Source organism: Apium graveolens, chromosome 7, assembly GCF_009905375.1.
Source record: "Apium graveolens cultivar Ventura chromosome 7, ASM990537v1, whole genome shotgun sequence".
Taxonomy (NCBI): domain Eukaryota; kingdom Viridiplantae; phylum Streptophyta; class Magnoliopsida; order Apiales; family Apiaceae; genus Apium; species Apium graveolens.
Genome location: NC_133653.1, coordinates 12,304,586 through 12,376,674, shown reverse-complemented (window position 1 = coordinate 12,376,674; position 72,089 = coordinate 12,304,586). Strand labels below are relative to the sequence as shown.

The window sequence follows — 72,089 nt, the reverse complement described above, 5'->3', positions numbered from 1 at the left end:
AAGGATTAGGTGCAAATGGAATATTAGCAAATTGTGCATTCATATTCTGAGTAGACATAGCATTCAATGACATGGTAGGCATGGCAGTCATGTTGGGAAAAGAGGGAGGTGCAGATATGGGAGTAAACATAGCATTCTTGCAATTAACAGACAAATGATTAACACTACCACACTTGACACAGATAATTCTAGGTGTATATTTATCAGGTGTGTAGTTGTTATGTTTGTTAATTCCTACTTTCCCATTTCTATTGTTTTTCTTTTTAGCTTCTATTTTAACCTCAATCTTTTCCAATTTGTCATTTAATTCCTTGATAGAAAAATGCCCGACGTTAACTTTCTTCTCCTTCTTCACTTGACTTAATTCTCCTGGAACAAAGTTTTTAGAAACTGATCCATATTTCTCATTCATCTTGGCTAGCTTAGCTTTGTTCACTGGCTTACTCACAGTCGACGGATGTCGCTCCTTGTCACTCGACGAATAATCCTTTTGATTATCTGATGGATGATTTTCATCATCCGTCGAGTCCACATCTGTCAACAATCCTTCAACCAAATTAGACTTCAGCTTCTCCTTACTCTTCTTCCAGGCTGCATCACAAAAGGACTCAATACCTTGAACTTTAGTGATTTGAGCATGAACATCTCTTGATGATTTCCATGCATTAATCACCTCCTGTTCTTGTTCAAGCTGCTTCTCCAAAATCTCTTCTTTCTTCAAGGACTCAGTTAATTCATCCTTAGAAATCTTACACTCAATTCTCAATTTTTCAAATTCAATAAACTGAGACTCTAGCACATTGTTCCTCTCACTTAAAAACAAATTGTTTTCTTTAATTTTAGCATTTTCCTTAGTGAGGGACTTAAGTGTAACACGCAGATGATATAATTCAGTTGACATGTCATTGATTGCATAATTACACTCAGCTTTAGATAAATGTGCTAGGTTAGTGGTGATTACCTGATTACTTGAAGAACTTGTTTCTGTTTCATCAGACTTGGCCATCAGGGGTAGATTGACATAACTTATTTCTTCATCTTCATCCAATCCATCAACTGCCCAGTCATTTTCCTGTGTAATGAAAGCCCTTTCCTTTTGCTTGAGCAAATCAAAATATTTCTGTTTATAATCAGCAAGCTCAAACTTCTTTTTGCTGGAGTCAGACTTTCTACATTCACTGGCAAAATGTCCTGCTAAGCCACATTTAAAACACTTGAATTTTGACTTATCAGCCATGTTTCTATTTGGCTTAGCTGCTCCAAAGTTCTTCTTGAATTTAAGCTTGGAAAATCTCCTAGATAGGAATACTAGATGCTCATCAATATCATCCATGTCATCTTGGCTCAAATGATCTTCATTTTCAGCTACCAGCCCTTTATCCTTGCTCTCACAGACCTTTGAAGTAGACTCAACAGCTTCTACCTTCATCTCCTTTTCCTTCTCTAACTCAGCAACCAATGGTATGGACCCTCCTTTCTTCCTTCCTTTCTCCATCCTTTCATCTTGCTCTATTTCAAGCTCATATGTTTTCAGGATGCCATACAGTCTCTTTAAGGTAAACTCCTTGTAATCCTGTGGGTTTCTCAATGAGACTGTCATTGGCTTCCACTCATTTGGAAGAGATCTAAGGAGCTTGCGGTTAGAGTATTTTGTTTGATAGACTCTTCCATGCAACTTCAGAGCATTTAGTAGCTTTTGAAATCTACTAAATATATTAGTGAGAGACTCACTATCTTCACAGTGGAAATGCTCATATTGCTGAATTAGCAGCTGCATCTTGTTCTCCCTTACTTGCTCAGTGCCATCACAAATAATCTAGATTGTGTCCCAAACCTCTTTGGATGTTTTGCAGTTAATGATGTTTTCAAACATATCACCATCAACTCCATTGAACAATATATTCATGGCCTTCTTATCTTTCCTGACTTGCTCAATATCAGGGTCTGACCATTCATGCCTTGGTCTTGGAACAGATGGTTCATCGCCAGTTGCAGCTCTCATTGGTACATGAGGACCTATCTCTATACAATCCACATAGGCCTCATCTTGGGAAAGAATATATAGGTGCATCTTCACCTTCCATTGGTGATAATTATCTTTGTCCAAAAATGGAATTTTAACTGTAACATCCTTCTTGTTCATCTTGCTGTTTGTTGTGATCTTTACAATCTTTGTACTTCAAGAGCTTGCTCTGATAGTAATTGTTATTCCCTAACAATACAACAAAAATTACAGAAGGGGGGTTGAATGTAATTCTGGCTAATTTTTCAGATTTTAAAACAGTTGTCACTTAATACATATAGTAGTGTTTGATTTGCTAAGGTGCGGAATTGAAAGATAATTGAAATCAAAACACTAAGTAATAAAATATAAGCTTTAAAACTTTCTGGTGGATAATTTGAATGTATCCACCAGATATATATATATATATATATATATATCAGTTTGAGAACTCTGTGTAGCTTAAAATGGATCACAGCTGCTTTACAAGTAGAACAAACAAACTACAGAGAAATTCTTGACAAGTACAACTTTTTCTATCTCTCTTTAAAATGTGTTTGCTTAGTTGAATGTTCTACTAGCTACACTTGGTTTATATATCACCAAGTTTACATGACAATAAGATAGAATAATAAATCAAAATATAACTAGTCTAACTCCATGCTACTTCGCTACTCTATTCCAGCATCTTTGAATATCTTCACAATTGCATGAAAATGATAATGCTTCTTTGTTCTCAAATTCCTGCTTAATAGGCTGCCACATTCCTTTTGCAAACACCCAACGCATATGACTGTGTTGTCACTGTCAACAACTATTTGAATTTGATCATCCGTCGGGACTATGCTTGTCATCCATCGGGAAGCTTTGTTGATCATCCGTCGGGAGTCTTGTAGATCATCCGCCGGGTGTCTATTTGTCACTTTACTCCATTTCACATATACGGAATTATAAAACATCTCATATTTACAATTAATCAACCTATTCTGCATATCAATCTAGTAGTCAACATGACCTATATACTCCTACAGAATCTACACAAAGTTGTTTACAGAAATGTGCTACAATTCTTATTATTACATAAGCTACTCACTCGATGGATGTTAATCTGTCATCCATCGGGACTGTAAAGTTTATCCGTCGGTACTGTATTAGATCATCCGTCGAGTGCTACAAAATTCACTAAGTTAAATCTACTAAGGTGTTTTGTTTAACTTATCATCAAGTTCACAACATATTCCTAACATTTGTCGTATAAGTTTTTAAAAATGTGAACGCCTAATTGAAATGTTTTTTTAGAATGGGATACAGCTGATAGTAGTTCCACATTTGTAAGCTCGAATGTACAACACAATAAACCAACTTTTGCATGTAATGTACGAAAGAGCATGATAGAATACTTAGATTATACAAATGACAATTGTACTACAACATGTAAAGTGAAAGATAATTGGTGGAAAGTAAGACAGGAAAATGCAATAATGCTAAGAAACGAGCAAGTAGAAGTTCACGTTGTTAAGTGTGGGCGCCCTGGGCATTTCTTGCTATGCTTGGTGTGACCTTCTTGGTTGAATACACTACATTTATTTCCTAACCGCGGACCATCAATCTCCGTTCGGATCTGCACCGATTGGCCCATATCTCCACGTTTTTTCTTAAGTTTTTTCAATGACTCAAGCTTGTTTGTGGTTGTTTGACTATAACGAACACCATTGTCGTGGGAACGTGTCCACCTCTCTACGGGTATTCTGGAAAGATAGTCAAGGACGGGGGGGGGGGGAATTTCACCAATCCTTGCCATGTATGCTTCATGTTACAAAAAAAATGCAACTACTTTTGAAAAACCAGTGAAATTGCGTCTTCATAAAAAAAAATCACTATCGACTTGCAGGTACCCTTTTTGAAGCCATGAAAGTCATATACATATTGTTTTTCATTAAAACGAAAAATACGTACTAAAAATAGGTTTGCATGACTCCCCAATAAAAAAAATTACACCAAAATAAATTTTTTACAGTTTAATATTAGAGCTAAAAAATAGGCCTCCATAGAATTTTTCACACTTGAAAATTATTGCACACGCTTGCAAATCCGGGAGGAAAAGGAAAAATATAAAATAATAAAATAATATACCCCAAAATGCCACTTCTTCTGGGACTCTGGGGATGAACCCCGAAAGAAGTGGCGTTCTGTGCCAATTCTGGAATATTTTGAATGGTTGTGCCAAAAAACTGAACTTTCTGTTGAGCTATGCCAAAAAAGTCCGGGAGCCGGTCTATCAGTCTATGCATTTTAGTTAGTTTCTTACAATTGATTGAGTATATTTTTTTGATTATTCTGTACATTTACACATGCATTCAAATTTTAAATGAAAGCACTTTTCATACAGTGAATCCAGTTACGATTTTCTTGTGAGAACTTCTTTTTTATTGAAAATCTCTCTTCCCGACGGAAATTCATAAAGTCTGAATTTCTTTTATTGTACATAATATTTAATTATTAATTAGAACAAAATATAATTATTCATTTTTGGATTCTAATCCCTACGAAACTATTATTATAATTTGCAACCAATTCTATTGATTTTTTGCGAGTAAATATAATAATGATTTTTTTTGTGTGTATATGGAATCTAAGGGCACGTTTGAGATTTCACAAAAAATGTAACTTATGACTTAAAGTTGAAAAGTGTCGTATAAGTGATATGAACATCGTAATTTACAAGTTATTTAGTCGTTTGGATAATTTTACGCATAAATTACTTATAAGTTGTTGAAATGTTTGGTAAATCATAACTTATTTTGAAAAAATTTAAAATTTTAATATAATAATTCATTATTATACATAATATAATTATAATAATAAATGTCTTTATTATCTAATTAAATTATGATACTCATATAATTATTATTCAATTCAATAATGTCTTATATCACCGAGCTCGTACAATTATATTGGGTTATATTGGATTTAAACCTAACATATACACGGGTACAAGATTAAAATTATTAAATTAATATTTGCAGAAATTGAACCTTTTTTTGAACAATCTGAAATTGAACTTATAATTGGTGCAAAATACATATCAAAATTCCTGATTAATTCTATACAGACTATGTGATCGATTAAATTTTCCAAATTCTATTATTACTTTGCAAGATGAGCATACGAATCTGTTAATAGAAGAACAAGTAACAAGTTTAACTTGAGGAACAAATAAAATATGAATCAGAAAGTTTAAAGTTTAAAGTTTAAATAAAATTGAAAATCTTTTGAGATTTTGGAAAAGATTCGATGCTGTCAAGAGCAAGTGATGAATCGTGAAAAGGATAAGTTGACGGGAGAAGAAATTAAAGCTCAAAAGGATGGAAAAGGGATATACCATGTTAACTCACGTATTTGGATACCTAATGTCGTGGAACTAAAGCACGAGATTTTGCAAGAAGCGCATAACTCGAGATTTTCAATTCACCCTGGAAGTACGAAGATGTACCAGGATTTAAAAGAAAGTTATTGGTGGCCAAACATGAAAAAGGAAATTGCGGAATGGATAAGTAAATGTTACACGTGCCAAAGAGTCAAAACGGAACATCAAAGGCCAAGCGGATTGCTTCAGCCACTGGACATACCCGAATGGAAATAGGAGCATATAGCGATGGATTTCGTGGTAGGACTACCTAAAACCAAGTCAAATCATGATGCGATTTGGGTGGTAATCGATCGGTTGACGAAGTCAGCACATTTTTTGCCGATAAATGAAAGGTTTTCGTTGGAAAAGTTAGTCAAATTGTATTTGGATGAGATTGTGATACGCCATGGAGTTCCTGTATCTATCGTATCTGATAGAGAGCCAAGGTTTAATTCGAGATTTTGGCGACAATTCCATGATCATTTGGGAACTAAGTTGAAAATGAGTACGGCATATCATTCGCAGACAGACGGACAAAGTGAAAGGACAATTCAGACGATTGAAGATATGTTGCGAACCTGTGTAATAGATTTCAAAGGAAATTGGGACGATCATTTGCCCTTAATTGAGTTTTCCTACAACAACAGTTATCACGCGAGTATTGGCATGCCGCCTTATGAAGTGTTGTATGGAAGAAAGTGTAGGTCCCTTACTTATTGGGACGAAGTTGGTGAGCGCAAATTAATTGGCCCAGAGCTAGTTCAACAAACAAAGGAAAAGGTCGAAATGATTCAAAAGAGATTAATTACAGCTTAAGATCAACAGGCAAAGTACGCAAATCAAGAACGTAAAGATGTGCAATTTGAATCTGGAGACAAAGTCTTGTTAAAGATATCACCTTGGAAAGGTTTAACCCGATTCAAATTGTTAAGGAAATTTGAGACTCTAGCACATTGTTCCTCTCACTTAAAAACAAATTGTTTTCTTTAATTTTAGCATTTTCCTTAGTGAGGGACTTAAGTGTAACACGCAGATGATATAATTCAGTTGACATGTCATTGATTGCATAATTACACTCAGCTTTAGATAAATGTGCTAGGTTAGTGGTGATTACCTGATTACTTGAAGAACTTGTTTCTGTTTCATCAGACTTGGCCATCAGGGGTAGATTGACATAACTTATTTCTTCATCTTCATCCAATCCATCAACTGCCCAGTCATTTTCCTGTGTAATGAAAGCCCTTTCCTTTTGCTTGAGCAAATCAAAATATTTCTGTTTATAATCAGCAAGCTCAAACTTCTTTTTGCTGGAGTCAGACTTTCTACATTCACTGGCAAAATGTCCTGCTAAGCCACATTTAAAACACTTGAATTTTGACTTATCAGCCATGTTTCTATTTGGCTTAGCTGCTCCAAAGTTCTTCTTGAATTTAAGCTTGGAAAATCTCCTAGATAGGAATACTAGATGCTCATCAATATCATCCATGTCATCTTGGCTCAAATGATCTTCATTTTCAGCTACCAGCCCTTTATCCTTGCTCTCACAGACCTTTGAAGTAGACTCAACAGCTTCTACCTTCATCTCCTTTTCCTTCTCTAACTCAACAACCAATGGTATGGACCCTCCTTTCTTCCTTCCTTTCTCCATCCTTTCATCTTGCTCTATTTCAAGCTCATATGTTTTCAGGATGCCATACAGTCTCTTTAAGGTAAACTCCTTGTAATCCTGTGGGTTTCTCAATGAGACTGTCATTGGCTTCCACTCATTTGGAAGAGATCTAAGGAGCTTGCGGTTAGAGTATTTTGTTTGATAGACTCTTCCATGCAACTTCAGAGCATTTAGTAGCTTTTGAAATCTACTAAATATATTAGTGAGAGACTCACTATCTTCACAGTGGAAATGCTCATATTGCTGAATTAGCAGCTGCATCTTGTTCTCCCTTACTTGCTCAGTGCCATCACAAATAATCTAGATTGTGTCCCAAACCTCTTTGGATGTTTTGCAGTTAATGATGTTTTCAAACATATCACCATCAACTCCATTGAACAATATATTCATGGCCTTCTTATCTTTCCTGACTTGCTCAATATCAGGGTCTGACCATTCATGCCTTGGTCTTGGAACAGATGGTTCATCGCCAGTTGCAGCTCTCATTGGTACATGAGGACCTATCTCTATACAATCCACATAGGCCTCATCTTGGGAAAGAATATATAGGTGCATCTTCACCTTCCATTGGTGATAATTATCTTTGTCCAAAAATGGAATTTTAACTGTAACATCCTTCTTGTTCATCTTGCTGTTTGTTGTGATCTTTACAATCTTTGTACTTCAAGAGCTTGCTCTGATAGTAATTGTTATTCCCTAACAATACAACAAAAATTACAGAAGGGGGGTTGAATGTAATTCTGGCTAATTTTTCAGATTTTAAAACAGTTGTCACTTAATACATATAGTAGTGTTTGATTTGCTAAGGTGCGGAATTGAAAGATAATTGAAATCAAAACACTAAGTAATAAAATATAAGCTTTAAAACTTTCTGGTGGATAATTTGAATGTATCCACCAGATATATATATATATATATATCAGTTTGAGAACTCTGTGTAGCTTAAAATGGATCACAGCTGCTTTACAAGTAGAACAAACAAACTACAGAGAAATTCTTGACAAGTACAACTTTTTCTATCTCTCTTTAAAATGTGTTTGCTTAGTTGAATGTTCTACTAGCTACACTTGGTTTATATATCACCAAGTTTACATGACAATAAGATAGAATAATAAATCAAAATATAACTAGTCTAACTCCATGCTACTTCGCTACTCTATTCCAGCATCTTTGAATATCTTCACAATTGCATGAAAATGATAATGCTTCTTTGTTCTCAAATTCCTGCTTAATAGGCTGCCACATTCCTTTTGCAAACACCCAACGCATATGACTGTGTTGTCACTGTCAACAACTATTTGAATTTGATCATCCGTCGGGACTATGCTTGTCATCCATCGGGAAGCTTTGTTGATCATCCGTCGGGAGTCTTGTAGATCATCCGCCGGGTGTCTATTTGTCACTTTACTCCATTTCACATATACGGAATTATAAAACATCTCATATTTAAAATTAATCAACCTATTCTGCATATCAATCTAGTAGTCAACATGACCTATATACTCCTACAGAATCTACACAAAGTTGTTTACAGAAATGTGCTACAATTCTTATTATTACATAAGCTACTCACTCGATGGATGTTAATCTGTCATCCATCGGGACTGTAAAGTTTATCCGTCGGTACTGTATTAGATCATCCGTCGAGTGCTACAAAATTCACTAAGTTAAATCTACTAAGGTGTTTTGTTTAACTTATCATCAAGTTCACAACATATTCCTAACATTTGTCGTATAAGTTTTTAAAAATGTGAACGCCTAATTGAAATGTTTTTTTAGAATGGGATACAGCTGATAGTAGTTCCACATTTGTAAGCTCGAATGTACAACACAATAAACCAACTTTTGCATGTAATGTACGAAAGAGCATGATAGAATACTTAGATTATACAAATGACAATTGTACTACAACATGTAAAGTGAAAGATAATTGGTGGAAAGTAAGACAGGAAAATGCAATAATGCTAAGAAACGAGCAAGTAGAAGTTCACGTTGTTAAGTGTGGGCGCCCTGGGCATTTCTTGCTATGCTTGGTGTGACCTTCTTGGTTGAATACACTACATTTATTTCCTAACCGCGGACCATCAATCTCCGTTCGGATCTGCACTGATTGGCCCATATCTCCACGTTTTTTCTTAAGTTTTTTCAATGACTCAAGCTTGTTTGTGGTTGTTTGACTATAACGAACACCATTGTCGTGGGAACGTGTCCACCTCTCTACGGGTATTCTGGAAAGATAGTCAAGGACGGGGGGGGGGGGGGGGCGCAATTTCACCAATCCTTGCCATGTATGCTTCATGTTACAAAAAAAATGCAACTACTTTTGAAAAACCAGTGAAATTGCGTCTTCATAAAAAAAAATCACTATCGACTTGCAGGTACCCTTTTTGAAGCCATGAAAGTCATATACATATTGTTTTTCATTAAAACGAAAAATACGTACTAAAAATAGGTTTGCATGACTCCCCAATAAAAAAAATTACACCAAAATAAATTTTTTACAGTTTAATATTAGAGCTAAAAAATAGGCCTCCATAGAATTTTTCACACTTGAAAATTATTGCACACGCTTGCAAATCCGGGAGGAAAAGGAAAAATATAAAATAATAAAATAATATACCCCAAAATGCCACTTCTTCTGGGACTCTGGGGATGAACCCCGAAAGAAGTGGCGTTCTGTGCCAATTCTGGAATATTTTGAATGGTTGTGCCAAAAAACTGAACTTTCTGTTGAGCTATGCCAAAAAAGTCCGGGAGCCGGTCTATCAGTCTATGCATTTTAGTTAGTTTCTTACAATTGATTGAGTATATTTTTTTGATTATTCTGTACATTTACACATGCATTCAAATTTTAAATGAAAGCACTTTTCATACAGTGAATCCAGTTACGATTTTCTTGTGAGAACTTCTTTTTTATTGAAAATCTCTCTTCCCGACGGAAATTCATAAAGTCTGAATTTCTTTTATTGTACATAATATTTAATTATTAATTAGAACAAAATATAATTATTCATTTTTGGATTCTAATCCCTACGAAACTATTATTATAATTTGCAACCAATTCTATTGATTTTTTGCGAGTAAATATAATAATGATTTTTTTTGTGTGTATATGGAATCTAAGGGCACGTTTGAGATTTCACAAAAAATGTAACTTATGACTTAAAGTTGAAAAGTGTCGTATAAGTGATATGAACATCGTAATTTACAAGTTATTTAGTCGTTTGGATAATTTTACGCATAAATTACTTATAAGTTGTTGAAATGTTTGGTAAATCATAACTTATTTTGAAAAAATTTAAAATTTTAATATAATAATTCATTATTATACATAATATAATTATAATAATAAATGTCTTTATTATCTAATTAAATTATGATACTCATATAATTATTATTCAATTCAATAATGTCTTATATCACCGAGCTCGTACAATTATATTGGGTTATATTGGATTTAAACCTAACATATACACGGGTACAAGATTAAAATTATTAAATTAATATTTGCAGAAATTGAACCTTTTTTTGAACAATCTGAAATTGAACTTATAATTGGTGCAAAATACATATCAAAATTCCTGATTAATTCTATACAGACTATGTGATCGATTAAATTTTCCAAATTCTATTATTACTTTGCAAGATGAGCATACGAATCTGTTAATAGAAGAACAAGTAACAAGTTTAACTTGAGGAACAAATAAAATATGAATCAGAAAGTTTTGAAGAAAAAAAATACGATCATTGAAAATTTAGTTGAAAATGGGAATGAGAAAATAAGGGAGAACCAACTTCCACATTATTACCATTTAAGACGGAAAGAAGCTCGACATAATGAGTTGCCAAACAGGATAAATTCCGGAGTCCATTTTTCTCATTGTAGTTATATATATGAAGCCCCAAACAGACACTAAGTTAAGTTATTTATTCCACCTTAATTTGATCATTCTCCATATTTTATCTATCAGCAAAAAGTTACGCGTGACATTAAAAATTATACTATGCAGGAACCGATTTCCACCACTTAAATGGTTACGTTGTGTTTGGTTGAGGATTTTTAGGAATATGTATATATATTTTTCATTTCAAATTTGTAAAATGTATTTCTCCAAACTCATACCTTAAATCCTCAAAGTATAAGTTTTTTGTGATATCCTATATGAATGATGAGTATCAGGTGAAATGGACGGATTTAGAGATCATAATTATTCAAATCAAATTAAGAGATTTTATAATTTACTTAATCCTTACGGTGAGCATAATCGTTAATGATACAACTAAATTACCCAAATTGTAACGATTTGGTTTGAACGGTTTCAGTTTAAACCACTAAAAACAAAAAACATACCTATATTTTTCGAGTAATTAACAAAAAAGTTATTTAAAAAACAAGTGATAACATTACATAATGTTTGTTCATGAAATACTTAATCAGGAAAGGAGTATAAAAGATCAACATAAATAAAGTTTTTAATCACTCGTAGAAGATTAAATTTGGACTGCTAAACTTAAAATGATCCGTTTTTGATGTCCATGTCCTCTCTTGTCCTCTACTCATCTCATTGTACTACCTGAAATTATTTTAATGTATATATCATTTCTTCACAATATTTTATTTATATTGTTATATAATATCTTATATATATTAATATTTTAGAGCAGTTTGTTTATATTGGGTGGTTTGATTATCGGTTTAACGGTATGATTATATCAGTCAGTGTTATGCCCAAAATTTGGTATAAACCTTGTTCGGGTCAAAACCGGGTCAATTGGTTAGAATTGAGATATTGATGCCTAAAATTAAGAAAAAGATAAGGCATCTATTTTTATTATGAAGGAAGAAGGCGCGCCCTACAGATATGGGAAGGCGCACCTTTATGCTTACAGGAAGATTAATGCTAAAACATTTTAAATAATCAAGGTGTCCCCTCATTAGTGAAGGAGGCGCACCCTATTGTTACGTGAAGAAGGGAATTTGAGTAATTCTCTAAGTTAGCTTCTCACCTGTGGAAGGTCTTAGGGCGCGCCCTAAGTAGAAGAGATGGTTTAGATGGGATTTCAGCATGGTTACTTGGACGGATTCTTTGGATGATTCAAGGAAGAAGAAGATTATTTTTACTAATCTATTTATTGCAGGTACTCTATTGAAGAACTCCTTCATGTAATGCAACCACAAAAAGGCAGTGTCTGTGGTCAGAGACCTTCATGGGTATGCCTGGACGGAAGGCCTCCTCCTGTAGTCAACGAGTGTCCTCATTGGGGATGTGGGGTAAACTTTGGTGTGTATTTTGGGAGCTCTATCTCTGTAGTCAACGGGTGTCCTCGTTGGAAGACTTTGGAGTATCCTGCATTTTGCACCCAAAAGCTTGGGATCACTTGTCCTGCAATCTGGTAGGGGCTCCTTATCCGGGGGACAAGGATGCGTCCAACATTTGGGGTGAACCACAACTATACATGCGTCCACGAATTAGAGAAATAGCATGTAGCGGAGGGTTATCCTTGGCCAGGGAAATGCCTTATCCGTGAAGTCTCGAAGTCGCGGCAAGCCTTGGGCCTTTGTGGTTGGGCCTCATCGGCGGACATTCCTAAAGCTAGTAGAAGACGGTTTCCAATAAGTTTCCTACTGGGCCTCGGGACAAGAGATCTATGCCCGTTAGGTTTCTTGTTCCCCAAGAACTACGCTGGCTTGATTCCCTATAATAGGGATACGTAGGCAAATTGTAAGGGGTCAGAAGCGAGAGCCATAAGGAGCCACCTCCAAACCTAAGCAATCTCAGCCCCCAATTCATCACAACCACCACACTCCGCTCACTTTTCAGGCATAGAACCACCTCTATAGATCTTGATTCCAGCGACGAACCTCAAACTTTGTTGATACCAAATTCCTCCGTCAAAAAATTGGCACTAGAAAGAGGGGCTGATCAAGATCATAATCTCAGGAGGAAGAGATGTCTCATTATTGTGCAAGAAATGCTTGTACTTTAACAAGACTAAGTTAAATTGACAACCCTAAGTAAGTTATATTGTAATCTTAGTTTGTGTTTGCATTGTATTTGTAATATTTAAAGTCTGTAAAAATGTAAAAGAGCAGACTGGAGTCTTTTTATTTAAACAGTATCAAGCCTAAGGATTCTATCTAGAAGAAGATCAAGAAGATCATGCCTCAGAAGAATTATGAAGAAGCTTGGAGTTGAATAAATATGTTTGGATAAAAATATTCTAAGTCAAGATCTCTACAAGTCACATATTTAGTGTTATAGAGAAGTCATTCGAGAACTCCAGAATGACTTATAGAGAAATCAGGAAAGCTACTAGAGAACTCAAAGATATCGACAAGCCAAATTGAAGACATGAAGATTGGAGATATCGACAAGTCATTTCTTCACTAGAGAACTCAGAGTTATCGACAAGTCAACATTCATTAGAGAACTCTGAGTTATCGATAAGTTAAATTCTACTAGAGAACTCAGAGATATCAATAAGTCATAATTTACTAGAGAACTCTGAGACATCGACAAGTCAAATCTGACTAGAGAACTCTGAGTTATCGACAAGTCAACAAGTCACTAGAGAACTCAGAGATATCGATAAGTCAAAGTGAAGATATGAAGACTAGATATCTTGACAAGCCAAATTCTCCTTAGAGAACTGAGAGACCTCTACAAGTCAAATTAACTATAGAGCACTAGAGATCTCGATAAGCCATTATACTTATCAAGATGTCAAGTTCTCTATAGACCAAACTGGAGATATCGAGGTAAAATCTCAAAGTATAAAATTGCAGACCAGTTCAATATCCAAGATTTACAATCAACAAACAATCCAAACAGCTGGATTGACAAATCTACAAAAAGCAGCTTGAAGGATGTGCAAGATCAATGGTGAAGATTAACTGACAAAGGAAGATCAAAGTAAACACAGGATGCTAAGTTATGCTAAGCCAGAAATAGAAGATACACTTTTCCTAAAATGGAAATGACAAGTGACAGTTTACAAAAGCTAATAGCATGTCTTATTGTACACTGTGTAAACCAACAGTTAACTAAATTATAAAGTTAACACTGGTCCTTAAGTCAGAAGTAACAATTTAGAAAAAGAATCTTGTAACACTCTCAAGAAGAAGCTAATCTCTTTATTAACAAAGAGCCTAGATTTTTTTTAGCAAAACTTTCTAAATTTTAATATAAAATTAAGTAAGTTTTGAAAGATCCGTGTTCTTCATTATTGCATGTTTAATTTATGTTGTAACACATTTTCACTACAAGATTTAATTTACTTTGTTCAGCCATAAAAAGTTCAAGAAAAGCATAAAACAGGAAAACACATTCACCCCCCTTCTGTGTGTTATTCATTTCCTAACAAGTGGTATCAGAGCAAAATCTGAAAGCAAACTGATTCAAGATCTTGGAAGAATGAATACACAGAAAATCAGTAGCATCAAAATTCCTACATTTGACAAAGTTAACTACACTCTTTGGAAAAAGAAAATGTTGCTGTTTATCAGGATGGCCAATCCACTCTATATTCAGATTCTCAAAGTGGGCCCTTCACTCCTATGGTTAGAGTTGAAGAATCAACTGATGGTGATATGATCATTCCCGCTCATTATGCTCCAAAAGACCCTTATGAGTACACTGGACCTGAAAAAGAAAAATTTCCCTGGATAGTGGCTTGCAGCTGATATTGATAGAGTCACTTGACAATGTAATGTACAACAACATTGTCAACTGTGACACTGCCAAACAGATCTGGAAAAAGATTGAGATACTCTGTGAGGGAACTGAGGAAGTTAGATCTAATCAAAGAAGGATATTGATTTCACAGTATGAGGGTTTCATGGCCAAGCCAAAAGAAAGTATAACTGATGCGTTTGAAATGTTTAACAAGCTGATAAATGACTTGCAGCTCGATGGCAAATACTATGAAGCTGAAGAAGTGAAATTGAAGTTCTTGCTTACTCTACCTGATCATTTGGAACAGAAAATATTAGCAATCAGGGAAGGGAGAGATTTGAGCAGAATAACACTGGAAGTTCTATATGGAATTCTCAAACATATGAACTGGAAATGATTCAAAGGAAATCAGTGAGATCTGGTCAAGGACATGTAGTAGATGGCTCAAGTGCTTTAATTGTCAATGAAAGCCAAACATCTAATGATGAGCCAAAATCTCAAACTCCAGTTGCCTCACCAAGTGAGCAAAAAACAAATGATTCACCGGAACAAGTCATTCTGGAATCGGAAGAAGATGAGTTCTACACTCTTGATGAACTAGATGAGCTAGATCAGTCAATGGCCTATCTGGCAAGAAAGTTCTCTAATGTTAGAGTAAAGAAGCCAAGATTCTTTAAGGGTAAAGGACAGTCTTTCAACAAAGACATCAACTGGAAAGGAAAAGGGAAGTACACTTCTGATAGCAAGAATGGTTACAAAACTGGATCTGTTAACATATCTAAGATAAGGTGCTACAACTGTGATGAACTAGGCCATTTTGCCACAGAATGCAGGAAACCCAAGAAAGCAAAGAAAGACAAAGCTTATCTTGAACTGGAAGCAAAGTATGAAACTCTTCTGAAGAAATAACAAAGTAAAGCTTATATTGTAGAAGGAAAAAGTTGGGATGATTCTGATAATGAAACTATACTTTAATGGCCTTGTAGCAAGGAGAATCATCCTCATCAAAATCACAGGTACCAACTCTCACTACCATTGAATTAAATGTGAGTCAATATAAGGAAACTGTAGAAAAGATGAGCACAAATATGTTTCACACACATACAAGTATGGTTGCTGCTAATGAAGAAGTTAGCAGATTGATAAAGATAAATGAGAAGCTTGAAAGTGAGAAACAAGAAGCTGAATTGTTGCTGGTAGAGCTTGAAACTGTAAGATAAGAAAATGCATATCTGAAGAACAAGCTCAAGTGTGCAAGTGAAATTGAAGTAGTGCTAAGGGAGAAGCTGGAAAAGAATGAAGTTAAATTGAAATCCTTCAAGAATGCATCTGAGTTAATTGGACAGTATCTTGAGAAAAACAAGCCATGTGCAAACATTGCTATTGGCCTTGACTATGATGCCTTGAACAGTAAAAATAAAGACATATGTGACAAAGGAAAAGCAACAGAAAATGAAAATGTTTCATCAATGCTGAAAAAGGATGTCTCACCTATGTTCAAGGCATGTGAAGTAAACTTCAGTGAGGAAGAGTTGATTATCAAGCAACAAATTGCTGATGAAGATAAAGAGAAGAAAAATGCAGAAGCAACTCCATTTTCCAAAGATGAAGAGAAGCTCAGGGATAATCAAAGCTCCAAGACACCTGTCAAAGAAATCAAGACTGAAGATACAAGAAAGAAGAAGAAAAATAGAAATGGGAAAATTGGGATAAACAAAAGCAATATTTTTTCTTATGTTGCAGACGCTCCAAGAAAGAAGTGTGAAAAATGTGGCTCTGTAAATCATCTAACTCACCTTTATAAAAAGGTTATTAGCAAGCCAGCGGAAGGAGCATGCAAATACAATGAAGCTGATGCAAATAATCCTTACTCATTCCGTGACAAGTTTGACTATATCCCTTGCAACATAAAAGTGATGAAGAGTAGCCACAAACTGAGAGTAGATCTAAAAGAAATAAAAATTGGGTCTACATCAGATAGGGAAAATGCACAACAATCATTGAATTCTATTTTATCTGAAACAACTCATTCTACTTCTGCTGAATCAGTTAACAAGAAGAAAGTACCCAACACTGTTTGGGTTGGTAAACACACTTAAAACTCATTGTGTGCAGGGCAAAGTGAAGAAAGTCATATGGATCATTGACAATGGGTGTTCCAGACATATGAAAGGTGATAAGGCCCTGCTATCACAGTTTGAGGAGAAGGCTGACCCTTTGGTGACCTTTGGAGACAACAACAAAGGATTCACAATGGGATATGGCAAGATTATTTCTGAAAATGTTGTCATTGATGATGTAGCACTGGTAGTTGGTCTTGAAGTGAATCTTCTCAGTGTTAGCCAATTTACAGACAAAGGCTTTGAAGTATTATTCAACAAAGAAGAATGCACTTTTATCAGCAAGAAAACTGGTGAAGTTGCTCTGAAAGGAGCAAGGAAAGGAAGCTTGTTTGTTGCAGACTTGGACTCAACATATAAGGATGGAATTTGTTGCTTCTATACCAAGGCACCAGAAGAACAAAGCAAGTTGTGGCATAAGAAACTGTCTCACTTGAATTTCAAGGCAACTAACACCTTGGTCAAAAAGGAGTTAGTAAGAGATATGCCTAAACTGGAGTCTGCTCAAGTTGAAGTTTGTTAGGCTTGTCAGAAAAGAAAAATGAAAAGATCAAGTCACAAGTCAAAACTGTAAATTCTATAAGTGCACCATTGCAACTTATTCACATGGACTTGTTTGGACAAGTAAATGTCTTATCAATTTCAAGAAACAAATATGCACTTGTGATGGTGGATGATTTCTCAAGATACACTTGGGTAGAGTTCATGCACTCTAAAGATGAAAATCCACACATCATAATTGAGCACATAAAGAAGATAGAAAAATAGGCTGAAGATCAAAATTGTGTGAAAAGATTGAGAAGTGATAATGGAACAGAATTCAGGAATGCAAGATTGAGTGAATTCTGCAAAAACAAAGGGATTTTTCAAGAATTCTCAGCAACTAGAACACCTCAATAAAATGGAGTAGTTGAAAGGAATAACAGAACATTAGTTGAAGCTGCTAGAACAATGCTGCAAGATCCCAAGTTGCCAACAAGTTTCTGGGAAGAGCCTGTTAACACTGCATGTTACACTCAGAACAGATATCTCATTAACAAGGCACATGGTAAATCACCTTACTCAATCATGTCTAAGAGAAAGCCTACTGTAAAGCATCTTCATGTGTTTGGAAGAAAGTGTTACATTTTGAAAGATAACTTTGAGTATGTGGGAAAATTTGACTCAAAAGTTTTTGAAGCAATTTTCTGGGATATTCATTGGAGAGAACTGCCTACAAGGTCTATGTGATAGATCAAAAGAAGTTTATGAAAAGCACATATGTGACTTTTGATGATGGCAAGTGTCCAGGCTTAGAATGCCGTGATGAAAATGAAGTTAAGGCCCTTGCATTTGAAAACCTCAACATTATTAGTGATTCTAATGGTGAAGATGAAGTCAATGCACAATATATGTTAAATGAAGAGATTACTGAAGAGGAAAATCATGGAAATGGAAGCTCATCTCAAACACCTGAATTTGATAGCACGAACTCAGGGGGAGAAAGAGAAGAAGGATCTAGCAGTCATACCAATAATAAAGAGAATGATGAAGGCACAAGTCAACATACTCATACAAGGAAGTGGGATGAAAGTCACACTAGAGAAGCAATTATTGGTGATCCTACTGCTGGTGTGAGGACTAGAAGTGCAACTGCTAATGAGTGCCTACATGCATGCTTTCTGTCTCAGATAGAACCCAAGAAAACTGAAGAAGCTCTAATGGATCCTGATTGGATATCTGCTATGTAAGAGGAGCTTAATCAGTTTAAAAGAAATAAAGTATGGGAGTTAGTTCCTGTACCAAAGAATAGAAGTATTATTGGAATAAAGTGGGTGTTCAGGAACAAGATGGATGAAAATGGTATAGTTACCAGAAACAAAACAAGATTGGTTGCAAATGGCTACTCACAAGAAGAAGGAATTGATTATGATGAAACTTTTGCTCCAGTTACAAGACTTGAAGCAATAAGGATTTTTCTAGCATTTGCTGCACCCTCAAATTTTAAAGTGTATCAAATGGATGTCAAGAGTGCCTTCTTGAATGGTTAGCTAGAAGAAGAAGTTTATGTGCAACAACCACCTGGATTTGAAGATCCAGAATTTCCAAATTTTGTGTACAAGTTACTCAAGGCTCTATATGGACTAAAGCAGGCACTTAGAGCTTGGTATGATACATTGTCAGATTTCCTACTGAAGCATGGTTTTACTAGAGGTACTATAGATAAGACTCTCTTCTACAAGAAACATGGGGAAGATATGATCCTAGTTCAGATCTATGTGGATGATATCATCTTTGGTTCTACAAATGAAAAGCTTTGCCAAAGATTTTCTAAGCTTATGCAGAGTGAATATGAAATGAGTATGATGAGGGAACTAAGTTACTTTCTTGGACTACAAGTCAGTCAAAGAAGTGATGGAATCTTCCTCAGCCAAACAAAGTATGTCAAGGACCTATTGAAAAAGTTTGGTATCGTTGATTGCTCACCTGCTTCTACACCTATGTCTACAACAATAAAGTTGGATGAAAATAGAAAAGGCAAGAGTATAGATATTTCAAGCTATAGAGGAATGATTGGATCATTGTTTTACTTAACTGCAAGTAGACCAGACATCATGTTTGCAACATGTCTATGTGCAAGATTTCAAGCCAATCCAAAAGAATCACATTTGATGGTTGTAAAGTGGATTTTCAGATACTTAAAGGGGAGTCCAAACTTGGGATTATGGTATTCTAAGGGAACTGATTTTGAAGCTGTTGGTTACTCAGATGCAGATTTTGCTGGATGCAGGGTTGACAGAAAGAGTATTAGTGGAAGCTGTCAATTTCTTGGATAAAGACTTGTATCCTGGTATAGCAAGAAATAACAATCTGTATCAACTTCTACAACTGAGGCTGAATACATAGCTGCAGGAAGTTATTGTGCTCAAGTGCTTTGGATTAGAAATCAGCTAATGGATTATGGTCTAGTATTACACAAAATTCCTATCATGTGTGACAATACTAGTGATATATCCATAGTGGTTAATCCAGTTAATCATTTTAGAACAAAGCACATTGATGTAAGGTATCATTTTATTAGAGAAAATGCTACAAATGGTACCATTGAGCTCATTTTTGTTCCAACAGAAAAACAATTAGCTGACATTTTTTACTAAACCTTTGGATGAAGCAACTTTCACTAGACTTGTAGGTGAAATTGGGATGCTTAATTCTTCATCTTAGGCAAGAACTCAACTAATGTTTTGCAGCAGATTAATTTCTAGTAAATCAAAATTAATTTGATTTAATTGGAAATTAACCGAAATATGAATTATAAATATTTCAGAAATCTCTGCATATTTATTTTTCAATTCTATTTAACTTGGAATTTTTCAAATTCTAAGTAAACCGCTCAGTTGTTAATTTACATCTTTAATATGTAAAACTAACACAAAACAGGATTACAATGACTCAAAGGTATGTAGAAAACTGAGTTCTCAATAAGTCTATTTGACTTATCGACGAGTCATTTTTAGGACTTCTCGAGTGACTTATCGATAAGTCATTGTAGAGTTCTCTAGTAGTGTTATTCACAGAGTTCTCTACAAGTTTATTTTCTTGACTTATCAATAACTCAGAACTGAAATAATTTAATTTAATAAATTATTTTGGTAAAATACTTTTGAGAAATTTATTCTAATTTTAATTTGAATCTGTTCAAATAAAAGTTGGAATTAATCCAGTACATTTATGGACAAACTGGGTATTTATTTGACATCTCGATAAGTCAATTTTTAGTTCTTTATAAGAGTAATTTAAAATGACTTCTCGATATGTTTTCACTTCTTAAAATGACTTCTCGATATGCTAATTCCAAACGTCTATTTTTGAGTTCTTGACAAGTCATTTGCTTTTACCATAAATACCCAGACATCTCGATATATATACATACTTACAACTTTCGAGATCTCAAGTGACCTAGCTTTCAATCCAAAACCGATTTCTCTCTCGTTTTTCCTCCTTTCTCACATATCTCTTTTACCCACTAAACTTCATACTCATATCAATGGCATCCAATAATCTTGTACCCTTCATCCCCAAGGAGACCAATTTTCTTGTATTTCTGGATGCAAACTCAGGATGAGCTCTATGAATTCATTGATTTTATCAACTATTCTGAGAAGATTAACTTGGCAAGCATGAACAAGAAGAACTTGAGGAGAGAGTGGTCTTTCTTGTTTGACTCAGTGATAAGGGCTTTCACTTGCAGGAAGTCAGGATTTGACAACATATCCAGTGTTGTCCAGAAGATGGTCTACTCCATGGCTCACAACAAACAGATCAATGTAGGACACTACATATTGGAGGAGCTGGGCACCAGGCTGACAATGCCATTGGAGTCAAGAGGTAAGGAGATCTTTCTGCCTAGATTTATTATGTCAGCTTTAAATTATAAAGCTAATGACATACATATGCTAGAAGGTATAAACGGGACACTAATTGGCAATTGTAAGTAAGTATCCAAAATTTTATTTGGATCACTTCTTACTAAGAATAAGGAGTTCCAGTAAGTCTTAAGTTAACACCTTTCATGATTGAAAGATTTAAGACTTACCCTTATTCTATGCCAGACATGAGAAGTAGTGGAAATCAACCTAGTGCAATAATGGTTCCTGAGCCTGTGGAAGCACAAACACAGGCACACCCCAGAAACCTACCAATGTTGAGCCTGTTCCTTCAAAACCTTTAGAAACTAGGCAACCAACCACCTTATCTTCTTAAAAGGATGAGGTGAGTAAAAAGAAGAGAAATGGGGTAACCTTAGCAATCATAGCTGAGAGTGGTGAGGATCAAGCTGAAGTTGAGTCACCTTTGGTCAAGAGATCCAAAAGAAGTAAGAAATCAGAGCTGACCACTCAAGCCACCTCTGTAACCTCCCAACAAGATGCAGTTATAAAACCGGGGACTAAACAGACTCTAGATGCATCCTTTCAACAGGGTGTATCTATTGAAAATAGCATTCACCCCAATGCACCATGTAAAGAGTCTGCACAGCCTGCACATGAAGCAATTCAAGTGTATGGTAGGAGAAACAAGGATGACACACACTGTGAGGGAACATCTTTTAAGGCTCCCTCATCCATTCAGGGGGAGCTGCCAACACTCACATCTGAGCAACACTCTCTAATCCCTCAAATTTCTTCCCCACCTACATCACTTGAACCAAATTCTCAAGTGCAAGCTAACTCAAGTGACTTGGTTCAAGAAACCTTGCTCACCACCCAGACACTTCATTTAGATGGTGAGAGGCTACTAGTTGGGGTAGACATTGATGACACCATCAAAACCATGGGGGATTCATCAGTTTTTACTGAAGACCCATGGAAACTCTAAATGCACCTTCATGTGCAAATCAGTCTTCACGGACTATAAGTTTTCAATGAAGATGTCTTGATGATCAAATGAGTTATAGTCAGTACTTGATGAATGACTCGACTGGAACCAATTCCTCGTCTTTCAAGATGCGCCTTTTTCTCAAGGCGCGCCCTTAAAAAAATTGGTGGTGAGGTGAACTTTACTAACTACAATGAGAATATTAATACTGGCACTTCAACAGAAAAAAAGCTATCAGAGTAGAGGTACCATGAATCCTAGGATGCGCCCCTTGACTGTCAAGGTGAGGCCCCAGGACATGAATGAGCTCCTCCATCTATGGATGTAATATTATATCCTCAATAATTATAAGTAAACTCTCCAAGACTATCTCTCTTAAGGCGCGCCTTCATTTAAATACCCATGTCATCTCCCTCGATATTACAGACATGATTTAGAAAGAAGCGAATGAAGTACAATGATCTTTCTAGTATGTCGAGAGTTTAGTTTCAGGGAACGCGCCCTCACGTCCTCAATAATCTGAGTGAGTTTTCAGGATGCGCCCTGAGCATATCTGGCTCATATGTTAAGGCTTCTTCTTTCGATATGATTACCAAGGTCATCTGGTTGTCTTTAGAAAAAAGGAAATATGCGAGTTGCATTAGAAACAAATGAGGAAGATGAGGCTACAAAGTACTTTTGACAGGGTGCACGCTCGAGGGGGGGGGGGAGTCACCTCTCATTAGTTATGTGGTGTTACATATTTCCACACGAGTAAGATAGATGGCTTTTCCTAAAAATAAGGGAGATGATCAAGGTCAGAAAAACACCCATGTTTAAGAAAACGCTCAACTTCAAGAAAATGTCTCTAAGAGTGAGATGCCCTTTACCGGATGCCACTTCGTGAGATACCTCGCTAAGAGACGTTTCTACATGAGATAGTTTCTGCATCCCTTGAGCTTCATTGAAGATAGAAGCTTTCTAAGAAAGATGCGCCTCTTACAGAGGACGTGCCCTCCAACGATGAATACCCTTTTCGAGGTAGATGCTCATCTTACAAAGGACGCGCCCTCCAAGGATGAATACCCTTGTCAAGGTAGATGCTCCTCGTACAGTGGACGCGCCCTCCAAGGATGAATACCCTTGTCGAGGTAAATACTCCTCTGTAAGGAAGCTCCCTCCAAGGATGAATACCCTTGTCGAGGTAGATGCGCCTCTTACAGATGACGCGCCCTCCAAGGATGAATACCCTTGTCGAGGTAGATACTCCTCCGTAAGGAAGCTCCCTCCAAAGATGATTCCCCTTGTCGAGGTAGATGCTCCTTTTACAGAGGACGTGCCCTCTAAGGATGAATACCCTTGTCGAGGTAGATGCACCTCTTATAGAGGACGCGCCCTCCAAGGATGAATACCCTTGTCGAGGTAGATGCTCCTCTGTAAGGAAGCTCCCTCCAAGGACGATTCCCCTTGTCGAGGTAGGTGCTCCTCTTACAAGGGACGCGCCCTCCAAGAATGAATTCCCTTGTCGAGGTAGATGCTCCTCGTACAGAGTACGCGCCCTCCAAGGATGAATACCCTTGTCGAGGTAGATGCGCCTCTTATAGAGGACGCGCCCTCCAAGGATGATTCCCCTTGTCGAGGTAGATGCTCCTCGTACAGAGGATGTGCCCTCCAAAGATGAATACCCTTTTCTAGGTATATGTTCCTCTGTAAGGAAGCTCCCTACAAAGGTGAATACCCTTGTCGAGGTAGATGCGCCTCTTACAGACGACGCGCCCTCCAAGGATGATTCCTCTTGTCGAGGTAGATGCTCCTCTTACAGAGGACGCACCCTCCAATGATGAATACCCTTGTCGAGGTAGATGCTCCTCTGTAAGGAAGCTCCCTTGTCGAGGTAGATGCGCCTCTTACAGATGACACTCCCTTCAAGGATGATTCCTATTGTTGAGGTAGATTCTCCTCTTAGAGAGGATGCGCCCTCCAAGGATGAATACCCTTGTCGAGGTAGATTCTTCTCTTACAGAGAACGCGCCCTCCATGGATGAATACCCTTGTCGAGGTAGATGTTCCTCGTATAAAGGACGCGCCCTACGAGGATGAATACCCTTGTCGAGATAGATGCTCCCTTATATGGAATCTCCCTCCAAGGATGAATACCTTTGTCGAGGTAGATTCTCCTCTTACAGAGGACGTGCCCTCCAAGGATGAATACCCTTGTCGAGGTAGATACTCCTCTTACAGAGGATGCGTCATACAAGGATGAATTCCCTTGTCGAGGTAGATGCTCCTCTGTAAGGAAGCTCCCTCCAAGGATGATTCCCCTTGTCAAGGTAGATGCTCATCTGGACGCATCCTCCAAGGATAAATAACCTTGTCGAGGTAGATACTCCTCGTACAGAGGACGCGCCATCCAAGGATGAATACCCTTGTCGAGGTAGATGCTCCTCTTATAGAGGACACGCCCTATAAGGATGAATCCCCTTATCGAGGTAGATGCTCCTCTTAAAGAGGACGCGCCCTTCAAGGATGATTCCCCTTGTTAAGGTAGATGCTCCTCTTAAAGAGGACGCGCCCTCCAAGGATGATTCCCCTTATGGAGGTGGACGCTCCTCTTATAGAGGATGCGTCCTCCAAGAAGGATTTCCTTGTCAAGGTAGATGTGCCTTATATAAAGGACGCGTCCTTTATGGATGAACACCTTTCTGAGCAACACGCTCCTCGTAAAGAGGACGCGCCCTCGATGGATGAAAACTTTGTCGAGGTAGACCCTCCTCTCATAGAGGACGCGCCCTCCAAGAATGTTAAATTTGTCGAGGAAGACGCCCCTCGTAAAGAGGACGCACCCTCCAGTGATGTTAATTATTTGAGGAAGACGCCGCCACTATAAAGGGCGCGCTTTTTAAAAATAGATGATTGTAGAAGATCATTAGAGTTTTGACTTTGGTTTGAATAAATGAATCACACTATGGGTGAAAAAGACGAGATCAGTGGTTGGGGTTATGATTTGGAAAAAAGCAAAAAATCAAATATGGAGTGGTATTGTGTCATCGGTGGAAGGATCACTCTTACCAACAAGGCACGTTCTCCTTGCATCAAAGATTATGTATTACTTGAAGATCAGAGAGCTAGTCTTTTATTATGGTCTCACTTTTCTGAGAGCGCGCCCTCATATGATGACCCTTTCAGTTTAAGGCGCGCCCATGGGAGACCAGTATTAGGATGAAAAAGTTAGAGAAAACTCTCAAATCTTTTTTAATGGATTATGTTTTTTCAAGGTATGTGAAATGCACACTTTTGTACGATTTCTCTTGTTTCTTACGCCGAGTTAGCTCATGTAAGCTTAGAGATGTGGTGCATAAGTGGTAAACCTCTCTAAACAAACATATGCTTAAAACCATAAAAAAAAGATGTGGTAGAGAGTGATATATGTTACGTTGTGGGGTGTGAAGTTGTTGTATAGATTCATGACACGTGCATTCATCCATGGCGGGTCCTATAATGTTTAAAGAAGAAATAGAGCAGGATGAAGAAAAATGAATGAATAAGTTCGTAACGGCATACCCTCAAATTGGAAGATGCTCATACAAAATTTTCAAATTTGCTAGGGGGGTTGAAAATTCCAATCTCATTTTCAATAGCATATGGAATTTGGGTGGTAGTTGTTATGCCCTAAATTTGGTATAAACCTTGTTCGGGTCAAAACCGGGTCAATTGGTCAGAATTGGGATATTGATGCCTATAATTAAGGAAAAGACAAGGCATTTATTTTTATCATAAAGGGAGAAGACGCGCCCTTATGCTTACATGAAGATTAATGCTAAAACACTTTAAATAATCAAGGCGCGCCCTCATTAGTGAAAGAGGCACGCCCTATTTTTACGTGAAGAAGGGAATTTGAGTAATTCTCTAAGTTAGCTCCTCACCTGTGGAAGGTCTTAGGGCGCACCCTAATTAGAAGGGATGGATTGGATGGGATTTCAGCATGGTTACTTGGATGGATTCTTTGGATGATTCAAGGAAGAAGGAGATTATTATTACTAATCTATTTGCTACAGGTACTCTATTGAAGAACTCTTTCCTGTAATGCAACCACAAGAAAGCGGTGTCCGTGGTTAGATACCTCCAAAGGTATGCCTGGACGGAAGGCCTCCTCCTGTAGTCACTGAGTGTCCTCATTGGGGATGTAGTGTAAACTCTGGTGTGTGCTTTGGGAGCTCTGTTTCTATAGTCAACGGGTGTCCTCGTTGGGAGACTTTGGATTATCCTGCACTTTGCACCCAAAAGTTTGGGATCACTTGTCCTGCAATCTGGTATGGGCTTCTTATCCGGGGGACAAGGATGCGTCCAACATTTGGGGTGAACCACGCCTATACCTGCGTCCACGAATTAGAGAAATAGCTGGTAGCGAAGGGTTATCCTTGGCCAGGGAGATGCCTTATCCGTGAAGTCTCGAAGCCGCGGACGAGCCTTGGGCCTTTGTTGTTGGGCCTCATCGGTGGACATTCCTAAAGCTAGTAGAAGAAGGTTTCCAGTAGGTTTCCACCAGGGCCTCGGGACAAGAGATCTAAACCCGCTAGGTTTCTTGTTCCCCAAGAATTACGTTGGCTTGATTCCCTATAAATAGGGATACGTAGGCAAATTGCAAGGGGTCGGAAGTGAGAGCATAATGAGCCACCATCAACCCTAAGCAATCTCAGCCCCCAATTCATCACAACCATCACACTCCGCTCACTTTTCAGGCAAAGAACCACCATTGTAGATTTTGATTCCGACGACGAACCTCAAATTTTGTTGATACCAAATTCCTCCGTCAACAGTTGGTAAAAACCATAAATCAAAACCAAACATTATTTTTCGATTTTTACAAAAATAAAATCATAACCGATCCAAAGCATTACAAAATCATTAATTTCGATTTGGGTGGTTTGAAACGGTCGGTTTAGGCGGGTTTTAAAAATTTCTGCTCACCCCTACCTAGATTAAGGTGAGTATGGAACATCAATCAATCGGTTAACAGTACCTAATATATACTGCATAAAACCGTGCCCAGTATATAATGTATATTGTACTACATAACACACATATATATGTATGTGCACTTATATATGTGTTATAGGTACAAGATATTATACAATGACATATAAAAGTACGTAAAAATATGCGAGACAATATCTTGACCCATGATTTTGTTCACATAAAACTTATTTATGCTGTGCAAATATTCGCTAATTGGATTAGTTAAGTCCTTCTCGTCCGCCCCTCATTGAATTAATTGAGTCCTTCTCATCCGACCAATTTGCCCGATTCGAATCCCTTGACAAATTAAACCGATCAGACAGGTACAAATCACCTTCCCAAACCCTAAACCTTGTTGTTGGTATGAAACACAAATATGATAAATCATATATATTTTTCATTTTGTATATAATAATATGTAAATATTTAAGATAAAATTAAATCAATAACTTAAAAACTATATAAAATTAAAATAAATTAATACTAAAGATTAATGATGTAAAAATATTTAAATTAAATATATATTCATTTCACCTAAACCTGATTGCTAATTGAAACCTATACCAGTTTAACGCGATTGTTCATTCCAACTCCATAACAAACTTAAGAGCAACAACAACAACTTACTTATAATGGATCCTTACCTAAAATTTTAAAAATCGAATTAAAATTGGCACTTCAACTTAATCTTAGTAATTTCTAAAAACTTAAGATCCACTTATGCTTACGTAAAGATGAGGAATGCATAACCATTTCTTATCTTATTTAATTAAATATTCACTTCCCTCCTTTTTTACCTTTCTTTTTCATATCTTTTTCTCTCTCTTCTTTAAAAAATTTGAATAGGATTTGAATTAATTATTATTATAATATTAAGGAACCAAAATAGGAATTTTTGTTAAAATTGTCGATTCCTAAAATGTATTAAATAACTAGGATCCTATTTGTTTATATTATTTTTTGGAAACACACAGGTGTGGAAGTCCGTGTATATTCGATAAAACAAATCAATATAAAAGACTTAACAATTTTAACATACATGCGTTGTCAATTTTCGTGATTCCAAAATATTTCAACTATTTATTATAATAGTGTTCTCCTCCACTCAAAATTGCTGGATCATTATCGATGCTGATTCAGTGATCCATGTTTAAAACATGCAGTATTGCAGCTTGTTCTATAATAGTAAAGCTCTTGGGGGCTGTTGGGCCTGGACTTTATCAAATTCTTTTATTGAACAAGCAAAATATTAAGATGGGCCCTTGTTGGATAATGCAATGCAACCGTTGTTGGGCTAATCTGGGGCCACTTCTCTTGACATTGTACAAAGGACCTGGATATGTGACCATTTATCAAATCTTTTTCTTCAAGTAAAATAATTTACCCAGAAGCTTCATTATTTTTTTTAAAAAATCTAACAATTATAAATCAAAATAAAGCTATTCAATAAATATTAATTTACTCTAAAAACATTTCTGTGACCAAATATATTAATATTTACATTTTTTATATATTAATCAAATTAATTAATAAGTGCAGTTAATATTTGTGAAGCGAGGTTTCTGTCATAAAATTGTTTCTGAAGCATTCTTTACCAAATTTAATTTCAATATCTTTTTTTCAATATACAGATCTCTCATCATCACCAATTTGACCATCAAAATATACATACAAATCTTGTATATCTAATTTTTAATTTTGATAAAACACAGCTCAAAAAGGCTAAAGGTTGGATTTTTATTCAAGTCCATGGCTCTTAGACGCCTTCTCTCTGAGGTATGTTCATACCCAATTCATTCAGGAAAGTCTTGTTAATTTTCTTGTATTTATTCCCAGTTTTTATAATTTTATTTTATTATTTTGAAATTTTTAATTTTGAAGTTTCTTGATTGTTATGAAGTTGTTTTGATGAGGCTTGTTAATTGTTATTTGGGTTTCTTGGTATGAATTATTTTGAGTAATCTTAAATATACTGTTACATTTCTGTGGTATTTTTCCAAGTTGTGGCCTTTTTGTTATGATTGCCTGCAATTTTTATCGAAAATGTTAGGATAGGATAATGTCGATTTTGTTTGGCTCATTTGACATATATGGTATTGCGAATTTTTGTGAAGCAGTATATTTGCAAAAGATGGAATCTTTGCAAATTTTCAGCTAGCTATACAGGGTATGTTTCATTTTCATGGTGGTTATGTTATTTATGTCTTAGCCGTTTATCTGGAGACATGGTATTTTAATCGCTGAAGATATCATAATGAGGTGTCATAAATGATCTGTAGCAGCTATTTGCGTAAGAGGCGTGACGATGATCTGCTTTATTTCCTTGTAACAGGTTGCATATAGGCAATGTCACGTCCATCAGTTGAACAAATTGTTGGCTAACTCTTATCTCGCTTCACGATATTTAGGTAATGCCGGAGGTATATGCCTACTTTTATTCGTCAAATTTTGCGTTAATGTCTCTTCGTCAATTTTGAGTTCCTACCATTTTGGACCACAGCATATTTGTGAACTTTGTTGATCTCCTGAAGTGAGTGGTATACTCATTCGGGACTCAATTTAGCACTTAATCAATACAGTAAGAACATCATATAAAGTTGGGAACTCTTATTTTGGTAATGGGCATGCCAGTATTACAAAATATATACTATCATGTATGATGAGTCTTATTGGATATCTCTTGAAAAACGTAGTCCGTGACTAAGTCCATAAAGGAGAAACACTACTAAGAATTAACATCTGTTTCCCCCATGTCAAGGTCTCTTGTAAGACAGCTACAACGAACAATAATATTAAATTCGTAAATTACAACTGTAAGGAGTAGTTAAATCTCCTATCTAGCAAGAATAGAAAATGTCATATCTCCTAAAAGAAGCAAACAATGAAAATTACCTCGTAATATGAAACATAATTTAAGCAACTGTTACTCATTGAAATAAAACTCTAGTAATTCATGTAGTTGTCAGCACTACAGTTGTTGCATGATGTCATGGTATGCATTGTCTCATGTATTGTTTATGGCCTGATTTTGTTCAATGAATGCTTCTCTATTACCCACCTAAAAGCTAGCCTTTACTGTATATATAGGCTTGTAGTGGGATGTGGATATACATCCTTTGACCGTGGTGACACCATCTCCTTTATCTTGATTTAAAACTTCACCCATACGAGGAAGCTCCTGACCATCTAGAACACACTGGTTTCGACCATTTTGCATGCATTTCTCAGGGTGAACATGTGATATTAAGTAATTAACATCTGATGTGCAATCCCAAAATCTTTGCGTTAAAGAGCATTAGTGAATATATTTCAAAAATTGTTACTGTGCCTGAAAAACAAGAAGGCAGGTGAACAGAGAATATAAAACAAGAGATATGAACTCAAATTTTAGCTTCAGCTATGCAAATTCTTTTATTCTTCTCAAGAATATGTCGGGGCAGTTGGATTGCTTGTATAGTTGTATGTTAATGTGACGATGCTCCCAAGCCTAAGAGTTCTAGTTGGAGAAAGAATCAAAGCAGAGTCCTTCTAATATTATGTCATCTAGATACTGGAACAAGTTGCTAAATACTTTATTTTAGTGTATATAATTGAGGTCAACGACCTCTTGGTCTTGTAGTATTATCCTTACATCCTTTGTGGGAGGTCAAGGGTTCAAACCTTGTCAAAGGAGAAATGGTGTGAAAGTGTGTTTATTTAGCAAAAATAGTAACTAAAAAAGTTGAGTAATTGTGTGGAGCTCATTGCAGTACCCTTATCGTAGCTGACTCTTTGGGTCCACGTAACTTTATAGCTGATTTGTTTTTGAATTTTCATTTCTGGTTTAGTTCCAAAAGAATCAAAAGAAAGGTGTTTGAGTCCTTATTTCTCTAAAGAAATGAGGAACAGTTTCCTGAATGTTTTGTCCTTAATTCTTTTGCAGTGAATAGTCTTCCAATTACCCCTCACAGGTTTCAGTCAAGTTATGTCGGACGTCTGGCTCGCAAGGTACCAGATGTGGAGGGATCAAGTGATGTTGCATATCTGAAAGAACTTTATCATCGAAATGATCCGGAGGCAGTGATAAGATTGTTTGAAAGTCATCCTTCGTTGCACACCAACCAGGCAGCACTTGCTGAATATGTCAAGTCATTGGTTAGAGTTGATAGGTTGGATGAAAGTGAGCTGCTCAAGACGTTGCAAAGAGGTTGTTTTTTTATTGGAATTAAAGGTTTTACACTTTAGCAAACATATCAGTCAGATTGAATCAGGAGGGCTAACGTTAGCTTCTTTCTTTAGCTACCCTAACCATTCCATATTTGTCAGGAAAACCTTCAACTTCTTACTTCTCTCTGACATTGCTGTTAAGCAATAAGAAGAACAACGGTTTTGTAACTGGGCAAATTTAGTTGCCTACCACAAAAAATGAGCTAGAATTTCAAAAGATATCTGTGAATGAAGGTGAAGTTAAATAGGATAACTGCGAAAGGTTGTGAATGCCTAGCTAATATGAGTTCTGTTCTTACTAAATTTTCTGCTTTTGAACTTTAAGAAATTTGCATCGAGTTCAGTGTCTTCCTTTAAATCATCAGATATTCTTAAGTGAAAAAGAGTGTTGCACAGGTATTTCCGGTACTGGTTTCCGAAGAACAATGGAAGATAGTATTGGTGGTATTGCAGCTATCAGAAACGTGGGAAAAGCTACGAAAGATGGTGTCCTAGGAACTGCTAGTACTCCTATACATATGGTGACGACCGAAGGAGGACATTTTAAAGAACAACTCTGGCGTACTTTTCGAACATTAGGTTTAGCCTTTCTCTTAATTTCAGGTGTTGGTGCACTAATCGAGGATAGAGGAATAAGTAAAGGTAATTATGATTTTCCATTTCACATTGCTGTTATAATTAACTTCACCGGTCACAACCGTATTTAGATGAGTATTATACTTTTTATTTTTTTCATTTTTGTTCTATTGCTGTTTGCTCTTTTTAGGTATTGGTGGTCTTAATGAAGAGGTACAACCCGTTATGGAATCCAAAACAAAATTCAACGATGTAAAAGGTGTTGATGAAGCAAAAGCTGAGCTTGAAGAGATTGTTCACTACCTTCGAGATCCTAAGGTATTAATCTGACTTATTTAGTTACTTTTTGACGTCTCATGAACCATAACTCTATTAGGTTACTGTGTGATACTGGAGTTTATTGTATCATTTACATTAGAGGCTCTTACTTATGGAGTACAATTTTGTTGTATTTGTAATATTTACACGTGTTTAAGCCAATATGATAGTTTAAAAGCATATCTTACCCTCTCCTTTTTCAAGCGCTTCACTCATCTTGGTGGAAAACTGCCCAAAGGAGTTCTGCTTGTTGGTCCTCCTGGCACTGGCAAGACTATGTTAGCAAGGGCTATAGCAGGAGAAGCCGGGGTACCTTTCTTCTCATGCAGTGGCAGTGAGTTTGAAGAAATGTTTGTTGGTGTTGGAGCCAGACGCGTGAGAGATTTATTTGCTGCTGGAAAGAAGCGATCACCGTGCATAATTTTCATTGATGAAATAGATGCCATAGGAGGCCGCCGCAATCCGAAAGACCAACAGTACATGAGAATGACTTTGAATCAGCTGCTTGTTGAACTTGATGGTTTCAAACAAAATGAAGGAGTTATTGTGATAGCGGCAACTAACTTCCCTGAATCATTGGATAAGGCATTGGTGAGACCTGGACGGTTTGACCGTCACATTGTTGTTCCAAATCCAGATGTTGAAGGGCGGCGGCAGATAATGGAATCTCACATGTCGAAGGTACTGTTGGTGAATGTATACAGTTCCTTTGCAGTAATTATTTAAGTTCTGAGGCTGCCTATAAATTGATCTTTAACTTTCTTCTTTCTTTGTCATAAATAGAAGCTGTTAATTGCTTGGCAAAAAAGAAGAAGCTGTTAATTGTGGAAAACAAGTTGTTGATTGAACTGTCTGTGTAGGAAGAGAGATATGTTGTATTTTATTTGGTTAACTTTTTAGAATCTCTGATTACATATATTTGCTTGTATATTATAAGAAAGCTTCAATTTCAATTCTCAGAAAATTTAGACATGTGCAGCAAGTCTCTTGGTTAAATGCCATTTGGCATCAGAGTTGTGTAAAAAGTTTATTTGTTCTTGTCCTACACTCCTCGAGGCATGTTTTCAAAAGTTTTCACAAAACCATTTACACAAACAACTTTTGCCTGCAATTCACAGAAGTGTTACATATAATGTATTTCTGATTTCAAATTTTAATAAAAGTTCAATTCACAGGTTCTAAAAGGAGACGATGTTGATCTGATGATAATTGCCCGTGGAACGCCTGGATTTTCAGGTGCTGATCTTGCAAATTTGGTTAACGTCGCAGCTGTGAAGGCTGCAATGGATGGTGCCAAAGCTGTGAGCATGGTTGATTTGGAGTATGCCAAGGACAAAATAATGATGGGAAGTGAGCGCAAGTCAGCTGTTATATCGGATGAATCGAGAAAGTTGACGGCTTTCCATGAAAGTGGCCATGCGCTGGTGGCAATTCATACTGATGGTGCCCTTCCTGTCCATAAGGCAACAATTGTTCCACGTGGGATGTCTCTCGGTATGGTTGCCCAGTTACCCGACAAAGATGAAACAAGTATTTCTCGTAAGCAAATGCTTGCAAGGCTAGATATTTGCATGGGTGGCCGGGTTGCAGAAGAGCTTATTTTTGGTGAAAATGAAGTAACTTCAGGTGCATCATCTGATCTCCAGCAAGCAACTAATCTTGCCAGATCGATGGTTACAAAATATGGCATGAGTAAGCAAGTTGGAGTTGTTACTCACAACTATGATGACGACGGAAAGAGTATGAGCACCGAGACAAGGCTTCTTATAGAGAAAGAAGTGAGAGACTTGTTGGAAAGGGCATATAATAATGCGAAGGCTATTCTTACCACCCACCAAAAAGAGCACCATGCACTTGCTAATGCATTACTTGAACATGAGACACTTAGTGGGAGTCAGATTATGGCTTTACTTGATGAACTTAAGTCTGATCAACAAGAGAAGCTTATTTCTACTCAAAGCACTTCACAGTCCAACCCAGTTCCTCCATCAGGGCCATCTGCTGCAGCATCTGCAGCAGCTGCGGCAGCGGCTGCGGCAGCTGCAGCTGCAACTGCTGCCGCTAAAGCAAAAGGAGTTGCTCCTGTTGGGTCTTAGTTGCTTGAATATTACAGGTATTATTTCCTATCAGAGAAACCATTGAAGTTTCTTTTGCAAGTCTTCTGAGATCCTGTATGTATATCAATCAGTACCGAGTTTAGAAAGTCAATCTGTAGATTATGCGGAAGAAGTTCATGTGAAGATTTAGGTGTTATGTCTGTTAGACTAATGTATTGACCCTTTGGTTTTATTTAGCCTTACTGTCGACGGTAATAAGTTTTGATTAGCAACAAACCATCAATCACCCCATCTTTTTTCTTTTCATTTTCCCTTCACTTCTCTTGGGCCTGGAGATACATTGTACAACTATGAGTTAGGAGGCCCTCAGTGTTGTATCATACATACCTATACTGCAAATTGTGGATTTGTAAGACTGTAATATTACTAAATAAGAGTCACAAGGGTTGCATTTTTGTAACATATAGTGTATATCAAGTGTTGAATTGGTCTTTTGACATGACTCTTACCTCCGCGCGCCTTCGTATGCTTGATGGGGTTTTCTGTGGTACTTTTGTGAGGAATTCGGATTATTTTTTTTAAAAGGAACTTCTAGGAGTCATACAAGTGAATCTTAGTCACTTTTCTTTGATATATCTCACTGTTTCCCTGATTGGATCGGTAGCTCGGTTTTAAGCAAGAGACTAGAATTTTCAATATCCAGACGCTTGTTCGAGGGATTGATCCGTTTGTAAGGGACATTTTGTTAATAAAGAAAACTTTTTCATTGTAGAAAAATGAAGATTTTTTAGATTAGACACCAAAAAAATACTAGCGAGATGATCCTTATACATTCCCTCCGTTTGTATTTTTAAGGTCTTTAATTTTATGTATTAACCATTAGACCTGTGCCTATTTTTAAATCCAAAAAAGAAAGGATCTACTTGTTATAATATAGAAAAAGTCATAAATAGATCAGATTTCATTCTAAACGAACTTCATCGATTGCCTACATGTTATTGTGTAGATGAATCATATAAATTTGATGGGTGCTAGCGATCGGGGCAGTTAAGCCAGGGTGTCGGATTTAAATTTTAAGTGTTCAGATTCAAGCATTTTTTTTGTGTTATGCGCATATTTATACCAGAAAGGGTTTTCTCCTTTCCGCGAAAAATATACGAGGAAAAGGGAACACCCTTTCCGCTATAAATATTCGTAGAATGCAAAAAAAAAAAAGAGGTTTAAATATGAGCCCTTGAAATATAGATTTAAGAGTTCTGGAGAAGTGTGTTAAATAAGGCTTCCGTGGCAACCGATTGCCGGGGATTAAGACCGAAATTTGATACATGAACTATGCATCTCTCTCTATATCTATATTCTAGAGAAATGAGTTTCTTCCGACTGTAAGATTCTTAGTGATTCTTGGAGGAGCATAGGCATAGCTGTATGAAAAAATATATTAACACTTCCTTTACTTGTAGGTGGTTTACTTAAAATTTGGTATTCGAGTCTCTAATTAACATTGCAGTCTTGTCATAGAATCCATTCTAAGAATTTAAATTGTGAACCAAGTGCTTAACTGTTCTGGTCCTAAGGTGAGGAGTCGATAACTCGATATCAGTGTCGGGTTATCCGGTTTGGTGTTTTAAAAACTGGGTAATTAGTGTCATAGTACTGGTTTTTGAGTTAATATAATCTAGTAGAACCTGAATGTGATATCCAATCTTCGGTTATTGTGCTTCAAAAAGCCAAGGGTGTTTTCCAGAAATTGCTCAGAAATTATTTAGTTTTAGACAACTTTTTGCTTTTTTTTTAGAAACATAGTTCGTAGAAATGCTGTTCCTGAACCGTTCTAAAAGTTTCCTTTGTGCCAAATTGCCCATCTCCCCTTTCTAGAAAAGAAATGGAGAGGTTAGGCGGTAAAAACACAGCTAGTAAGGCCAACTCGTTGAGACGAACTAAGACATGAGTTTAAGATGTATGCAAATCTTAGGATATGTTCTATGATTGACGACTCTGTCTCTGTAGGGCAAAAATACGATATGTTCTACGATTGACGACTCTACAGAAAAGTAGGGCAAGATTTTGCGGCAAACATAATTCACTGAAATAATATATATATTACTGAGTACAATAAACAAGTTGTATGCCTCTAGAAACGATTTATAAACCGGGAGCAATTTACGTAGGGGTGTATTCATTTCAGATTTTAAAGGATTGTTAATAATTTATAGATTTTAAAAGATTTTTGTTGATTTTCGTTGATTTTAATTTTTCGTAGATTTTGATAGAGTTGATCCAAAATCTTGTAGAGTCTTATAAATATTGTGGAGTTTTTTAGAAATCCATCAAAATCTCATGTATTTTGAAGAGATTTGAAAATAGTAAAAATGTACTAGCAAATCCATCAAAATCCACGACTTTTTTAAATAAAAGAAAATCCATGAACTTTTGAATACCATCAGATTTTGATGAACTTTTTAAAATCCCAATTGAATACCACCAAATTTTGATTGATTTTTTAAAATCCAAATTGAATACACTAAGATTTTAAAAGACTTTTTCCAATCCTTATTAAATACCTTCAGATTTTAAAGGATTATTTAAAATCTAAATTGAATACCCCATGATTTCTAAAATCCATAAAAATCCCAATTGAATACACCCCCTTAGTATCAGCGCCTCTCAAGCTCATCTTGCATGAGTATATCGAGCACAATCCGTGTTGATTGCGAGTCTAGAACTCACTTGAGTAATATATATTGTTACAGGTAAAATAAAGAGTTGGTTTTGCTGATAAATGGTGATGAGATATGCTTATATAATAAGGAAACAATGTAGAAACTACTGATTTTGAAACAAGATATTGGCAGGTATGCCACCGTCAACTGCAACACCATGGCAGATTGTCAGTGTTCAGAAAACAAATTTTTAATTTTATTCTCGAGGCCCTCTAGGGAGTACTTGAGGTATCTCTCTTTGTTCCGTTCACTCTGTATGTGACTACCGTATCTCTCTAGAAATGATTTATAAACCGGGAGCAACTTACTTAGTATCAGCCTCTGAAGCTCATCTCGAAGGTGTATATCCAGCACAATCCGTGTTGATTGCGACTGACAAACCTCTTCAAATGTTGAATTGAAAGTCTTGAACCTATCTTTCAGAGACTTCTTAGAAATCCCATTATACAGTGGAAACTTATAATTTAATCCATCATCTCTTAAACAATACAAAACCCTGTGCCAAACGGATGAAAAGTAGTCCTGTGCTGCCTGCAAGACTTCTTTGTTCAACTTTGACAGATACTCCTTTCCAATTATCTCTGAAAGTTCTGCAGACCCTTTCACAGTCTTGATTATGCAATTAACATTGTTCATAATGAATAGACAGCGCAAAGATGAATTTTCATAGAACCTAGATTTGCCCATCAAATTGATTCTCAAGCTCATCATGATCCAAATCATGTGGATTCTCAATGGCGTTCCACTCGTAGCTTCCAAAAATTGTTCATCTGCCTGATTACCCAAACTTGTTGTTGGCCGAGTTTCAATTATGTCTGTCAGCAATTCCTTGTATTGTGAAATGCTGGTAACGTAATCCATTGCATATTCTGTCGAAGAATGAACTATACCTTCTGGAGGTGGAGTGTTGGATTGCTCATTAAGCACAGTATCTTCAAATTTGGAAAACAATTTCTTTACCAGAGTTGCGAGGCCATCAATAGTATTAGCGGCTGCATGACGTATATTTGCAAATGCTTCAGTGTGGAACATTTTTTCAATCTCAGGCAATATTACGACTAGAATCTTGTACAGATCCAAAACAGCAAATACTTTCTGAAATGATGCAATAGAACTTACAGCATCCGCAAAATTGTTCAACTCAATTGCAACATGTTCGACAATAGGGAAGAAACAGTTGTCATACGTCACAGCTTTGGCACCATCAAATATCTGTTCATAGTATAGCCTCTCCCAAGGAAATATACTGTTGTAACATTTTTTGGCTGCTTGTGTCCATGATCTGATTTTTGCAGCAAACTCTTCACGGTCTAGACCTTGTAAGTCGTTGATGCTCCACATCCCAATGCTAAACCTCAGAAACCGAGAATCCACTGCAGACTTTCTTGATATTCTGTACACCTCAATACAGTCCCCAAGATGTCCTGTGAAGTTGAGCCTCTCTACTATGCTACGGAGGCGATAAACTTGTTCTGAGGAAAGCTCATAATGGCCAATATGATTGCTTCCCTGCAATTCATAGCTAAAACTGCTAGTCATAGTACTAGAGTCAACAGTGGAACTCAAAGTATCATATTTGGTCGTTCTGATTGAGCAGTCTAATATTCCTTGAAATACCAGCTGCAGTGTTTTCGTAGCACGAGTTCCATGAGTCTCATAATCAGAGATCAAACCTGGCTTGATTGATTTCTGAATTTCATCTACTGCAAACAAGTATTGATCAAATTTGTTGCGATCTCCATCATTGAAAAGCCCTTGTAGCTGCGATGGAGACCCAAATTCTATTATTACTTTTGCTGCAGACTCTAAATATGAAAACTTAGTTTCCTCGCAGCTGGATTCCATCATGGCTTGAAATCCCACAGGCTGTATAATCTGATCCTGATTAGATGTCAAACTCATTGGCTCTGCGGTTGCCTTGGCTGCACAAGAGGCTAGAACTCCAACCACACAATTAACTACCAGGCAATCATCTTTTAGATAGCCTGATCTCTTCAAATAATTTTTCTTTATGTACTGCCCGAATCCCCACTGGCTTCCGCATCGTTTTATTAAGAAAGGCTGCTTCTCCTGCAACCTCCCAAATTGTGTCTGAATTATGTGCTTACCCTTCCCACTCTGATCAACAACTGTCAATTCAAACACTGCACTCACATCAGTTTTCTTACTCTCCAATCTTATATACAAAGATATGTAATCTTTAAACTGGTCCTTCTTGCCATTAGGATACAACGTGATCGCCCAGTCATATCCACCTGCCGTGAAAGTATCTGAGACCAAGTACTTTCCAACTTTAAGCCCTTCTCTTCGCGAGAAGCGATTAAATGTGAATGTATGTGAACCAGTAACTAGATCATCCACAGAAACACATGAAGCTGCTGAAGTTGATGGCAGCTGGTGGTTTTCGTATGCCTTCGAAGTGATAAGAGTAGATGATAAAACCTCAGCAGATGTGTGGACAGCTGTGGTTTCTGAGGTCTCAGAAATGCTTGTTTCTTGGTAGAATTCACCCGTTTTGTCGGTAGACATGAATGGGAAATGCAGTTTTAGTGTAGGAGGTAGAAGAAATGTAGACATTATTGTTGTTTAACAAATTGATGAAGATGTTAAGAATAAAACAAGAATGGATTCAAGTATGAAGATAGCAAAGATAGTTTTATTAGATGAAATAGTGAGGGTGGTGGAGCCATTGACTTGCTATTATTAGTCTTCCTATCCAATTTCCAGATTCCTTCATATAACATACTTGTTGAAAAAACAATTCCGTGTGCTAAAACGCGTTCAACTTTATTTTATTTTGTGTTTGTTATTTTTCTGTTATTTCTTAGAATTAATAGATTGTAAAAATTAAAACCCTTGTTGTACTCATATCTGGACAGTCTCAGTTTTCTGATTCTGTGATGTCATATTTTTCTATGTCGTGTTATCGTGTCATATAAGCGCCTAGTGCAGCATATTTGTTTCTTAGACATTTTATATACTCAATTCAGATCCTCTTAATTCCTTACATGAAGAAAAAGATATGTAAAAGCTGCAACCACCCACCACCTTAGCAAAATGTGTCAAATGTAAGTCACACTTTCTAAGTATTTTCTTCTCAGCTTCTTTGTAGTAATAAATAATCGAAACACTGTCAAAGCTAGCAATCCGATCGCATTATATTTGATTTGATCTACTATTAATAATGTTATTTCTTTACATTTCAATCACAGGAGAACAGAGAGGGTAGCTCAATTCTCCGAAATTTCGGATTCAAAATATTTGGTGAAAATAGGACTACCATTTTCTAAAACTTTTCTTAAATTTTATGAGCTAACTATCTTTTGGAATAATTAGCCTCGTATTTAAATTTACTCCGATATATCATTTCTTTTATAGATTATAATAGTACTAAAATAAGTTGAATATTTTATTTATAATAATTTATTTTCAAGTGGCTACATTTTGCCTAAATATTTCATTTATAGTTGGTAGGTATTTGCTTTAATCGAGGTAAACAATTTGATAAACGAGTTGAACATATATAAAAATGAAAAAAATACAGTATCATGCAATACAGTATATCAAACTATTTCTCATATGTAAAAAATGCAACTCCAAAGCTCGTGATCGCTTAGTCATGCATTCTTTGCTTTTTATGTCATCCAATTTAGGTAAACTTCTAGCGTGGTTTTCCCAAGGAGAAAAAGAAATGAATTTGTAACTGCCTGGTTTGCCTGGTTTTGCAGTCACAAGGGCTAATACCGTTACAAAAATGTTCAGCGTTCGGAATATTATGAACACGGTTAAAAAGGGGAGCCGAATTATCGTGCGGTGAGCTCTATGATTCATATAGCTTATTATCAAACGGTTGTCGAGAAATTTCGTAATAACACGAAATCGGAGTTTTGCTGAAATAATAGAGCGATTTGTGTATGAATGTTATTGATTTTGGATTTAGGATTTATAAGAAACAGGGGGCTGAACTTATAGGTGTCTCGATTTGTTTCGTATATCAGTTCCCTTGGACAAGATATCTGCGTTCCAATTTATATTGGATCAAGATTATGCAATTCTGTAAAAATTTGGGTTTATCCTGAGATACTTTAAGGACAAACTGTTGGAACAATAGAATCTTAGCCTTGCATTTTATGATATATCTAAAAGAGTACGAACATAATATTAACCTTAATCGCTACGGCGCAAGCAATTCAAGTCCACGTCTTCTATTGTATTCACTGATACTCCTTGTACGAAGTGTTGACTTCGATCTCCCAAGATGTGGCTCTCCTTAAAGCTCCGAAAATCCAAAACCCTAGCCGGCTCCTTGAGAAAAATGGCTGCCTCTCTCAAACCCTACAAATCTGATTTTGTTTCTGTATGTCTTGTCCTACCTTTAGGAGAATGAGAATATTTAAAGGGTATAGTAGTGATCAAGGACCATTAGGTCGGGTCTTCCAATGACATTCTGAGCCAAGCCCAATGTCATTAAATATTAATTCAATCCACCTAAGAATTAATATTTGCACTACATTTGCTAATTCCGTAAATTAATCATTTAATTCGGCTCCCGTATTAATTACTTATTAAATTTCCCATATTTAAGATATCGCATGTGCATTAATTAAATTAATTTTTGACAATTAATTTAATCAATATCGTTTATGCTTGATCATCCACTCAACCTTATAATTATGCAAGAAAAAATCTGCCTGCAAGACTAAAACATAATTATTTTTATGAGTTTTCAAGAGGACATCATCACCCGGATATATTTTTCGGACACAGTTTCCTTTTATAGTTGATATCATACTATGTATATAATGTCTTTTCCCAATACATAAATTCATAATTTAAAATAAATTACTTAATGTATGAATCAATGCATGTGCATTAAATACAAGTGTCAATCACTATATCCGGATTAAGAACCTAAACAATAATAATATCATGAAATCTTAGTTCTTTTTTATTGTCAGAATAAAAGAAACAACTATTCTACTATTTTGATCCCGTTCAATATACACAAAGTATACAAGTATTATTCAATATTCAAAATATACTATTTCTAAATAATACTTCAGCCATTCCAGTGCTTTGTCTAACACCACTTAGTCTGTGAACCTTTATTATATTATATAAGGAGTTTGACAATCTAATCTTCTACTATCCCATTTGATACTAGATTGTCTACAATATATAATATACATACAATGTGAAAACATGCATTCAAGATTCTCAAATGATTATTATAATAGTATATACTTCAAACGAATAGTTCAGTATAAACCCTAACACAAACTTCGTTAATTTGCTAATTACCGATTTTATTTAATTTAATCTGAGCGTTGTGATATCTTCCTGATTTGAAAAATATCCTTTCGAGATTTTTTCCGTAATGAATGATTGTGATTGATTCTTTTCTCGTTTTTGAGAGAGGATAACTTGGGATTTAAGCAATTAATTATTAATAAGAATTATTAATTAAAAAATTACGGGATTATAGAAAGTATTTGCTATGCCAAAACATGGCATACAACTATCCTTCAATTCTTTAGTGTAGTTTGTTGTTGTGGAGGACTAACCATTCTTCGATCGCTGAAACAACCGAAATGCTAATTTTTACCCATTTGGGTATCAAAATGCTAATTTTTACCAATTTGGGTGTCAAAATAAGCTTGTTACTCATGTGGGTGTCAACAATAAACTAGTGCACAATTTAAGTAGCAAATCTATCCAAGTGTTCGGCTCATCTAGCCAACTTAACAATTCTGAGTCACAAGTTTGAAAATAGTTTTCGACATATATGTATTACTGCGACAATATATGTAAAATATTTTAAACACGATAATAAATATGCTAATTTAAAATTGTCGCAATGTTTATTTTTCAGAAAAATAATGCTATTTTTTAAACATTTTTCTCAAAATTATGCAACAAGCATAAATATTTTATTTTTTCAGAAGGTTGCAACTCGTATAATCTTCCAAAAATATTCATAAATATTCAAAACAAATATATCATAGAATATTTTGAAAATATATGTGTATTCCACGCTTCAAGTCTCACAAGTAATTTTACAATCATAAAAATTTATGACTTGCACGAATTTTCATATGATAAATAATTTAATATTAAAGTATTTAAAAAACATAATTTTTTATGCATGCATCGCTTAAAATTAATTTGCAGAAAATAAAGCAACACAAAAATAAATCTTATCTATATATTTCTTCTCCCGCTGATTGGGAATCTCCGAGTTCCGACAAATTTTGTCGGGCTTCCGCAATGATCCTGCGCTGTTGCTTCTTTTTTCTTTTGTTTATGCGGGTCCCACCACCACATGCTTGCATCTTCACTTTGTTTTTTTTGTCCACGTACATCCTAATTGTCTCTGCCGTTAGTGTGATGTCTAAAATTTTACAATTAACAAGACGAGAAAGACTTGACATGATGACGAGAAATACAACATGACAGGAAGTGACTTGAAGACGACGAGATAAGCTGTTTTAATGATGGAAAGGTTGAGCAAGAGAATGGGTAAATAACGGAAAAAGATAATGGATACGCATGGAAGGGTGGTTCCGAATATCAAGCCATGAAGATTTAAAATCAAGATGGCAACAGATGGAGAAAAAACAAGAGAGAATGGGGGAGATTAACATTAGCAACTCAAATATAAATAGAGCTAGTAGGTGTTGGAAAAGCAGGAGACAACTACCATAAAATAATTCCACTTTCATTGGGAAAGATCCCTATCTTGTAATTCATTCAACCGATTGTAACACAATTTACTTTATAGTGGATAATTTGGTTGGGTATCAATCCCACCTGCGGTTTTTTCTTTCTTTTAGGAGTTTTTCGCGTCACCAATTCTCGTTGTTGTTATTTTTTACTTTGTTTATTCAGTTACATTCAATCTTTATAAATTTCTTGGACTTAGAATTAAACCACATAAAATGACTATAAACAGTTCGGCGCCGTCTGTGGGAATCTTTCTAAGAGTCTTGGCGAATTGTGAATATGGCAGAGAATCCTCATCCACAAGGAGAGAACTCTCAACAGGCTGACAATGCTGAACTAATAGTTGCTGTGAAGAAACTACAGGCTGACATGGAAGCTCTACGATCAGAGCATGAGACCTTAAAGAAGGAGTTAACAACGATGAAATTAAATAATAAAATGAAGAGTAGGACGGTATAAAATGTTGCTAAACGTCTAGACATGGATGAAGGGCTAGACGGAGAACCTCAAAAGGAGAATGGTGATGACATTATCTTATTGGATAAAGATGGGAAGGTTATGAGGAAGCAAATAAGTGCTCAACAATAAGGCGGCAGTCACTACAAAGAGAAGTATGAGAAGAGTCATGACAAGAAGAAAATAAAGCACAAAAATTCCAAGTCACGATTTGAGATACCAGAGACAGTCAAAAAAGAATTACAAGAAGTGAAAGACATGATCCTACGAATCCCCGGTGTCCCAAGTCCTTTGGAAAAGGCAAATCCTACAAGTTATGTTGACTTTCCTTTTGCAGATCATATCGCCCTGGTAGAGATCCCTAAACGTGTCACAACTCCTCACATGAGACGGTATGATGGCTCAACAGATCCTCAGGAACACATAATCCAGTACAAGCAACGTATTTTCATGGTACATATACTCGGAGAGTACAAAAAGCCTTTCATGTGTAAAAGTTTCGGATCGACATTGATTGGCCCAGCCCTACAATGATATGTTGGATTGCTTAACAGGAGTATCAATGCGTTTGCTGGTTTAGAAGTTTCATCAAATTTATAATTTGCGAGTAGCAGGCAATTTGAGAAGACTACCAATGATTTGTACAAGGTCTATGAAAAGTACGGAGAACCCTTAAGAGACTATTTGACCAGGTTAACCGAGTAAAGTCACTATAACGAATTGTGACACTCCTATAGCAATTGAGGCATTTAGAAGATTCCTAGACATGGATTCACCACTCTACAACGAATTGACCAAGTATCTATGTAGAACAATGGATGACGTGTAGGCTAAATCTATGGGACATGTGCGTAAGGAAGAAGACAGAAGAGAAGAGGAGGACAAGTACTATCGACCAAGTAGGAAAGCTATATCAACTAGACACAAAGACTACAAAACAAACTATAAACCATACTCACGAGGTTCACGGGAGGAACAACATATGAATTCATTGCAAGCTCGTGCAGTATGGAGAAATGATCCAAATTTTCTACCAACATTTGACAGCTATAGATTCAATGTGACACCTACAGTGTTAAAGAACTTTTGGAAAACTGGGGAGTGTTGTCAAGTGGCCTCCAAAGATAGACAAGCCAAAAACAAATCCCGATTTAAAGTTATGGTGTGAATTCCACGTATATTACGCACACATAGCCAATGATTGTGTCATCTTGAGAAGAGAAATAGAAGTTTTGGTCAAGAAAATATATTTGATGGAATACATGTCCACTGACAAAAGTAATCATGTTTGAAGAGGGAAGTCACCGACCAGATTGCCATCTCCACCCCCATCATAAATAAATCAACTTCATTGTTGGAGGATCTGAATTTTGTAGGGAAATATACTTCCAAGCCAAGAAGATAGCTAGAAGAGCGGGATCCCAAGTTTCAAGGGCCGACATCACAACAAATGATTCACATGTCCTACAGTTTGATGACACAGACATGGAACATGTCAGAGCACCACAACATGATAGTTTGATAATCTCTTTGCATATTGGAAATTTCTTGATAAAGAAAATATTGATGGACAATGGAAGTGCTTCCAATATAATGATGTTTGACACTTTACGACAAATAGGTTTGACAGAAGCATACTTTGAGAAAAGGTTTATTACACTTGTTGATTTCAGTGGTGAAACAAAAAAGAAGATAGAAGAAATTTATCAACCTACTTACACTGGAGGAATAAATTTGTTACAAAGATTTTTAGTTATTGACAGAGGGTCAACTTAAAACATAATTCTCAGACGAGCATGGATCCACGACATGAAAGCAATCCCATCAGCCTACATCAGATAGTCAAGTTCCCTACACCGTGGGCAGTCCAACAAATTCGTGGTGATCAAAGTATGGAAAGAGAATGCTACAAGACTTGTTTGAAGCACAATACACCCTAAAAGAAACACATGTTATTGCAATGAAGGGGCCGTAAAATTTGACAGAGATAAATTTGTCCACGTGAGACAAGAAAGTGTTAGTAGGTGAAGACGTGTCACCTCATATAGAAGCAAATCTGATCGAAATTTTAACGATGAGGCTGGATGCGTTTGCATGGGAACATGACGATATTACGAGAATTAGTTCAGATGTCATCAATCACAAATTGAAAGTTGATCCCAACTACGTCCCAATTCAATAGAAGAGAAGGAAGTTTGGATTTGAAAGAAATAAGATAGTCAACGAGGAAGTTAACATACTATTGAAGAATGGGATGATACAGGAAGTAGACTATCTAGAATGATTGGAAGGTGTTGTGATCTTACAAAAAAAAATGACAAATGGAGAGTGTGTGTTGACTACATGGATTTAAATAAGGCCTGTCCAAAAGACCCTTATCCCTTACCACATATCGACATAATGGTTGACTCGACGGCAGGACATGAACTGTTTACCTTCCTAGACGTATCAAGTGGTTTTAACCAAATATAAATGGAGCAGTCAAACGCATAAAAGAATGTGTTCGTAACAAATAGGGGAATATACTGTTATCTATCGATGCAATTTGGTCTAAGAAACACAGGGGCGATATTTCAACGATTGGTAAACAAAATATTCAAAGAACAAATTGGTTGAACGATGAAAGTGTACATTGACGACATGGTGGTAAAATCAGTAGATACGGCTAACCATGTGAGAGACCTGGAAAAGGTGTTTGACATCTTGCATACCTACAACATGAAGCTCAAACCATCAAAATACAACTTCGCGGTTTCCTCGGGAAATGTTTTGGGGCACATGGTGACAAAAAGTGGGATAGAAGCTAACCCTGAACAAATAAAAGCTATTTCAAAGATTACAAGTCCAAGATCTGTTGAAGATGTCCAAAAATTAACGGGAAGAGTTGCAGCTCTAAACAGGTTTATATCGCGATCATCTGACAAGTGTAAAACATTTTATGATGTTCTAAGGAAGAACAAGGGGTTCGAGTGGATGACAAAGAATGAAATGGCACTTGATGAATTGAAAAAATCCTTGTCTACATCTCCGTTGTTGTCTAAGCCTAACCTAGGTGAGGTTTCTTACGTATACTTATCTGTAGCAGATCATGATGTCAGTGATGTACTTGTGCGAGAGGAAAATGGTTCGCAACTCCCAATTTACTATGTAAGCAGAAGCTTGCTTGATGTAGAGACTAGGTACTCCTCCTTGGAAAAATTGGTCATGGCTTTATCTATGACATCTATGAAGGTGCGACACTAATTTTGTGGCACATAAAATCAGTGTCAAGTCGAATTACCTATTAAAGGGGGTTCTTAGCAAGCCGGAGTTGACAAGATGAATGGAAAAATGGTCAATTCGTCTAAGCATGTACTGCATCGTGTACGATTCAAAAACAACTATTAAATATCAAGTGTTGGCTGATTTTGTTACAGACTTTAGTCCTAGTCTGTTATGTCAAGCCAATGAAGAACTTCAATAGTTGGATTCTACACCAAAGATAGAACCATGGTCATTGTACACGGACGATGCATCAAATGTTAATGGAACAGGTCCAGGACTAGTCCTGAAATCGCCACAGGGGGACACATTGGCCTATTCTGTATGTTGTGAATTTAGGCCACAAACAATGAATCTGAATATGAGGCATTGATCGTTGGGATGACAACATCAATAGACATACAGATTGCCCACATAGAAGTCAACTATGACTCTCTATTAATTGTGAATCATGTAAAAAGGATTTTATAAAGCTAAGGATTGCAAGATGATGGCTTATTTGGAGATTGTCAAAGAACTACAAAACAAATTCAATTATTTCACTATACGACAAGTGCCAAGGGAACAAAATAATCAAGTTAACGCCTTGGCAGGTGTGGCGGTGGTATTTCAACAACTAAACCTTTCCAACATCCCAATAATTCACATTTTGAATCCAGCTATGGAGAGAAATGAAGAACAACAAAGCTTCATGGTTATAAAAGAAAAAGAATCTTAAAGTTGGACTACGAAATATAAAGAGTATTTATCAATCAACATCTTGCCTGATGACAGTAATGAAGCTAGGACACTCAGGATTAAGGCGTTAAGATTCTGCTTGATTAATAACGTCTTGTTCAAGAAGTCTGTTACGAGCTTGTTGCAAAGATGTTTGGAGAAAAGGTAATATAAACAAGTTCTATGATATGTTTATGAGAGAGATTGTGGTAATCACACGGGTGGCAGGAACTTGTCATGCAAAATGCTCAGAATTGGGTATTATTGGCCTATGGTGAAATAATACGCTATTAGTTATGTCAAGAGGTGTGACACCTGCCAGACACATGCACCAATTATACATCAACCGTCAGAATTATTACATTATTCTATCCCATCATGGCCATTCATGAAATGGGGGATGGATATAATGGGAAATATGCCTCCAGCTTCAGGATAAAAGGTGTTCATGTTAGCTATGACAGATTACTTCTCAAAATGGATTGAAGTAGAAGCTTTTAGACATGTCAAGTTCAAAGAAGTGATTTGATTCATTAAAATGAACATATTGTGCAAATTTGGTGTACCTTCGGAAATAGTTTATGACAATGGATCGCAATTTATAAGTGACAAAACTGAGGATTTTTATCGATAATGGAACATCAACTTGGTCAAGTCGACACCAAGATATCCTCAGGCTAATGGGCAAGCTGAATCCAGTAACAAAATTATCGTCAACAATTTGAAAAAAGGCTGACTTCATACAAAGGGAAATGGGCGGAACAACTTCCTCGGGTACTATGGGCGGATAAGATCACACCAAAAATGTCAACGGGACAAACTCCTTTCAGTCTAGTCTATGGGGCAGAAGCCGCCATGCCAACTGAAATTATCACACTAATTGTCAGATATGGCTTGGCGATCACAGAAACAAACTATAATGATTGTGTTCATGATTTGGACGTGATTGATGAATTAGGTGATATGGAAAAAATAAAAATGGCTTCCTGTCAACAAAGGGCGGCTATAAGCTACAACAAAAAAATGTTTATATTAGAGTTTTACGGTTGGAGATCTAGTTTTAAGGAAGGTATTCTAGAACACGTTGGACTTGAAAGATGGAAAATTCATTGACACCTGGGAAGGTCCGTGTTTGATAGTCGATGTCGTGGGACGTGGAACCTACAAACTCTCAACTTTAGACGGTATTCAAGTTCTAAGGAGTTGGAATGCATTGCACCTCAAGAAATATCACATGTGATCTTATCTTTTTTTTTGCTTAGAGTATTTGATTAGTACTAGTTAAGTCGTTATGAAATTAGTTTAGCCATTTGATTGAGCATGGTCATTTAGCTTAGACGTTCTGGTTACTTGTTTCTGTTTTTCTTTGCTTGGTTGCTTTGAATAAAAACATGTGATTCTTTTTGAGGCATTTTTGTTGTTTATTTTTATCATGTGAATTAATGTACGTACTTTTACCTTAAAATACCATGACATGTATGTGCTTTATAAGTATGATAACTATATACATGATGAATAATGTCGTACACACACACATACACACACACACACACACACATATATATATATATAATGTTGGAAACCACAACAGAGAATGGGTTTAGTATCTCGACTCTGTTACTTTAAGAGGGTTGATCATCGTACGACATTATAAGGCCCTCCTTGTTATTACGGTAAAATAAAAACACAGCAAATAAGGGGCTTAGTTTCTCGGGTTTTTTCTAACATTAAGTTTTACAAGCTTTGATTCATTTCAATAGGGATGGGCCATTTAATAAATCATTACGATACATGCACTGACAAATATATACTATGATAAACTAGTTACAATTTGAATATTCAACTCGACAAAACAAGACAAGATTCTTTAGAATATGTTCAACTAGGACAAGAACAGGTGCTACCCTTATCACATATTCATCTTACTCTAAACTCAAAGAAAAATTAAAATAATACAACTATAAAGAAAGATTAATATAATTAGCATAAGAAATATTTTCCACGAGTGCCATGGTTCAAAATATCAAAGCATTGATATGGAAAAAATAGATATTGTTCAAGAAAATTGAAATAACATAACTCCCCACTACACGAGCGAAATATGAGTTCAACCACGACAACATGTTTGAAAGACAAAGTACTAAAGCAAGATTAAAACCAAGAATTCATAGTTTCAAGATAAATTAAGATAAAATGACATTAGCTACCTGTAATCAGGATTCACATACATAATAGACTTTGCTTCATCATCTTCACCGTCTCTACTATCAGGAACTATGAAATGAAAAACATCATCTTAATAAGTGTCATTGTAGATTTTCATGGTCTCGTCCATGTCCCAGTTTTGCCACTCACCCCGACTGTATTCAAGCATCATCTCCACTCTAGTGTGCATGATCTGTTGGGTAGCAACTTTGGCAGCCTCCTACCTCATCTCTCCTTCTAACGACTGGACTTTAGTAGCAAAGTCATCAGATGTAACACCCCCAAATCCGGGGTCGGGGATCTGGGTTGTCACGAGTTCCACTTCCCTTAATAATACTTAATCTTAATAATCAACCAACTACTGCGTACTGTGACCCCACAATATACACACACACCACAAGTTATAGTCTCAGAGATGAATATCCAAAAATAACACAAGTCATTTTATTCCACAATTATAAACCATTATACCACAAAAGGGTTTCTGAATAAATTTACATTTCCTTGCCATTATTACAATTCATATTGATACATAAGTCTGGTGCATCAAAAGTTGAAAGCTTAGCTTATTGGTAATTCCTACCTCAGCTACTGCGGCATCAACGCCTCCAGAATACTGCGGAACGTTTCCTAACTGCTTGCGAATTGGGAGCTTGGTCATGTTCATCTTTTCTATCTGTTATTGTGTGATGAAAGAAGAAAGCAAGAGTGAGCAACAAGCCCACCGAAATAATATGTATAATAATTAACAATATATGAGCATTCTCATAGTACTCATAAAAGTCTTGGTTAAGAAGGAATGAACCAAGTTTGATATCTTAATGCGACCAAGTCGCAAAATATTCAGTATATATGTACATATACTTTTCAAAATCTTGGAAGTCCTCTTCCATGCATAATATACACAGAGTTCAAGTTTATAACTGTATAAAAATATTGTTGCAAGGTGATCTCATATATCTAACCTTGTCTCAACGTTTTTCTGAAAATCTTTGTCATGCATAAGATAATCATTAACTAGATATAATTTGAAAAGATGAAGTTACAAGATACTCCAATATACTTATATCTTTCCCAAATACTACTTGAACTACCACCGTTCAAGGTATAATCAGTTTCAAAAGTTCATCACATAGATGCGAATACAAGATAAGATTCGAATAGATTCAATCTTTGAAATATCATTCAAAAGAAATGAAGTTACGAGATACTTCATTAAGTCCCGATATATATATATATATCCATATATATCTCTCATACATTTCCTGAAAACCTCTGTCATGTAAAGTATGAACAGAGTTGTAATATCCAATGAACTTGGAAAGAAAAGAATTTTGGAATAAACCCGATATCTTGCTGATCAGGCAAAGATACCAATAAGTAACCTTTTCTACTAGTAGATGGATGAATCCCCCACCGGTCATCACCCTGGCCACATTAGGACCTTGTGCTGGACCGCCACTCGGCCTCTTACGCGTTGATGGACTGCCACCCAGCCACTTACACTTTGATAGACCGTACCCCGGCCTGTCGCTTATGCCGACTCAATTAGATGGACTTATTCCCCTAACGTTGGGCAAGTAATCAATTTTTTTTATCAAAACTGCAACCTAGTTGCGAATATAAAATACACCACAAAGCCGGATCCCTCAATATTTTAGCGAGTATTTAAATCCCCTTCGAAAGGAAGATCTTAAATTTGAAAATGAGTTTGGGATCCGCTCTAACTTTTTAAAATCATTTTGAAGACTCAAAAACATTTTTAAGAATGTTTGGAGTAATGCTGATTTAATAAAATAAATCAGTCCCGATATGTTGAAGAATATCTGAATATTATTATTTAAATAATATTCCCATCAAGGATAATCTCTATAAAAATAATTGAAGTAGAAGTTTTAAAACTCATACTTGAAATGAATAATAAATAACCAAAGACATACTTATATGAAAGTACGATCTTTATTTGAATAATCGAAAATAAGTTTGATTATCGAAATATTATTCTTTAATAAAATAAAGAATATTATTTAATACAGTGAGCGGAGTCATAAGTCCTTGAATGAATATTCAAAATAATATTCATTAAATAAAATAAGCGGAGTCATAAGTCCTCGAATGAATATCAAAATAATATCCATTAAATAAAATAAGCGGAGTCATAAGTCCTCGAATGAATATTCAAAATAATATTCATTAAATAAAATAAAGTTATCGAATAAACCTTATTCGATTAATAGTTTTGAAAACTATATCTATATATATATAAATATATATATATACATTATACTCGGGAACATCGACTCCCGGTTTAGAAATATGTTCACCTTTAGGTCCCCTATACTAAGGGTATACGCAACTACTGCTTATCTCTAGCATATGTATTATGCAACTTATAAGCAATTGAATCAACAATTAGACATCAAGATTACGAAACAGACATGCATATATACCATGTCAGCATGCTCCAATATATCGCAAGATTTTCTAATAACAATCATGCACTTATCACAAGATAATGCATATACATATATACATCACAACAACAGTATAACGGGTAGAAAACTTGCCTGAGCGTTCCCGGATAGACTTAAGCTTAGAGTGGGTCTGATAACCTAATAACAACAACATAAGTCGGAATTAAACCCCGGTCACTTAAGAAACTAGACTTTAACCAATTGAACCCTAACGTTCGCTTTTGGTCACTTCTACGCTTAACGAATCACATAAGTCATTCGAGTACCCTTGACTCCACCATTTTTAATAAATTAACCATTAAGAATTTTAAGGCGATTCTTTTGTGAGTTCTCTACCAACTGCCTAATCCACTTTATACAATTATTTCATACTCCAATTAGTCATTTAAGGGCCTTAACCAAGGTTTCAAAGTAAGGCGAGGGGTAATGGTTCGGTCGCGAAACGCCGTTACTTAAAACGGTCGTTTCTCCTAAATCGTACATCGGATTCAAGCGAACCACATATCAAAACGAAGATCGCAACATGAACTATCTAATCATGGCAATGATCAAAACCTACCAGTGAGTTCACGGGTCCTGATGTTAAGAACAAAAACAGTCTAAGGTAAATCGGGCATTACGACGGCTATGTTTACGCGATTACCAAATTTATACCACTCCAAATCAATCCACAATCAACCCACAATTATTACTACAACCAAACTCCATCCATACTTTACTACAACAGCCCTAACATCTCAAGATTTCCAATTTATACTACTCTCAATCATGAACTAAAAGTTATACTTAAGTTCATTAACCAATAATCAATATTTACAACTTCAAACCTATTACAAATCCAACCACACTCTAAGTATACAAGAATCATGTTTCTCATGAACCGTATCAATCATAAAAACTCTAAATATAAAAGTAGGGCTAGGGTATGAGATTATACCTTCCTTGGTGAGTAAAAGTAACTAAGGAGCTTGGAATCACCCTTAAAAATCCTTACCAAAGCTATATCTAAACAAAAACACAAGATCAAAATTTTTAAGATCTTGAAAACACTATTCACCCTCTTCTTCCATGAATTATTGGAAGAGATGGTGAAGGAAATGGAAGCTTAGATTCATAGGATTAGCTATATCTAAGTATAAGGAACCTTGGATAATTATCTCACCAATTATCAAAGCTTGGAACTTGAATTTGGATTTTTTCTTCTTGGAAAAGAGAAAAGGGCCGAGAGCTTCTTGCTTGGAAAATGGAATGTCAACTTGTGTTTTTTGTGTTATGAATTGTTTTGGCTTGGTTGCTTTCTTTTGTTGTTAATTAAATTTATTACCATGGTAAAAATTGTGTGGCTTATAATCAACCAACAAATCCTTCCCATTTTGTCATGCTTATGTCATCCACTTATGTCATCTTGTTACACTTGTCTTCCTCTTGTTGGTGTGATGACATCATCACCCACTAACCTCCTTGATTAACTCCTAATTTCTTGGCTAATGACCGCTGATCTGTTATACGGTTCGCTTAACTTTCGTTCTCATTTATCGTTTGAGGGATCATACCCGGGATCTTATTACTTGGGTTCCCTTAACCTTTCTCAATACATTATATTCCTTTTATGATCCTCTCTTATAATCCTTGAATTTAAATCCTTTTTATCCTGTTACCTTATACTCAATTCTTTCGGTATCTGGTGGATTTTCGGGAAAAATCAAAGTGTTCGAATTTGGATTCTGACGATCTTTACATACACTTATATACCATATAGAGTACTAATAAGATCTCAGAATAACAATAAAAGATCCTCTACAAAGTGTGGCATGAAAAGTTTTCTTATTCAGCATAATCAGCAAAATCACTATTCATAAGGGTTACGAAAAGTTCAAAATTTTTGGGGTTATTACATCAGATTTCTGTTGAATTTCCTTAGAAGCCTTTAGATTATCGGAGGCACGATCGAGAGCAACTTGTATCTTTTTAAACAATCCTTGTGTTCATCTTCAAGAGTTTTGAATTTTTTCACCTCATTTGCATAAGCTTTATAAGCCGTCATGGTATTTTTAAAAAGCTTACAGTAAAGAAGGAAAAAAAGTGTCAGAATAACCTCGAATGCTTTAAATTACACAATTAATAGTTAGTAGCTGTGTTACATGAAAGATGTGTCCTTTGGTGTCATCAAGAATATTCTTAATAGTTTTGGAGCTTTGGCCTTCAATGGATTGTGGGAAAAGGACAAAGGTTTAGCTTCCAAGTTATAATAATGAGCCACCAGGGGCATGATGTAATTGTCGCCACCAAATATGAAAACATTGGATGGATTTGTTTTGACTCTCTTGACAGGAGGATTGATGATATGGCTCACACCATAGGGCCTTTGGACACCTCAATGTCAGTAGACTTTTCATCACGAGCTCTTTTAAACAAGTACTTATTAGAGATTATCAACGATTTGATCACATGGGGCTTAAACTCTATTATTAGGAAGAATGGGTCAATATACGAAAAAAACACTAAATATGCACTGATAAGAATAAGAAGACGTATCAAGTAAGAAACTGTGTGACATATACCTCTAGCATACTTGCGTTCAGTGCTCATCTCAATTTCATTCAAGGGTTTGGGACTTTCTCTAGACTCAGATGATATACTTTAAATGCACAAAGAAGGCTTACGGGCAGAAGTAGATAACTTACTTCAAGTCCTAGCAAAAGCACCTCTAGCCCCACCATTCCAAATGACGTACCAGCCTTACCTTTGGCAACAATTTTCTTCATTGATGCCACAAATTCATCCACATCAATCACATAAGCATTTCTAATTGGTTTGTTGAGATAGTTGGGCCAAATTATTTCAGCAGCCGGAAGATCCATTGTTTTCTTAGTAATCTTCTTGGCAATTTTATTGTCCTATTTCATTTCAAACTCGACACTTTAAAAAAAGGGGAAACGATAAAGAAAGAATGAAAACGGGCTATGACAACAAATATATTATATTGAAAGCTAAGTATGTGTATGAATATAATTCAACAGGCATCGGTGTGAAATTAATTTGTGTAAAATGTTATCTCGATAAAATGATACAATATGAGATGAAAAAGATTCTATAATCATGAAACTATAAAATGGCACAACAAAGTTTTGAGCTACACAGAGTATTTGATAAATAAAAATGGAACATAGGATAGATATATATAACGAATGAAAACATAAAAGGCCCGAAAATAATAAATTAATGAAGATGATTTACAAATAATATATTATTAAAACTAAGTAGAATTTAAGCGAGTGAAATATTTAATACCATCGATCTTCCATTTCTCTAGCAAATACTCGACATCTTCTCCTAAAGTGGACTTCTCATCATAAAAGTATTCACCTTTTCAGCTCCGATCATTCACCGTGTTAAGCCCTTAATCAACTGTAGCGGGGGGGGGGGGGGGGTGAATACAGTTAATACAATCAATTTGACAAAGCTTTAACAGAATCAACAGTTTTTATATTAATTGATGAAAACTTATTACAAACGTACTCTTTCGAAAGGATGAATAAATATCCTTGAGAGCTGCTAGGTTATGCGTAAGATATAACAATGTCGCGATGCTTATAGCATGAACCTAATATGTGCTTTATATAGAGCACAAATATATAATGTATAAGGAATCCTATTCTATTAAAAACAAGGAAACCTATACAATGCTTCCGAAATAAAGTCCCTCACCGTCTTGAGTTCCTATTTCTTTTTCCTTATCGAAGATCAATATTATCATCCGTTAAAATCATCATCATTCGTTGATACATAAGTTCTGATGTGAACTTCTTATAGTTTCTGCTTGATATCATCAATTGCTCCTAACAATCTCCCCCAACTTGTTCATTATAGAAATATGGACAAGTTCCAATTGATGATGTCAAAACTATCTAAATACAGGAATCAAGTATGCATATTTAATCTTGCTTCAGTGAATATTAGACTTTACTCTTCCTTCTGAACCGTTTCTTTAACTTGAGCAATGTCAGCGGTTAATTTCAGTTCATCAGCCCAGTCAGCTCCATAAATCTTCCTTCTTTGGTGAGCTTGGCTGATTTCTTCTTCTTAATATTTTTCTTCAGTATCATAAGCCTGAACTACTATATAGATTGGATCTATCAGCATCTGAGATTTAGTTTCCTTAGATACTGTTTTCTTCTTTGCAACAACTTTGGCTTTAGACTTTGAAATCTTTGACTTCTCTCGTATCTTCTCTTTTCCTTTAAGCTTCTTGTCAACAGTTACAATAACTTGTGATTTGAAATCTTCTACCTGACTGATTTCCCTTATAACTATACCTATGGTTGGTCTATTAGAAGGATCATCTTCATAAAGTACTTAAAAAATAACAGAAATATCAGTATTTGCTGACTTCATGGAGTTCTTGAAGTCTTCCTCCATTTTCCTTAGCTGTTCAAGATCAACTCCAAGATTTTCTCTTGCAAATATTCTTCTACTCACCTCAGAGTCAAATAATTGAATCTTTGGATCCTTGTAGAACAGAGTTGTCTTTCTTCCTTTAACTTTCAGAGTTTGAAGATATTGACTTGCTTCAGCACCAATTTCTATCTCCAGAATACCTTGGTCTTCATTAGCAGTTGTGAATTGTAAATATTGTTGCATATTTGTAGTCACTATCAAATCTTCTACTCTTCTTTCATTCCTCTTACTCCCTCCACCTTGACTAAATTGAAATCTAGTGATTGCTTTTGATGAACCACTAACTTCAACTAGCTCTTCATTTCTTCTCCTTTTACAATCCTTTTGTCCCCCCTTATTACCTCCATCAGGATTTCCATCATCAGTATTTGTTAATGTCAGCTGTTTGCATTTAGATTTAACAATTTTCTCCCCCTTTTTGGAATCATCACCAAGCAGTAGAGAAAGAATCAGCTCCATTGAATTTTTTACTTCTGTAAGTTGATCAGACAGTTGAGCTTCTTTAGCTTTCAATCTAGCTTGACTGGCTTCAATTGCAGTTTGTCTGACAACTATTGGTGCAATTTGTTTCTGAATTTCCTGATGAGTAGTCAGCTTTGAAGCAATCAATAATTCTTTGATCTGATTGATTTGAGTAGTAGTTGCTTCTTGAGCTGTATGTAAGAATCTGACAACTAAAGTTGATGCTTTCAGATGATTCAGCATATCAGGATTCTTAATCTTCTGTTTTGCTGTTTCCAGATGTGTAACAATTTTTGTTCTGTAAATAGGATATGTATCATCTTTCCAATGAGCATTCCGGAGATTATCAAAATAATCCTTTATTTTCTTAACATCTAATTCTTTCAACTTCTGTTGTCTCACATACATAGGCATATCTTCAGGGAAGAAAAGATCATCCTTAGGATCTATAATAGCATTAGAAATATTAGCTTCTTCACCATCATTAGATTCTTCAATAGCAACTGGATTTTGCACTAATTGCTGAACTTCATCACCAGCTTCAGCATGTAGAATATAATTACAAATTTGTGTAGTATGTGATCCAGCAGCTTCAGAAGCTTCCACATCTTCAGCAGTTAACTCCACATCTTCAAGTATTGTAGATAAATGAATTGGAGCTTCGAGATTAACTTCTAGGACCTCAGTTCCTGTAGAATGCTGTGGTGATTCTGAAATGGATGAAACTTTATGAATGGACTATTGTGATACTACATCTTCAGCAACAACAGAGATTATCTCAGGTGATGGTAAAGTAGAGTAAATGGACTATTTTTCAACAAAAACATGAATTATCTCAGTAGAATGTATGGACTGCAAGAAAGTATCAGTACTTAGACTTGCAGGGAGATTAATAGCCCTTGGTACATCAGAGTTTACTTGAGATTCAACAGACTGTCGTTCAGCATCTGTTTCTTTAGTACTCTGAGCACCTGCAAACATATAGCAAATAAAACTTAATCTCTCTATTCTTTTAAAGTAGTCTTACTACTCCTCAAACCACACATCTCATGACTTTTAATAGTCAGAGCCTCCTCACAAGGATTACTAAATCCTATCTCTCATCTACCTCTCCTTTTTCCAGGAAGGATCCTACCTCTCTTAAATTCTGTTTTTCTCTCAATCTTTTCACACATTTCACAGAATAAGGCTGAGAAAGATCGTCCTACAGAAATAAGAGGTGGCTAAAGAAGGGTGATCTGTGGTCATACAACTAGAGGTAGTCCTTAAATAAGGTCTAGAAGTAATCATACCAATAGGATTTATATCATGAAAAATAAATGCTGATAAAGTAATAACAAGATTTATACCTCGTGAATACACAATCAAGCTCACAGTTAATACTGTGGTTATGACAGTTGTTGTTCATCAATAATGAGAACCTCCATTTGAATTGGAGAGGATTTGATCAGGTTACTGTCATGTACCATGATCTCAAACCTTGTTTTTCTTGCAAAGAACTAACACTTGAATGTGTTTATTGAAAGCTATCAACGAATCTTCAGTAAAAATTGATGAAACCTCTATGTCTTTGTTAATATCATTAATATCTACCTCAACAAGTAGTCTCTAACCAACTAAATGTTATTTCTGAGTGGTGAGCACAATTCAAGAATTATGTCACTTGATTTTTGGTAACATTTGAGAAAAGGATTCAAGTGTTTCAGCTGTGAGAAGAAATTTAAGATATTAGATGTGTTACTTTAAGAAATGAGTGTGAACAACTTTCTTGAATAGAAAAAGAAAGTCTCAAATGTATGTCTTGAATAGACATTTTAGATAGTCAAGAACACTCAAAGATAATAATCCTCATTGGCTAAGAATTAAATCTTTCATAAATTTCTTCTTTAACAACAGTTACCTCCTGTAGTGTGCTTAATCTGTACTGAAGTGATCACATGAACTTAAACAAAGATTAGTTTATTCACATGCATTATTAAAAACATCTGAAATTAATCATGCAATACTGATTTGGATATAAACAGTTAAAAGCATTCAAGCACACACAAGAAAGTAAAAAAATAGTCATTCACTTAAAAAATCAAAGAAGGCAAAAATATTTTCATTAATCATTAAGAAGCAGAGTACAAGATTTTATGGAATTTTAAGCATAAAACCCTAAAACAATCTAACTACTCGGTCTTCTTCTGCCTCTTTGCTGCTTGCTTCTTCAAGGCTTGACGGTGATAAAACTCTGATATAGACTTTGCAAGAGAGATTATGTTCTCTTGCAGCTTAAGAGCTTCAAGTCTTTGCTGCTCAGCTTCTTTAGCTAAGCGTTCTTCCTCAAGAGTAACTTCTAACTGAAACAACTGGAGATCCAATTGTTGATCACCTGACAACTCCTCAAAGACTGATGATGGAATATCACGAGGACGAAAGATTTAATTGTTAATCTTGACTCTACGTCCCCAGGGGTCATAATAGACACGACCCTTATCGAGCTTGAAAGCAGGATATCAAGTTCTAGCAATAGTACGAGTGCAAAATAAACGCTGAATCATGAACATTTGAGAAGATGAGGAGTTGTGTTCAAGAAGACTTGAAATATGAGTGTTTGAAGTGAAAAGGCAGTGAGAAGTTTTGAAAGTGGAGGGTTTGAATTTATAGCAGAAAAGTTAGAAAATAAAGGGACTCTTTGATTAACCATGTAATAATTAACATAATACATATACACGATTACGCGTATCTAGGTAAACAAAAAGTAATCTCTCTCTTCAGATTTCTATTCCCAATGTAAGTACTCGAGTATTACTAGATACTTGCATTAGTAGCTAACCCATTTAAGCAATTAAATGATATTCCACTAACTCACTGATTAATTAAAAATACTGCGTAACAATTTATTTCGAATAAGTTCAAAATAATCAATGAAGTATAACAGTCAATCATGGTTTGACCATTATCAGTATTTTAATTATGACTATCAGGATTTATTAACTACTGACAAAATTTATTAGTCAAAGCAAGTTTAACTAATAACAAAGCATGTACGCATAATCAGTAGTTCAACATGCAATTTTCATATAAGATCATTTAGCATCATTGCATGTTATCATGATATCAACATTTAACACAATAATCAGTATCTAACAAGTACAGACACATAGTAAGATACCATACTTCAAAAATATCAGCAGTCTTGATTATTAGATTTGAGAATTGTCCTGATATCATTCCTAATTCATTCACCAATCTTGTGAAAGTAACTTCATAGAGAGGCTTGGTGAATATATCTGCTACTTGCTGATCTGTTGGAACAAAGACCAATTCCACTGTACTTGCTTCCACATGTTCCCTTATGAAATGATACCTAATGCTGATGTGTTTAGTCATTGAATGCTGCACTAGATTTCCTGTCATTACAATAGCACTTTGATTATTACAATATATAGGAATAGAAGAATAGTCTAACCTATAATCCAATAGCTGATTCTTTATCCATAGAATCTGAGCACAACAACTTCCTGCAGCAATGTATTCTGCTTCTACAGTTGATGTGGAAATTGACTTTTGTTTCTTGCTATACCAAGAAACCAATCTGCCACCAAGGAGTTGGCAGCTTCCAGACGTGCTTTTCCTGTCTATTTTGCATCTTGCAAAATCAACATCTGAATATCCAATTAGCTTAAAATATGAATCTCGAGGATACCATAATCCCAGATTCATGGTGCCTTTAAGTTACTTAAAAATTCTCTTCACAGCTAATATATGAGGTTCTCTAGGATCATCTTGGAACCTTGCACATAGACAGGTAGCATACATGATATCAGGTCTACTAGTAGTCAGATATAGGAGTGAGCCAATCATACCTCTGTAGTTAGTTATATTTACCGAAGAACCAATAAATCTAACTTCGTTGCAGTGGCCATGGGAGTTGATGTAGTTGAGCAGTCTTGCATTCCAAATCTTTTGAGTAGATTCCTGGTGTATTTAGATTGATTTATGAAGATTCCTTTATCAGTCTGTTTAATTTGTAACCCCAGAAAATAACTCAGTTCTCTCATCATACTCATTTGATACCTGGACTACATTAGCTTTGCAAATCTCTCACATAGTTTATCATTAGTAGATCTAAAATTGATATCATCAACATATATCTGTACCAATAACAAGTCCTTACCATGGTATTTATAAAATAGAGTTTTGTCAATTGTACCTCTTGTGAAACCACTCTATAATAGAAATAGAGCAAGTGTTTCATACCAGGCCCTTGGAGCTTGCTTCAGTCCATAGAGTGCTTTATCCAGTAAGTAGACATGATCTGGATACTTTGGATCAATGAACCTTGGAGGCTGTTCAACATAAACTTCCTCTTTGAGTTCTCCATTTAAGAATGCACTCTTCACATCCATTTGGAACACCTCAAACTTCTTGTGAGCAGCATAGGAAAGAAAGATTCTAATTGCCTCAAGCCTTGCAACTGGAGCAAATGTCTCATCATAATCAATGCCTTCTTGTTGTGAGTAACCCTTTGCAACCAGTCTTGCTTTATTCCTTTTAATAATGCCCTCATTGTCAGTTTTGTTTCTGAACACCCATTTTGTGCCAACTACAGATCTGTTCTTTGGTCTTGGCACAAGAGTCCAGACTTTGTTCCTTTCAAATTCATTGAGCTCCTCTTGCATTGCTGTGACCCAGTCAGCATCTTGCAGAGCTTTTTCAACCTTCTTAGGTTCAGTTTGAGATAGAAAAGAATGATAGAGACATTCATTCTGAGTGGATTTTCTTGTTCTTACACCACTATCAGGGTTTTCAATGATTAAGTCAGGTGTGTGTGACTTAGATCACTTTCTTGTAGATGGAAGTTGACTCCTAGAAGATGAACCTCCCCTTGATCCATGAACTCTCTGTTATTTCTTTTATTAGTACCATTATTATTTCCTGATGCTCCCCCTGAATCAGTATTCCCATTGTTATCAGTATTTGACTTATCAGAGTTTGAGGAAGGTGAGTCTGATGATCTTTCTACTGATGTTCCTTGAGTTGAATCACTTGAAGTAGTCTCTAAATTTGAGTCATGTTGCTCCCCCTCAACATATGCTTCAGTGTTAGAAGTATTTCTAGTTTTCCACTGTTCTGTGGAACCTCAGAGCTTTGAGTGATATCAGGATTTACTATATCAGAGTCAGGATTTAAAAGTTCAGCATAAGGTATTTCATTTTCAAATCTCAATTTGTCATGGTCATCTGCATCTTCTAAACCTGTTATCTTCTTGTCATCAAAAGATACATGTATGGATTCCATGACTGTTCTTGTTCTCAGATTATAAACTCTGAAGGCTTTGTGGACAATGGATATCCCACACAAATTCCTTCATCAGCTTTTAGATCAAACTTGGTCAGCTGCTCCGGATGAGTTTTGAGAACAAAACACTTACAACAAAAAATATGAAAGTATTTCAAATTTGGTTTTTTCCCCTTCACCATCTCAAATGGTGTTTTTCCATTCTTTTTGATCAATGTTGCATTTTGTGTAAAGCAAGCAGTTTGTACAGCCTCAGCCCAGAAGTAGGTAGACAATCTTGCTTCTTCTAGCATGGTTCTTGCAGCTTCTATCAGAGTTCTATTCTTTCTCAACAACTCCATTTTGTTATGGAGTTCCAGGAGCAGAAAACTCTTGTTTTATCCCCTTGAGTTTGCAGAACTCTTCCATAGAGCTATTCTTGAATTCAGTTCCATTATCACTTCTGATAATCTTCACTTTGTATGTTGATCCTTTTTACAGCTCCCTCATATGATCAAGAAGAATGGATGAAGATTCATCCTTGGTGTGCATAAAATACACCCATATGTATCTTGTATATTCATCAATAATTACGAGTGCATACCTCTTCTTGGCAATTGACATAACATTCACTGGACCAAAGAGATCAATATGAAGTAGATGATATGGTTCAAGAATTGAGGATTCAGTTTTACTCTTGAAAGAAGTTTTCCTTTGCTTGGCTTTATGGCATGAGTCACGTAAGCCATCAGGAGTAAAAACTGCATCGAGCAATCCTCTCACAAGATATTTCCTCACAAGTTCATTGATATTGCTGAAGTTGAGGTGAGAAAGTCTTTTATGCCAGTTCCAGCTGTCTTCCACAGACGTTCTACTCAGTAGACAAAATTCTGATTTATCAGTACTTGTGGAGACCCTGGCTTCATATAAACTACCATGTCTTACACCAGTCAATGCAATCTTGCCATCAGATTTACTGACAATTTAACAATGCTCTTCATAGAAGTTGACAGGGTAACCTCTGTCACATATTTGACTCAAACTGATCAGATTATGCTTGAGTCCTGCAACCAGAGCTACATTTTCAATGATGACATTTCCAATTTTGATTTTGCTATATCACAAGATTTTTCCTAAGTTTCCATCTCCATAAGAAACGCTTGGGCCAGTCTTCTCCTCAAATTCTGATAGCAAAGATTTATAACCAGTCATATTTTCTGAGCATCCACTGTCTAAGACTAGAGCATTTCTCCTGTCACCCTGCAATCAGTAATTTGAATCAGTTAGTGTTTTTAAGGACCCAGACTTGCTTGGATCCATTGGCCTTTTTAAGTTTGTTAATATATGCAGCAGAAGACTTTTTATCAGAGTTTATGTTAACATCCTTACTATCAGTATTTATACATGCAAAAATATATTTGCTTTAATTAAAGAGGGTTTTAGTTTATAATAATCATAGTACAAACTGTGATACTCTTTACATGTATAAATAGAATGTCAAACACTACCACAATGAAAACAAGGACTCTGTGGTTTATATTTAACTGTTCCATTCCTAAACTCTGATTTGGAAGGAACAACATGTATCTTTTTATTCTTCTTGCAAGAATTAGCAAGATGATTAGTGCTACCACAATTTGAAAAGGTCTTTCTAGGTGCATTATGAGGGGTTATATAATTTCCATTCTTATTAATACCTACCTTGCCATTCCTATTTTTCCTAGACCTTTTCCTCTTGTCTTTCATGTGAAGATCCTCCAGCTTTTGCTTAAGCTGTTTCTGAGTCATTGAATGAATATTTACTGATTTTGTATGAACTTGTTCACTCTTATCAATAATTAAGTTTAATCTAGATGCTGAGGTTGTACCTTTCTCATGGATTGACTTAACAACATTAACACTTGGATGAAACTTAATGGTATGTATCTAAACCTTGTTCAGTTTGACCTTGCTATCAGTTTTTATTGAATATGTTTCCTCAGTTTCTTTTCCACTTTTCTTATCAAAATTAGATTTATCAGAATATCCTAATTCTGATCCCCAAAAATCATTCTCTAAAATTTCCTGAGTTGTCTTTCCTGAGTTAGTCCAAAGTTTAATAACTTCTCTTTCTTTAGCTAAGTCCTTCTCTAGATAAGCATGCTTTTCTAACAATTTTTCTTTAACATAAACAACATTATCTCTTTCTTTTTGAATTTCTAGCATGGAAAACAACTCAATTTCTAGGTGATCATTCCTTTTTTTTAACACAAAGTTTTCACTCTTGATTCTATTATTCTCTAAGGTTTGATCCCTATAACTTACATGAAGAGTCTTAAGAAATAATCTTAATTCATAGATATCATCAGTATCAAATGCAAGAATAGTCTGAGGTACCTTTAATTCAGCATTGTCAGCCTCAACATTAGCTTTTGCCTTGAGAGCATAATTGACTCCATCATCTGAATCTGATGAATCATCCCAGTTTATCTTCTTTGAGATCAAATCTTGTTTCTTCTCAGCTCTGGGTTTTCTGCAATCAGCTGCAAAGTGTCCAATTCCATCACAGTTGAAACATCTCTCTTTTGACTTATCAGTTTTCCAGATCTAGATTCCTTCCCATCAGTATTTTTTCTATTGATCCTCTTATCAGAGTTTGAGGAACTGGAACCTTTTCTGGAAAATCTTCTCCCTTTCTTGAAGTTCTTGTAGACCATCTTCTTGAAGCTTTTAACCAGTAGGGCAGCCATTTAATCTATGTCTTCATTATTGTTATGATCACTGTCAGTATCTGTTTCAGTATCAGTATTTGAGTCATCATCAGAATTTGATGATTCTGTATCTGACTTTGCAATCATGGCTTTCCCTTTGGAGTACCTTTTCCTCCTAGCTTTCTCCTTTGGCTTCTCCTCAACCTTGAGTGCAACTAGTCTAGATTTAGATCCCTTCTTCTTGCTTCTTTGCTCCATCTCTAGTTCATGAGTTTTCAGAACTCCGTAGATCTCATTTAGAGGTATGTCATCAAGTGCATAGTTATCCCTTATTGATGTGACTTTAAAGTCCCACTTTCCAGGGAGAGCAAGTAGGAACTTCAAGTTTGAATCGTCCAAATCATATTCTTTATCGATAAGGGATAAGTCATTCAGCAACTTCTGAAATATGTCATAGATCTCAGTTAAGGACCCATTGTCTCTTGAGTCAAAGTGCTCATATACTTGAGTAAGTACTGTCCTTCTATTCTTCTTAATAGTGGTTGTACCTTGACACTTTACTTCCAAAGCATCCCATATCTCTTTTGCTTTCTTACGTCCAATGACTCTATTGGACATAACACTATCAAGACTGCTGTGTAGGATGTGTCTTACCTTAGCATCCTTCATGATAGATGAGAGATCTTCATGAGTATATTCCTTCCTATCTTTGTCTATCATCTTCTCTGGTTCTCCTGCAAGTGAAACAACTACCTTCATTGGTCTATGAGGACCATCATAAATCCTGTTCAGATATTCAGGATCCATGGCTTCCAAACACATGGCCATCCTGACTTTCCAGATTAAATATTCATGTATCTTCAGGATAGGCACCTTGATTGCTTCATACCTACTCATGTTGCTACTTATCTGTGATATGGCTGGGGGTGGTGGCTTCGGATTCTGTGTTTCTTCTTCTTTGTCTCCCATTGTAGATTGATTTTCAGATCTTAAACTATTTGTACGTTAACAGCAAGTTCTGATACCAATTGTTAGGCCCTTAATCAACTGTAGAGGGGGGGGGGGTGAATACAGTTAATACAATCAATTCGACAAAGCTTCAACATAATCAACAATTTTTATATAACTGATAAAAACTTATTACAAATGTACTTTCTTGAAAGGATGAAGAAATATCCTTGAGAGTTTCTAGGTTATGCGAAAGATATAACAATGCCGCAATGCTTATAGCATAAACCTAATCTGTGCTTTATATAGAGCACAACTACACAATGTATAAGGAATCCTATTCTATTAACAACAAGGAAACCTATACAATGCTTTTGAGATAAAGTCCTTCACTTCCTTGAGTTCATGTTTCCTTTTCCTTATCGAAGATCAACTAATATGACAAATACTAATTACATCATCTGTTGACATCATCATCCATTGATATCATCATCCGTCGATATCATCATCCGTTGACATCATCATCATCCGTTGATACATAAGTTCTGATGTTAACTTCTGATAGTTTCTGCTTGATATCATCAATTGCTCCTAACACACCGTGTCATTGTTCAAAATCAAGGAATTGTGTTTGTCTTTATTCACAAAATTGAACCGATAATTGCTGAATTTTTTGATGGAGTAAGAACATTTCACTACCTCAGCATCAATCTTCAAGTTGTGCTTTTCTTCAATAGCATCTAGGAATGCCAAACTCCTCCATACAAAGGGCATGAGCTGTCATAGGGAGATTCTTAGAGTATTAAAGACATCTTTGACGGGATTTGACTAAGGAAGTGACAAACTGATACCGAACGGGTAAAATTAGAAACAGATCCCACATTCGTGGTACCAGCCGGCGAGTTCATTTGAAGAGGAAAACACCAAGTTCAATTTGTCTTTAAATAACACCATGGCCTCAACAATTCGTTCTTCCATTATCACGAGAATCAAGGATGTTGGTAGGTGCCCATTCGCTATTTTGCGGGAGATTCAACCATTGATTTTGAGTTTTTAGGAGTATTGTGTGTTAGGATTTTCTTTGTCATGAATATGAAATGATGTGGAGACGGAGAGATAAGGGACAACTTTGAAAAAATGAGTTTCAATACCCTATTTACAAGGAACATAAATCTAGGGATAAGAGTTAGAAGATAATTGGTCATCTATGCTTGGGAATAGAAATGAAATTCAACGTAACAGAGTGAGGATTAAATTACATCTAAATGCAACTTTCGAAATTAATTTAATAGAACTAATTCTATCAAATTAATGGGGAAAATGTTATGTTTAAAATTTTATGATTAATAAGACGTGAAAGACTGGACGTGATGACGAGAAATACAACATGACGGGAACTGACTTGAAGATGACGAGCTAAGCTGTTTTAATCATTGAAAGGCTAAGCATGAGAATGAGTCAATAATAGAAAGAATATAATGGATAAGCATGGAAGGATGGTTCTGAATATCAAGCCATGAAGATTTAAAATCAAGATGGGCAATAGATGGAGAAAAAACAGGAACAAACAAGAGAGAATGGGGGAAATTAACGTTAGCAAGTCAAATATGAATAAAGCTAGTAGGTGTTGGAAAAGGAGGAAGCAACTAACATAAAAACAATTCTACTTTCATTGGGAAGGTCCCTATCTTGTAATTTATTCAACCAATTGTAACATAATTTACTTCATAGTGGATAATTTGGTTGGATATTAATCCCACCCGCGATTTTTTCTTCATTTCGGGAGTTTTTCGCGTCACCAATTCTTATTATTTTCATTTTTTACTTTGTTTGTCCAATTACATCCGATCTTTATAAATTTCTAGGACTTAAAATTAAACCCCATAAAAACAAATAAAACATTTAGTTTGTTCATCGTTTTGTGACAGCACGCACTATATCTTTTTTTTATTTTTCTTTTTTCTGCATCTTTTTCCATTTTTCTTTTTTGGCAAACCATATATGCTTCATGCCATTGAATCACAGTGTAGTATTTATTTTTTAAATCCTCCAACAAAGTCCCATGCATGTGCCTTTTCCTTTTCTTCTACGTGTCCCTGCCGGTCCTCCTTTTCTTCTGCTAGCAGCCACCGTCTCGATCCGGTTGTACCAATGTGACACTTTTTTTAATCCAGACTTAATCAGGTCATTCTTTTCGTCGTAAATCCGGTATCGACCCCCTTTGTACGATAAAACCAGAAATCTCTCGCAGTTTGTAAAATTATTCGTCCTCGATAAATAATAAAATTTCCTTCCTTCTAACATCAAATGTTGTTGGAGGAATTTCGTAACACCACAAAGTCAGAGGGTTGCTGGAATAATAGAGCAATTTACGTATAAATGTAGCTGTTTTTAGGGATTATGGTTTATAAGAAATATGGGTTGTACTTGGGAGCTATCTTGATTTGTCTCGTGTATCGGATCCATTTTCCAAGATGTCTGCCTACTAATTTATATTGGATCAATATCCTACGCATTTTTTGTTGGGTATAATTAACACTACATGCAACAATGTGACAATTATATAATCAGGATTTAAGTAAGAACATGCAATAAACCAAATAACGAAATAAACATGAAGGCAAAATAACAAGGTAAGTTAGTAACTGAATTGACAAAGATCGAATAGAACACTTAGCTGTAACATAAGCTTTAAAAAATCTAAAATCCAAAGAACTATAAACAGCTGAGGCGCCTAGCCTTCGAGAAGCCTAGACTATTATTGAAAAGATTATTGCCCCACTTACGCTGTGTTGGATTGCAGCAATATCACTTCCAGGATACAACATCATAGAGTAATTCATCCACAGATACGCAACACTCAACAACGACCCCTACCTCAGTTCTCCTAGAAAACCTATGTTATAATCTGTATGTTATGGAGGAGAGAAAGAGAGAGAAGTAGCAGCCAGGGTTTCACAAGTCTGTGTGATTCAGTATATATTTTCCCAAATGTTTCATTCTGAATATAATATAAAACCAAAGCGTAACTGAAGATATTACATTATTTAAAATAAATATATCCTGACTTAAACAACATTTAATTGAATATTATCAGAATCCGAAACGTAACAGTCATGACAACCCAGCCCATCTGTATTTACACTCAACAAATCATGATCCAGGCAGGTCAGGATTTATCAGCCTCAGCAAATCCTGATACAGCCATGCATCAGCATCTGTCAGCCTCAGCAAATCCTGATGTAGCCAGGCGTCAGGATCTAACAGCCTCAGCAAATCCTAATGTAGCCAGGCGTTAGGTTCTGTCAGCTTAAGCAAATCCTGATCAGTATTTATTCCAGCAAATCAGAGTTAGTAATTCCTGATCAGCAAATACTGATTTCCCTATTAATACAGATTCATTATTCATATTAAAACACTATAATTAGTCAGTAAATATTTTAGCTAAACAAGTAGTAAAATTCCTCGCCCAGGTTACCTCGCGTACGCGAGATGCCCAGACGTTCGCCCAAATCGCCCTTCAACCCGACTGAACTCGAGTCGTGGCGTGGCGTGGCAGGGCGATGCGGCAGCGGTGCGCGTGTGCGCGCATGCGAGGAAGATAGTAACACCATGCACACCCACATGCCTTAGTAGTTGGTATGCTACTCTTGAACATAGTACTATATATAGCACTATACCCTCTTTTACTTAATCAATGTAGGACAAAACCCACAAACTCATTTTAAACTACTAACTTCACCTCAATTTCTTTATGGATTACACTATGAAAATGACTTAGATCCAAACATAAAAGTTTAAATCCTCATATCAAGGATCAACCTCCAACAATTAGTTTTAGGAAATTATATCAAGAACATTTCTTAAACATGTCTCAAACTTTCAATTTTCTAACATTTTTTGTGAAAATTTTTGTTTATCCTTGAGAGACTTTAGAAACAAACTTTCTTAACATGCTAATTACCAATTGTATTTGATTTAATCTGAGCATTGCGATATCTTCCTGATTTGAAGAATATTGTTTCGAGATATTTTCCGTAATATGATTGATTGTTATTGATTCTTTTCTCGTTTCGATTTATTGCGTTTGATCAGGATATGAAGGAATATCAAAAACTTAATGATATTGAACATAAGTTTAGTCAAATGAATGCGTAATTAGATTTAGTGCCTATAAACTAGTCCATCTATTTCGATCCGATCTCATGGTTCATGTAGATTGTGGTTTTCAACAAAAATCTAAGCAACATGAAAATCTAAGCAACATGCTAATCACACATATAATATTGTTTATATATATACATATATATATATATTACTAGTATATAACCCGTGTGATACACGGTCGTTTTTATCATTATATATTATAAATTATAATTTTAATAATATGTTACTTGTAGGATTCGATCTTATATCACTTGAATAATAATTTTTGAAATTATATCTGACGGGACCAAGAATCAAAAACCAAAATTTTAAAGTTCCGTCTTTAATATAATAGTATATGTAGATGATCTCTCTACATTGTAACATTTTAATTATGCAGTTTTTCTTGAATAATTAGCCTCGTATTTAAATTTAATCGAATATTTCATTTTAATTCATATGTAAGAAACTCGTCTCAAGAGACATATTTTATTTATCAATAATTTCCGATTAGTTGTAGTATTATATCAAAGAAAACAACCTCTTTTACAACATATCAAGTAAAACAACCTGAAAAATGAACATAATCACCTAATTGTCATGAAATACAGTAATAAATCAAACTAGTTCTCTTGTGTATAAAATGTAACTGGAAATCTCGTGATGTCATACATTTTCTTTACTTGCTATATCCATTCAGTTTAGGTAAAATCTAGTGTACGTGCCTTGATTTTATAAAGCTGAAAAAAATATGTAACTCGCGACTTGGTGTTTAAACCTGCCTCATTTTGCAGTCTGATAAGTGAATTTTATATCTACTTGGAACGCTTCATTACAGTCTTAAGTTGGTGTTTTGGACTCAATTTATTGGTATTTTTGATGTGTTTTTGTGTGTTTGTATTGCAGGTATTAGTTGGATGAAGAAAGGAGCCTTTCAAAGAAATATGCTGAAAAGAGATCAGAATTGGAAGCCTAGGCCATTCTCAAGTTGAAGAGCATATCGATAACTTCGCGTGGACTATTGAATCGTCAAATTCTGGACGACCTGGGCTTTCAAACTCTTCAAAACAGACTCAAATCAGGATTCTGGTCCAGGCACCTGGCGCGGCCGCCCCACTCTTCCGCGCGGGCGCATACTCATTCTGCTAGTTTTTGGCACCGCTGCCGGGGACTATCGGTGT

The 72,089-nt window shown here is 35.8% G+C and overlaps 3 protein-coding genes across 5 annotated transcripts; 1 reads left to right on the top strand and 2 right to left on the bottom strand.

Annotated features, from left to right (window-relative positions):
* The first annotated feature begins 28,779 nt into the window (after positions 1-28,779).
* LOC141671190 (ATP-dependent zinc metalloprotease FTSH 4, mitochondrial-like) lies at positions 28,780-34,845 on the top strand. 3 transcript variants are annotated; one of them, XM_074477352.1, is made up of 7 exons: positions 28,780-29,002; positions 29,559-29,646; positions 31,149-31,412; positions 31,829-32,074; positions 32,199-32,326; positions 32,531-33,007; positions 33,502-34,845. In XM_074477352.1, exons 1-7 carry the CDS (start codon positions 28,976-28,978, stop codon positions 34,420-34,422), a joined length of 2,151 nt encoding a protein of 716 aa, XP_074333453.1. In that variant the 5' UTR covers positions 28,780-28,975; the 3' UTR covers positions 34,423-34,845. The 3 variants fall into 3 exon arrangements, with proteins under 3 accessions (XP_074333453.1, XP_074333454.1, XP_074333455.1); XM_074477353.1 differs by having other exon boundaries at positions 28,781-29,002; positions 29,559-29,634; XM_074477354.1 differs by lacking the exons at positions 28,780-29,002; positions 29,559-29,646; positions 31,149-31,412 and adding an exon at positions 31,430-31,666.
* A 2,361-nt stretch (positions 34,846-37,206) lies between these two features.
* LOC141673264 (exocyst complex component EXO70C1-like) lies at positions 37,207-37,964 on the bottom strand. Its single transcript, XM_074479995.1, has 2 exons — positions 37,412-37,964; positions 37,207-37,250 (listed from the first exon to the last, which is right to left on the bottom strand). The coding sequence occupies exons 1-2, from the start codon at positions 37,962-37,964 to the stop codon at positions 37,207-37,209; spliced, it is 597 nt and encodes a 198-aa protein (XP_074336096.1).
* LOC141671785 (uncharacterized) lies at positions 37,918-39,815 on the bottom strand. Its single transcript, XM_074478139.1, has 2 exons — positions 38,223-39,815; positions 37,918-38,095 (listed from the first exon to the last, which is right to left on the bottom strand). The coding sequence occupies exons 1-2, from the start codon at positions 39,678-39,680 to the stop codon at positions 38,060-38,062; spliced, it is 1,494 nt and encodes a 497-aa protein (XP_074334240.1). The 5' UTR covers positions 39,681-39,815; the 3' UTR covers positions 37,918-38,059.
* Positions 39,816-72,089: the final 32,274 nt, after the last annotated feature.

Bases quoted from the DNA above. Each gene is read 5' to 3' on its own strand.
- LOC141673264 (XM_074479995.1), bottom strand. From the start codon at position 37,964: ATGGATTACGTTACCAGCATTTCACAATACAAGGAATTGCTGACAGAC. The intron at 37,251-37,411 runs GTAAGTTGCTCC...ATGGTGTTGCAG, and splicing joins GCTTCAGAGGCTGATACTAA to TTGACGGTGGCATACCTGCC.
- LOC141671190 (XM_074477352.1), top strand. From the start codon at position 28,976: ATGGCTCTTAGACGCCTTCTCTCTGAG. The intron at 29,647-31,148 runs GTATATGCCTAC...ATTCTTTTGCAG, and splicing joins ATATTTAGGTAATGCCGGAG to TGAATAGTCTTCCAATTACC. The intron at 32,327-32,530 runs GTATTAATCTGA...TCCTTTTTCAAG, and splicing joins ACTACCTTCGAGATCCTAAG to CGCTTCACTCATCTTGGTGG.
- LOC141671785 (XM_074478139.1), bottom strand. From the start codon at position 39,680: ATGTCTACATTTCTTCTACCTCCTACACTAAAACTGCATTTCCCATTC. The intron at 38,096-38,222 runs GTAAGTTCTATT...TACGTCATGCAG, and splicing joins TGAACAATTTTGCGGATGCT to CCGCTAATACTATTGATGGC.